The 72,089-nt window shown below is 35.1% G+C and overlaps 4 protein-coding genes across 4 annotated transcripts; 3 read left to right on the top strand and 1 right to left on the bottom strand.

Annotated features, from left to right (window-relative positions):
* Positions 1-34,994: 34,994 nt before the first annotated feature.
* On the bottom strand, positions 34,995-41,978 carry LOC130944796 (E3 ubiquitin-protein ligase BIG BROTHER). The gene is made up of 8 exons (XM_057873332.1): positions 41,661-41,978; positions 40,968-41,166; positions 39,714-39,942; positions 39,398-39,432; positions 37,853-37,897; positions 36,952-37,079; positions 36,305-36,413; positions 34,995-36,221 (listed from the first exon to the last, which is right to left on the bottom strand). Exons 2-8 carry the CDS (start codon positions 41,109-41,111, stop codon positions 36,171-36,173), a joined length of 741 nt encoding a protein of 246 aa, XP_057729315.1. The 5' UTR covers positions 41,112-41,166; positions 41,661-41,978; the 3' UTR covers positions 34,995-36,170.
* Positions 41,979-42,049: 71 nt separating this feature from the next.
* Positions 42,050-47,091, top strand: LOC130946049 (protein FAR1-RELATED SEQUENCE 5-like). Its single transcript, XM_057874729.1, has 2 exons — positions 42,050-42,884; positions 45,881-47,091. Exon 2 carries the CDS (start codon positions 45,907-45,909, stop codon positions 47,089-47,091), a length of 1,185 nt encoding a protein of 394 aa, XP_057730712.1. The 5' UTR covers positions 42,050-42,884; positions 45,881-45,906.
* A 216-nt stretch (positions 47,092-47,307) lies between these two features.
* On the top strand, positions 47,308-49,694 carry LOC130944795 (uncharacterized). Its single transcript, XM_057873331.1, has 3 exons — positions 47,308-48,276; positions 48,729-49,016; positions 49,116-49,694. The coding sequence occupies exons 1-3, from the start codon at positions 47,599-47,601 to the stop codon at positions 49,176-49,178; spliced, it is 1,029 nt and encodes a 342-aa protein (XP_057729314.1). The 5' UTR covers positions 47,308-47,598; the 3' UTR covers positions 49,179-49,694.
* A 19,698-nt stretch (positions 49,695-69,392) lies between these two features.
* LOC130944500 (benzyl alcohol O-benzoyltransferase) lies at positions 69,393-71,270 on the top strand. The gene is made up of 2 exons (XM_057872842.1): positions 69,393-69,982; positions 70,109-71,270. The coding sequence occupies exons 1-2, from the start codon at positions 69,524-69,526 to the stop codon at positions 71,042-71,044; spliced, it is 1,395 nt and encodes a 464-aa protein (XP_057728825.1). The 5' UTR covers positions 69,393-69,523; the 3' UTR covers positions 71,045-71,270.
* Positions 71,271-72,089: the final 819 nt, after the last annotated feature.

Raw genomic sequence — 72,089 nt, 5'->3', positions numbered from 1 at the left:
TTACTGGAAATATATTGTTTTGAACGTTGTTTTGTTTTTAATCCTTGCAGAGAGACATATTGTCACATTTTTTAACTAATGTTATAAATATTTTACATATATTATATAATTAAATGAGATAAACTAAGTAGTATCGAATTTATGCTTTTAACACAGAGATCCCTCAAAAAAATAGTTTATTTTTTTATTTTATCAATCTCAAAGACGTAATTAGTATAATTAAAATTTTAAAAATAATTTTAGTGTACGACGTCAATCTTAAAGATCATTTTAGAGTTCAACTCAAATAGAATAAAGGTAAGAAACACAATATTAAATTTAATATCTCATGTTTTATCTCTTCTATGTTTAAAATACAAAATTATTCTTCCTACAATTCAATATATTTAAATTAAAAAAAAAACACAACATAAAAAAATAACAAACTTTAACCCTATATCTTACATTATAATTCTAAATCTTAAATGTAACCGTCAATTAGAAACTCATAGAATAAAGCTCTATAATCAAATAAAATACCTAATCAAGTTCAACTAAGTTGTTTCAAGAGTTTTAAATTCATGCGTACGCTATTTTTCACTCATGTTGCCGTCGAATCCTAGCTCCTGTTTCTCCTCTTCCTTTTTTCATTTGAATTTCTCTTTATCCTTCCTTTTTCTCCTCCTTCTCTTCCATCTTCATCATCATCGCCATTATTATCATTGTTATTATTATCGTTATTGTTATCATCGTCATCTTTTTCTTATACGTATAATAACTTTCATGTGTTTTGCAGTTTTTCATGTATTAAATGACACTAGAAGCATTACAATTATCTTGCATGAACTAATTACATTGAATCCAAGTCAATAAAACCAAGTACGCTTTATTTAAATTTAAAATGCACTGTAATTACTTAATAATGACGACACAAATAAACTCAGTTTAGAACAAGTACATACCAAGTAAACCTTATTTAAATATAGAATATTAGAATGCACCAAAATTACTTAATGATGACAGCACACAAGCAAACTCAATTCAAAACAAGCACGTAAATTAAATTCAATCATCTACAAAAAAATACATTTAGGTAAATTTTAAATAAAAAAGTCATCAATATGGATTAACTGACACAGAAGTACTATAATTATCTTGCAAAAACTATTAATTACACTAAATCCAAGTCAATGAGACAAAGTGCATCTTATTTAAATTCAGAATACACCGAAATTACTTAATGATGATGATATACAAACAAATACAATTCAGAACAAGTATAGATCAATTGCACCTTATTTAAATCCAGAATACACCAAAATAACTTAATGATGACGACATACAAGCAAACTTAGTTCAAAGCAAGCACACAAACTAGATTCAATCATCCACAAAAATACATGCATGTAAATTTTATATTCAGAAAAGTCATCAATATGTTGCTCATAATTTTTGTTTCACCCTTTTAAAAAGAACTTGTGTCACGATTAAGAAATTTCGGTGTCAAAATTGAAAAACTTTTGTGTAACGGTTAAAAATTTTCGGTGTTATTTTCTGATAAATTATGCATAACTCAAAACTCATCTTTCTCATCTTCGTCATCATCATCATCATCATCATCATCATCATCATCATCATCATCATCATCATCATCATCATCATCATCATCATCATCATCATCATCATGATTCTTTTTGTTTTACTCTTTTAATAAGAATAAAAATAAAAAAATCAAACAAAGAAGAAGAAAAAATACATAATACTACAAAATCACTAAGAAGAAAAAGAGAAAAAGAAACAAAAATACAGCAAGAATAACAACAGTAAATCAATAATGATGAGAAAGAAATACACAAAAAAAAAGAAAGAAACACGAAGACGAAGAAAAAATTGAAAAGTTAGAGTGTATAAATACTCTCTCTTAGTCATCAAACTTGTTTTTATTGGGTTTGGATCTATATGGTTGGACTTGATTAAAAAAAATTTAGATATATAACAAAATTTAAATTCATATAATTCATTTAAGGGATTTGGTGAGTGAAATAAATTTTAAAAATAAAGATCAAATTTAATTTGAATTGAAAGTTAACTCTCCCAAAAATTGAAAAATGAATATATATATATATATATATATATATATATATATATATATATAATAAATTAATATACTTATTTTTTAGATTTTTTGGTTGATTGATGGGTAACGAATTATTTGCTATATAGCATCTCTTAAATTCAAGCTTGCCACAACAATCATAAAATTTTGAGTTTAAGAATTAGCAACCAAATATTTTTTAGCTCAAAAATGTTATGTGCATAGAAAAAATTAACTACTATGTATTTAAAATTTTGGATCGAAGTTTGTAAATAGAAGTTTATATAAAATAATTTTGTAAAATTAATTTTGATTAAAAGTAAGTTAGTGTTAACGTGATTGATGTTTGGTAATTTTATATCAAAATAGATTATAATAAAATAAATATTGCTTAAATTATATTACTCAAAATTATTTTTAAATAAAAAATTACTAAAAAATATGAATATAAATAATTATTTTATATTATTTTATTATGAATATTTAAACAAATTTTATTAAATATTTTTATAATAAAAATTAATATTTATTTATTAAATTAAAAATAAAATATAAAAATTTACAAAATATACTTTATATAAAAAATAAAAATAATATATGAATAATATATCAAAATATACTTTATTAAATTATATTACTCATAATTTTTTTAGTATTCTCAACACTTCTTTATTTAGTACTATTTTAGATTATAAAATTTCATTACTTATGATTTTATTATTAGTTATAATTAATTTTTTATTTACTTTATTTTTTAATGAAATTAATAATTCATATTATAACAAAATTATAATAATAAATATAATATACAAGAATTATACTTGTAACGCCCTACCACACAGAGCTTTACGCTTAAGCTGTAAAATAGAGGTGATGTAGTATTACGAAATCTAAAATAAAAAGTGTACATATAATAGTAGAAAGGATATAATAAACTAAGAGAGTTGAAGAACAGAAGAAATAAAAATCACGGAATAACAACGCAATACTCAGAAAACGAGTTAACTTGCGTGTTAAGAAAACTATAACTATCAAGTATAAGATAACAAAAGTAGAAATAGAGGGCCAAATATACAAAAATAACAAGCTCATAACTCAATCGCGAAGTCAAGGCTGGCCGGAGAATATTTACACATATATATACATGTCCAAAATCTAAATTTACATAAACAAACTCCTGTCTCTCCATAAGCATCTAAGAAGGTCAAAAGGAACAAGTCATGTGGAGAGAAAACTAAGTACATATATATACATGACTATACAATCCAAAAAGTAACTCGATAACCACTTCGCTTCAGAATCTCAGACACCTAATGAGGTGTCTCTCGACCTGCATCTAAAAAACAACATAGTATGGCGTGAAAACCAGAGGTTCTCAGCATGGTAAAGGTGCCACACCTATAAGATATAAGGTCTTAGGAATGCCAGAGGCAATCCTAGAACGCCGACACTTAGATCATAAAGCTTAAAATATTAAACAGAAACCATAAAAGGTGGTTTCCTAAGAATAACCTAGCCTATCTCAACTTAATCGTGAACCTAAGTCTTACTGCCTTTCCTCCATACCTCCATCTCTGACAACATATCACAGACAAATAAGCAAATAAGGCAAGCACAAGAAGGTTACAGGTACTGTAGGTAATAAATATACATTTAACATAGCAAATATACTTAGGCACACTAAGTTAATATGCACATGATGCATGCCTGTCCTATAGCTGATGAGTCTCATCTGTCGGTTATCAAGCCAATCCGACAAGTCTGATTTGCTAAACTTTTGGACTGTTCCTCGATGTGCATCCCCACGAGTTTATGCATAGCTTTTTCCATGATTGTTTTGTATAGTTTTATTTTATTTTATTTATGTGAAGCTTTTTTTTTATCAAAGATAGAAAGACTCGAACTCGCAACCTCTTAAATATAGATGGAAAGACTATTCTATTTGAACTATAATTCATTGACTTGTATAAAGTTCTTTATAATGAGAAATTATAAGAAATAGTATATTTTTCAAGGCTAAAAATAGTATTAGTATTCTATGAATACTTTTCAACAGTTTATTCTCGATATGGTTAAAAATAATAATTAAAAATAAAATATTAAAATTGATGGCCAAAATATCAATTATTTTTTACATTATTGACAAACTTTGAATTTTTTTTAAATCAAAGAATATAGCATCGATTTTAGTATTTCAAATATCATTGATAAATGTAAAAAGATACCATCCTGCCCACTTCCCGTGTTTCTATCATTTTTCCAAATTCAAAGTTTCACCAACCCTCATTCTCAGTTGCTGCTGTAGTTCCGTCACAGTCGCACCGTCATCACTCCTCTTGTTTGCGTCACCGTCACTCCTTTTGTTCGTGTCACTGTCATTCTGCTATGCCATTGTCGCTCTTTTTACTCGTGCCACCGTCGTTCTGCTGTTGCTGTTTGCTCCTTCTCTCTGTTGCCGTTGTCCTAATATCAGTTACGCTCTCTTTGTTTTTCATTTTTTTCATCAATTTTATAGATAAAAAATATGCAGATGATTCACTACTTTCTCATTGATATAGGTCTTCAAAGATTGATTTGGTGAGTATGTGTAGCGGTATATTATAGTCTCTGAATCCCTTCCAGAAGTTACAGCCTCCTTCTATGCAGAATTGAGACCGTCACACCTTCGATACAATAATTTTTCTTTGGTGAGTGCCAATGAACACTACTTTAATTTTTTTTCTCCAAAATTTTATTCACTTCGAGAAGTTAAAGCTTTTTAATTTGGTATTTATTTCTAGGCTCAGAGTCCGTTTGGAAACAGTAAAATTACATTTTTTTAACTTTTAAACGATGAAAAATCACAATATACGTGTTTGGTATCATTTATAAAAAAACTTTTAATTTTTTGAAAAGTTAATTCACAACTTTTCAAGGAGTAGAAATATATGACTTCTCCTTTTCGATAAGTCATTCTATCACTTCCTTAAAAAAAATTAACTTCAAAATAAAAAAGATCTACTTTCATTTTTGACTTTATGAAAATGTTTCTGCTGAAAATATTGGCCCTTCACCACAATTTTCAACGTAAGTTTTATCTGTTAGAAGCACTGGCTTCCACCATCATTTTTATGCAATATTCCATCTATTGGAAGTATTGCCCCTCCACCATCATTTTAAAACAATGTTCGAACGATGAGCCATTGATTGATGTTCTGTTGAGTGCTGCTTTGCTTCTTGTTGGTTGGATTGGTTTTAATTGTTTCCTCATGTTTTAATTTCTTGCTGGAATTGGCTTATTTACTTGTTTCCTATGAATTCATTATGATTTTTTGTGTTTTTAATTGTCAAAGAATTCATATGAAATTTGAATTGATTGATTGAAATTGTGAAATATGCAAATTTACTGCTAAAATGCTGCCGGAATTTATCTTAATCTGTTTTCAATATTCATCTTTGATTCTATTAATTGATTGAGTTGGTATTTAATTGCTTTTGATTTTCAACTGTTGCTAAGCCCAATGGATTGCTTATCCGGCTAAGTGCTTCACTATTTTAGTTGTTGGAAGCTGAAAGCTTTGGGTTTTGTTATGCACTATTTGGTTGTTGTCCTATTTGGTTGCTCAATTAAACTGCGTTGTGTTGTTTGAGCAAACAAGTTCTATTTGACAAATTTCTATGACAAAATAGACCTTTATTTGCTACATGATTTCTGATTGCCTCAAGATATTTTTTCGCAAGTTGTGATCATGCCTTTAACATTTTTTGCTATTTTTTTCCATACTAAATTACTCTTATGCATTGAATAGTTTAAGTGAATTTTCAAATTGACCACAAACTTAAAATTTTTTTAAAAGAAGAGCCTCTTTTGCATGCTCTCACAAAGTTGAAGATTTTTTTTTACCTATGTGACTAATTTGATTTATTTTATTCATACCTAACTTACCTTAAGTCACATAGGGCATGAATTTTCCAAGTCTTGTCTTAACCTTGTAACTTTTATGCTTTATTGGAATTTGGTGTTTAAATGTTCTTTGGCTTACATGTTTCTTTATGTTTCTAACTTAGTCAACACCAAATTGTTTTAATTTATGCCACTTACTTGTGATTGATATTTACTTGATTATGTGCTTTACATATACATGTGTATCACTTGTTTTGGTATTTTGAATTGTTGAGAAGTGAATACAAATTTGCTTGTTTTGAAAATTTAGATGAACTTAAGGAACTTTTGATTATGCACCTAACTTTTTGTTTCAATTTTTCTTATTTACAGGAGTGCTGAAATGGTGATCACATACTACCTTAAGGGCTCAAGAATATTTTGATTCATAGAGATACTAATCTATATTAGAACTTTTAACTTTTGGTTAAACTTGTGCAAGACATATAACTTGTACAACTAATCAATGTACTCACTAATGTTATTTTGTTTTAAAACAATTTTAGCTAAATGAGGCATGTTTGAATTATGTATGTTTTTACATATTATATAAATGTAGACTTGCTTAGTAAAATAGTTAATATATTAGTTAATTAAAAAAATAATTTAATAAATTATGCATGCAATTTGTATTTAAAAAAATTTTACAAAATAATTATTTTACTTTTGTAACTAAAGAAAAAAATGTTACAAAATCAAGTTACATTTTGTAACAAAATTTTATGATAGGAAAAAATAGATTGTCACCAAAACTACCTTGAAGATCAAAATTTGTTATCACTTTTGTAACGACTTCTGATTTTTTGTATCAAAAAAATTTGTTACAAAATATCACTTTGAATTGTAACAGTTCGGTTTTTTGTTACAAAAATTTTTTGTAACGGAACATACTGCAACGACCCCTTTTTTTGTTACAAAATCTTTTTGTTTCAAAATTTCGATTTTTTTAAACAATTTTTTTGTTACAAATATTGCTTTTTCTTGTAGTGCGTTCTGAACCACCTATTACATATATTTTTTCTAGTTTTTTTTTATCATTTTATGACTCTATTTTTATTATTAAATTTGTATTTAACATTATATGTGGTATGAAATCTCAGTTTTAATTTTATTTTTTTCACACGTGATTTTTTTTATATAACTTGCTATTATTTTATAGTTAATTATAACAAATTCTTGACATCAATAAAGGAGGAGGCTAATAGGAGTAAAAAAAATAACAGCAACAAAATATACGTTGACACACATTCTATATTTATTTTTTATTTTCACCTACCATATCATATACAATAAAACAGCAAACACTACCTACACAATAATTTTTTTGGCATTGTCATCAAAATTATTGTGAATTAAAATTTCATTACTATTCACCACATACAAGAACACCATTATGGGTGAAGGTGAAGTAGAAGAACAAATTTCTAATGATATTACGCGGCAAGAATTAATTGTCTAAAAAATGAAATTAATAAGAGATTAAACCAAAAATCAATTGCCTAAATGAGTAAATGATTGTAATCTTAGTGATTAGGTTATTTAAAATCAATATTAAAGAGTATTTTGTTGAATTCCAGTGGCTAACAAAAGATTTGAAAAATAGATAGTTAGTTAGTGAGTGAGTGATAGAAGTAATCAAATAGAAATTAAGATTGATTAGAGTGTGAGGTCTTACGATCAAGGTAAATTAGTGAAAGGGTGAAGAGAAAATTGAACAAAACTGTGAAACCAATAAGAGCTGCTAAACCAATCCAATACCAATATGCTTCTTTAGGAGCATCAAAGGTGTTTAATACAGCTTCACCAATTGTGGGAGAACCATCTTTAGTCTGCACAACTAGCTCTTGCATTATTGCATTATTGAACAAGATGTTTTTTATTTTATTTTTACTGGAAAGTATTTAGCCTACTGAGGCTCAATCATAGCAATGAAATCTTTTGGAACAATACACCAAATATTGAACTTATACTATTGTCCCATTGAATTTTCTTCAGGTATCAATGTCCATCTTCCAATTGTATCAAAAGTATTTTCTTCTAGTGCTAATGAATGCAAGGATAAAACAGATTCCTCCTTGTCTTGATAATTTAACGAAACATTATAAAAGGGAACTAGTAATAACCAGAATAGCACACAGTACAAATTAACTGATTAAAAAAATACAATCACTTTGATGTATCAAAAAATTGAGATAGTCACACTTAAAGTCCTAATAGTCACAGTAACGAAACGCTAAAATTGGCACGTGTAGTTTGTAATGATCTGAATGATGCAAGCTTGATCTAATCTTCACATCCTGAAGAGTGGTAACATTCTTAGTGCAATTTGAAATCTCCAATTTGCTGAGGCTAAGGAAAACCATTGCTTCAACAAACTAGTTGCTTCTTAAGAAGCCGAAACAAATATGGAGTGAGCAGTTAGTTAGGCTCCAACAGGGTTGAATTTGGCCTTTCCTGGAAGCAGGGCTGAACCCCGTCTCACCGACCTTATTGCCGTGTTTTCTAAAATAATTTTGTAACAATTCAATATTATTTTGTTTATTTTGGGATTTATAATTGGTATTTCAATCCTATTATAAAAGATCGATTATTAGTGGCTAATGAGCATTTTGGGATCTATGATGCAGATCAAAGAAATCAGGAAAGGGGAAGAGTCCTAGAAAAGGAAGCAATGAGTTCCAAAAATGTATTGATATAGAATTTAAGACTCCCAGAAAGGCTATTCAAGGCTTAATGTTGTGAAGAAGGTCTACGTTCTTTCCTTGATGGCGTGAACCATATAAAAAAATAATAAAAAGAATAAAAAACTCAAAAGAAAAAAAAAATAATAATAATATGCACGAGAGTATCGAAAAAAATATTATAAAAAAAATAATAAACATATGAATAATAAACAACACAATTGGTACATAGAAAATAAATTTCAGTTCAATCTTAAAAAAATAAACGTAAAAGCTAGAGTTTGTATTCAAAAGATAAAAAAGTTGCCAAACATAAAAGATGCAACGTTCAAGAGACTCAAACGCGCTTCCCTCTTTTCCAAACATAAAAGTTGCCACACATAACAATTAAACTCTTACACTTGTTCTAGTTTCACATTATGGAAGTTGGTTATTATTAGGATGACTAGGTGGTTGCGTGTTTGTCAGATGCTGTGCACTCTGATTCATTGTCGGTGATATTGGTAGTGCTTCTTGTTTGAACAAATCACCATAATTCAGAGTCTCAGGTTTATACTGCTGATTACTATCCTGAATTGTTGTGTCCGTCGTGAAGAAGCTAGGAAGGGAAGAGGGCTCACCATAGAACCAAGATGATGATGGTCCCTCCAAATCAAGATCATCAATAGTGTTGTTGTATTCGACTGGAGAAATCTGCCTTGGGGTAGTAAGATGCTGATGATAATTAGGTGCAGCAACATTGTTTTGAATAATGTTTCCATAAAGATTATAGTTATAACAAACAGCAGCAGCAGGAACATGGCTATCTTGCTGATTTGATGGCAAATTCACGTTGTTATTGTTGATTCCATTCTCGCTGTTGCTGCTCAGTGACGTTTGCTGACCATAATAACAATAATAATCTGCCTGCTCTACCTCATTAAAAATTCTATCCATATCTGATTCATATTCCTGCATATTCTGATATAAATAAATAAAAATTAAATTTGATAGTAAAGCAATTTAATTAAATATAGGTAATGTACTAGTTTAAGAGAAAAAATCATACTCTTAAACTCTTGTGGACAATACTAGTAGAAATTATACCTGTAAGAAGCCATCGTTATCGGCAAATAGATGTTGAAATTGAGATGATCCATTATCCACCGTGATGTTGTTGCTGCCATTATTATTACTATCATTAGTCAAAACAAGTACTTGTTGGTTGTTGACGATTCCATACTCATTCATGCAATCGTCACATTTACACTGATTAGAGCAACCAACTCCAGCACTGAAGCAAGCACAGTGCTTGTTCTTGCACTTTGATTTCCTGCAGTTGCATCCTTTTCTGTGCCTTGCTGCTTCGTTCCCACCAATAATAATCTTGGATTGAAATGCCTCTGGATCACGTAATTCTATTTCTTTTTTCTTCTCATACACTTTATCCCTGTTATTCTCATTATTCTCGCACGCTTTGCAAGTACAAGAATTGTTGCACAAATTTCCAGCACGAAGACATTCACAATAAAGTTTCAAGCATTGACTCTTTTGGCAGTTGCAGCAGATGCCATTATCACTCCCTTTCTTGTTACCACCACCAGAAACAATATCCGCAGTTCCTCCATTCATCTTGTCACAAGATTCCATCACAGTGAATGTGTGAGACGAGGTGATCTGAAGAAAGAAAAAGGATTATTCCTAGTTCGGATGGTTCTGATGACTGGTAGCGGTTAGAGCAGGAAGCGTGGGATTGTAGCCTCAGAGCTAACTAACCGTGTTTGCGAGACTGTTGTAGCTCAAAAGAGCAATAGCTTCAGGATTTTATATATTTATTCAACTCAACATGCTATCTTAAGTTCCTCATTTAGATATGATTGAGTTAATCATTTTATCTTTACTTCTTATCTTATTTTAATAATAATAATAATAATTAATTAATCTTATTATCTTTTAAAAGTCAAAATAGGATGTTAATTTACCGCCACTTCCAAAGTAATTTTAACCGTTTTTTATTTTCTTACTCTTTTTATAATTTTAACCGTTTTTTATTTTCTTACTCTTTTCTTTTTAATACTTAACTAATCTTGCTAAAGATAAGAGATTGGGTGTTTTAATAAGATAATGAGTTTAACCGCAAATTATTAATTTAACTTGCTGACGTTCTCATAATTAATTAAATAAATATGTGAAATTATAAAAAGGTAAAATTAAAATTTATAATGTATAAAAAATTAATGCCTGTTCTTTAAATATATAATAAATAAAAAAAAGTCTATGGAACTAGTTTTTTTTGTGTTTTGTGGTCAGCACTTAACCATAAAAAAAAAAGTGAGTGATCTTTCACCGTTGAATGTAATTTCACACTATTAAAAACGTCAATTAATGATTACAAAACACAAAAATTATTAATTTCCTAACACTCCTCAATAATAAATTAATTAAAGATATAAAAATATAATTTTATTTTATTTTTATAAAATTCTTTCATATAATATTAAAATTCAATTTATCTTATCTTTTTAAATTTTATTTTTGAATCAACATTTAAAAATTCTTTTTTTACGTAAACGTATTGCAGTAGCATATCTTAACATATTTAACAAAAGATAATATATGTAAAAAAGAAATTATTGAGTCCAATAGTTTTTAGTAATTTTATTCATTGTTTGAAGAGGAGAAATAGATTACAGCTTTTTGAAAGTTTTAATTTTTTGTTTGATTAATTTTTTATTTTATAAACATAGAAGTAATTTTGATCACAAAACTACGTATATAAGAAGCAATATTTTTTAATTTTTACGTTACATTAACTGACTTTTAGCCATTAATATTAATATTTATTTTTTTTATTAACTTTATCCTTTATACATATTATTGTATTATTTATAGAATTCTTATCATTTTTTTATATGAACTCTTTTTTTCAATTATTTATTATTTATAGTTTTTATTAATTTTTTATTTAACATTATATATTTTATAATGATAAATTTTGTGCATTATATTTATCTTTTTATAATATAATTTATTGATCTCATTTGATAAAATAAATTAAACAAAAAAATTAACCATAAATAATAATAATAGTAAAAAATTATAGCGTATTAAAAAAGAGTACTAAGAATATTAAAAATATACTATATAAAAACATATAAAAAATATAAAAAATTAAACATATATAAAAAAATAACATTATAATTTAATGTCATGTCTTTTTTTAGTAATTATCTATCTAAAAGTGATTTTAACTAATATTATCCAAACAATATTTATTTTATCAAAATCAATTTTATTATAAAATTGCTAAACGTGAATCATGTTGACACAAACTTACTTCTACTCAAAATCAATTCTATAAAATCACTTGACAAACCACAATCCAAACACACACTAAGTTGTTTTTAACAAATAAATTTTACTAATTCATAGTATCACTTTTAGCTTTTTTTAAATATTTTTTTTTACTTTACATTCTTTAATTATTATTAAAATAAATAAATTATTTTAGATGTAATAAACATATAATTATAAATGTTACATATATAAAATTATAAATATTAAATTAAATAAAATAATTTTATGATATTATTTCTCTACCATTACTCTTAATAAAATTGGTGAAAACTAACTTTTTAACTGGTTAACTAATTCAAAATTCTTTTAGAATATAAAACTAGTACTTTAAGAAAAAAAACGATTCTTATGTTTTAAATATTTTTTGAGTATAAAATTTGATTTTTTTAACCAACTAAAAAGCAGTTTAATTATTATTTCTAAAACTTGTTAATAACAGGTTTGATCTTTTGAAACCAGATTGATTTACTCATCTAAAACTAATTATATTTCTCCTTAACCTCGTATCATGTTTGATTTTCCAAAAACCTTAACTATGTAAACCCCTAACAAAGAATTATTAGAAAGATAATAAAGAGTATCATTAATTTGTACCCTTTTATTCTTTGTCTGGAGTGCAATTTGATTAATAAACCATTATTACATTATGAGTATGAATATGTGCTTGTTTGGCTTTATTAAATTGATAAAAAAAATATTTTTCACATAATAAATGAACAAAAATTTATTTTTATTTTATTTTATCTAAATATAATTGATAAATAAAAAGATTTTTTATATGAGATATCTAAATATAAAATTACTTTTATTTTTATAATTTTTTTTTTTTTGATGAGAAAGGGGGGTCAAAGACCCCAAACAAAAGAAACAAAAACAGCAAAACAAAACTAGGAACCCCTAGGACGCATACAGCCAAAGCAATCCAAATCTAAGGCCAAAGATATATCAGGAGGGGGCACATCATAAACATGGAGGCCAAGGGGAAGAGTCTGTCCTTTTTTTGCAAGGATGTCTGCGACATAATTCGCTTCTCGTAAAGTGTGGGTCCATTCAGAGATAGTCAGACGTTGAGCTTGAATGTTGATATCTGCGAGAAGTGATACACATGGGTGTCTTGTAGCGCAACCGCTTTTTACAAGCTCCAAAACTGATGTAGAATCTGTTTCAACAATGATTTGGTGGAAGTTCTTTGCCACTGCAATTTGAAGGCCACGCACAACCCCCCAAATTTCAGCTTGCATTATAGAGCAACTACCCAGATTGCAAGAGAAACTAGCAATATATCTCCCCAAGTGATCTCTAAAAACTCCCCCACATGCTGCATTATTCTGATTTTCATAAAAGGAGCCATCAACATTGAGTTTAATAACATCTTCTGCAGGAGGAAACCAGCGTATGAGGTTGTTGTGGGCTGGAACGGTGTGCTTCGTTTTCCACTGGTTCTCCATAACTCTTAGGTATTCCTCATGTCTCGCTTTAATATTGAATAAAGCCAAGGTAGAAGGAATCAACTTATTCTCAAACACTAAACTGTTTCGGCAAAACCACAGGTAGGAAGTCGCGTAACCAAACAAATTTGACCAGTTTGTTTCTTTCGATATATTGCTTAAAAGCCAGTTCGAAAGATCAGAGCCGAAGAATGAAGGCAGTTGACTTGAAGGAAGGAGATTGCACCAGATGCTCTTGGCGAAGAAGCGGTCACGAAAGATATGTAAAGTGGATTCTTCATTGCTGCTACATCTGGGGCAGCGATCATCACTTGCCATGTGTTGTCTCTTCCTTGCTGCATTAGTAAGGATAGCGTCATGGGCTACTAACCATAGGAACATGCGGATGCGTTCTGGACCTTTCCACTTCCAAACAAGGCTGAAGATGTTGTTGGGTTGACCGGTGGTATCATGAATATCTTGATAGGCCGATTTAAGTTTGAAAGACCCATCTGACGTGAGCGCCCAAGCGATTTGGTCTTTCTCCTTCCAAGGGGATGGTGGGGCCAATGCATTGATCTTTTTGACAATATCATCCGGGAGTCATTCCTTAATCCTCTTGATGTCCCAATCTCCTGAAATAGACAGAAAATCCGTGAGGGAGCTATTATAGTCAATAGTATCAATACTTACCTGGTGAACATGCTTATCCATGCTCCCTAAATTAGGCACCCAATTATGTTTCCAGAAATTGATTTTCGAGCCATCTCCAATCCGCCAAATGGTGTTTTTTTTTACATTCTCCCAGTTTTCGCAAACTCCTTTCCACAGATTTAAGTTGCTCTGTTTTCGCTCTACTCTCGGGATAATGTCTTCACCTCCTCCATATTTGGATCGCAAAACTCTAGCCCAAAGAGCATCCTTCTTCTCAATGAGGCCCCAACCTACTTTCATCATGAAGGCTCGATTGAGGGTACGAGCATGATGAATGCCCAATCCACCATTATTTTTATGCTCGCCAACTTTTCTCCAACTCAAGCGATGAATCTTTTTTGATTGAGCGGTTTTTCCCCAGAGAAAATTCCTACATTTACGGTCAATAGCATTACAAGTAGTAGAGGGAAGTAACGTAGTTTGCATAGTATATGATGGAATAGAAGAAAGGACAGATTTCACCAGGGTGTTTCTTCCTGCCAAGGAGAGGGATGAAGCCTTCCAAGAGTTGAGTCTCGTGTTGAGTTTGCTAATGATATCATCGAAAGTACTACCAGACACCTTATTGTGATGGAGAGGAACTCCAAGATATTTTCCCAAGTTGTCCGTTCTGGCAAAGCCCAAGGCGTCACTGATCTCTTCTCTAATGGGGCCCCCAACATTACTCGAGAAGAAGATACGAGTTTTTTCCTGGCTAACCGTTTGCCCAGAGCTCTCACAGAAGGCATTAAGACATCTTTTTATAACACTAGCCTGGTCCATATTAGCCTCAGCAAAAAGAATCAAGTCGTCTGCAAAGCATAGGTGAGATAGTGCCGGACCCCGTCTCTTGATGCGAATCGGCTTCCAAAAACCGTGACTGACTGCACAGTTAATAAGCTGAGATAGGCGTTCAATGCACAAGACAAAAATGTAAGGAGATATTGGGTCCCCTTGTCGAATACCCCTTGTTGGTTTAAACTCCTCCAATTCTTCACCATTCCAAAGAACTCGCATTCTTGCAGAGGAGATACAGGAGAGAATAAGTTCAACAGTATTGGAAGGAAGCCCAATGTCCTTTAAAGTATCCTCCACAAAAGACCATTTGAGCTTATCATACACCTTTTCGAGGTCGATCTTGATCGCCATCCATCCCTGCCTCCCTTTTTTATTTCTCATGGAGTGGATTACTTCCTGTGCAATGATAATATTATCTGAACTTTGTCTTCCTGGCACAAAGCTGCATTGGGTCGGACTAACCAGCTTCTCCATGATTCTTCTCATACGACTAGCCAGAATTTTAGTAACAATCTTGTACGAAACATTACATAGGCTTATGGGCCTCATTTGTTTGAGGTTATACACAGAATCTACCTTTGGTATAAGGGTGATGAGGGTCTCATTCAGCTCATTGACGTGCTTGGGATTGTGAAAGACAGTTTGGATCAACCTACAGAGGTCAGGTCCGACTTTTTCCCAATACTGTTGGTAAAAAACAGCTTGTATGCCATCCATGCCTGGTGCTTTTAGGCTCCCAATACCAAATAGAGAATTCTTAATCTCCTGGTGCATCACTTCACCACCCAAGATATTAAGCTTAGTAGTGTTAAGGGTCGGAAATTCATTTTCTAGCACATAGGGAGGGTTATTGCTGGTATCTTGGTAGAGATTAGAGAAAAATGAGAAAGCAAGCTGCTCCAAATCGTTTTTCTTAGTGACCCAAGTACCATCATCATTTTGTAAGGCAAGAACTCTGTTTCTTCTTATTCGAATCATCGTATACCCATGGAAGAACTTGGTATTATGATCGCCAAATTCGATCCAATTACTCCGAGATTTTTGGAACCACAACAATTTCTCCTGAGCAAGCACTTCTTCATATTCTTTGCATAGCCGAAATTGTAGATCATCTAGGTAGTGGTTGACTCCATTAGAGAGGGAATTTGCAATGCCTTGAAGTCGAAAGAGAATTCTTTTTTTCGTTTTGAAACTATTTCCAAAAACTGAATTGTTCCAATCCTTGAGAGCTCTCTGGAAATTGTGAATACTGTTTGACCAAGAACTTTCAAACTTCCAACAGTTTCTAACCATGCCATCAAATTCTGGGTGGTGCAGCCAAGCAGCAAGGAAGCGAAACGGTCTTTTCCTTCCATTGCCCATACTATTTTGAGATAATTGAAGGCAGAGGGGGGCATGATCTGATTTGAGCATAGGCAAATGTTTAATGCAAGCCTCAGGGAATTGGATTTGCCAATCTAAATTCCCTAAAGCACGGTCCAGCCTGATCACTAAATTACCCCTTTTCCAGGTAAACGGCTAGCCCACAAACCCCAAATCAATCAACCCACAATCAGAAACACAATTCTGAAAGTCAGAGCAAGCGCCAGAGTCATTTCTAATAGCACCTCCGCGTCTTTCGTGGTCATGTAAAGTAGCATTGAAATCACCAATTAAGCACCATGGAGCATTAATGTTCTCAGCCAAATTCCTCAAATTGTTCCACAAAAGCTTCCTGTTAACTTTTTGGGGACTACCATAAATCGCTGTGAGTAACCAAGTGGTAGAATTTTTACAAGAGACCAAAAGATGAATGAATTGTCTATTATGGCCAAGGATGTCAACCTTCCAAGTACTTGAATCCCAAAGAGCCCATATACCACCGGAGTGGCCATTTGCTTCCTCCACAAAGCAACCATCAAAGACTAATTTATTTCTAACCTCTTTTCCCCGATCCCCACTTAAATGAGTTTCAAATAAGAGAAAAAAATTAGCATCAAATTCACGCCTTAAGTCTCTAATAAGATAAGGAAATGATTTAGCACCAGCACCTCTACAATTCCAGCTAATAATATTCATAAGGAAAACATAATAAAAAAAAGGTTATGAAAAACCTGAAGATCATCTTTGGGAATTCGCCTTTTGCTTCAGGCCAATCCGGTCCCGGGATAAGCTCCCCTCTTTATTTTTGAATGTTGGTAAAATAATCACCTGCCCATCAGGTGGTTTGCTCGGCTGGCTAATCATGGTTTGCTCCATCATGAGGCCACCAGATGTGGAACTTTCGGTCATTCTGCGCTTGGGGAGATCAGTTCTTACAAGGTTTCGATCAATAGACTTACCGGGCTCCTTCATTGCTAGATGTGCCTCCGTTTGCTCTTGCTGAAGGCAACGCATGCTCTCAAGCATCATTAATTCCATAGCTTCTACTTCTGGGTCCCTGCACTTTGATTTCTGGGGAGAGGGGGATTCGATGGCATCATCGTGAATGGCTACTTGTTTTTCCTGATTCTGGACTTTAGGAAGAATAGACTTCTCATTCCTTGTAACTCCTATTTTGGCATTTGGGCCACTCTTGTGACTAGCTTGGTTTTTTGAATTATTAACCTTAAGGGATTTTTTTTTTCAAGGCTTGTCCTTTGTCTAACCCACCTTGGGCCTTAACAAATAAAGGCCCATTCTCCTTAAGTCCATTTTCCTTTTTTTCATTTGGGTTTTTATGAGATAAATTTCCTTCTTCATAAAGGGCATTAAAGCGTGACCCCCCTTCCAAATAAATGACTTCCTGATTAGTTTCCCTTTCTATATTAGAATTGGAATCATAATCATAATGAGCTTCTTTCTTTTTAGGAAAGGAAATATCTTTTTTCCTTCTAATTGGCCTTTTAACTAGCATTCATGGGCCAAAATCCGGAGAGTCTTTAACACTGGGCTCCTGTGCATTAATTCCTGGATTATTATTTCCATTTTGGACTTCTTCACCGTCAACAGTAACTCCTCCCCCGGTCGTCTCACCACCACCTGGGTTTGCCGGTTGTGACGGCATTTGTCCTCCAAGATTTTCGTAGCAAGAGTTAAGTCGATGCCCATATTTTCCACAAGAGAAGCAGATTTGATGTAACCCTTCATACTCAATATTTAGTTCACTACCCAACACAGAGATTCGAGGCACCAATTTTTTAGCCAGATCAATTTCCACACATATTCTAGCGAATTTTCCTCTTGAATGTATAGAAGTCGTACGCTCGATTTTGAGCATATGACCAATGGCTGATCCCACCCTCCACAAGAAGCGTTGATTATAAAGCTCAATGGGCAAGTTAGGTATGCGAATCCAAACAGCAATCCTTCGAACAATATCTTCTGATGTGAGGAAGAAAGGTCTCTATCTTTGGACAACGAGATAGTGACCCGCAATCATCCATGGTCCTTCCATAAGCGCATGAGAGTAGTCCTCATCATCTGAAAAATGAACAAGAAAATAGTCATGGTCCATATCAATAACATTGATAGTACCATTTCTTACCCAGCTCCTTTTTAGACGTTGTTCCATGAAGGCTAAACCAACCCTTTTGCCCAGCAATTTCACAATAAGAGCATTTTTCCAGGGCTTGCACCAATCCTCAAATTCTTCCTTTGAGACCGGAATAACCGGGCATGGGTCAAATTCCTTGACATTTTCCTGTTGATCATTATTTTCTTGATACCATCGATCCTCTGGGTTAGGATCGTCTTCCGTCATATCATCATCCAGATCAATGTCTGGTATACCTTCAAGTCTCGGCCCGAATATTGTCAACAACGAATCCTTATACGTGACCTTTTTCACTATACGTTCAGTAGCTGCCACCCCGTCCGAGATGTCCATCGACTCTCCCGGTTGGTTTAGATCCACTTCATCGCGAGTTTTAACTTTTTTCGTACTTCGTTCAACCAAATCTTCCTCCTGAGAAGAAACCCTAGCAGAACAATCCATCGTCTTTTTAACTTTTGTAGTTAAATAGGATATAGAACGATTTCCATCAGCTATATATATTAATAAAGATGGAATATATCAATATAATTTTTTTTTTTTTAAAAATAACATCCAACAAACCCTATATTGATAAATTTAAGTACTTTAGTCACCCAAAACAAAAATAAGTACTTCACTTTTCCTTAACCCAAGGCTTCCTGAAATATATGACAATTGAAGCAAGCATTCAATGACTTCCAAATATATGGACAAATAGTTAACGTGGTATAGTTATTTTGTAAGTAAATGCTAAATCATCAAAAAGGAAAATAAAATACTATAAATATTTAACGTACAAATTTGGCCTTTCATGTCAATCAACAAAAAAAAAAAGTAAGCCATTTTGAAAAAAAAAAATCTTTTCTTTAATTTTGTCACTCCGAAATTTAATTTATCATACCACTAGACAAAATTCTCTAATTTAATCTAAAAGAAAGAAATTAATTCATTTAAATAAAATTAGATTAGTTAAAGAACCGATGATATAGTTGAAATTTTTTTGAATATTATTATTTTTATTCTCTTGGTCTTATTCAAATTTTACTAAAATAATTATTGTAATACCCTAATATTTTTAAATTAAGTTTAAATCTTATTTGAATTATATTAATTATTGTTATTCAAATTTTACAAAATTTTTAAAATAAATTTTTTATATAAAAAATAATAAATAACTAATTTTTATTACAATCCTTACTAGTTAAGAAATATAAGTAGAGCTAGTGATATTAACATGAAAGATGAACGTACTAGATTATAGGCAAAACAATACATATTAAATAATCATATAAATAAAAAAAACAAATATAATAGACACAATTGTAGCGCTCAATAAAGATAAAACAAGACATATAAAAAATTTTAATTCCCTTAATGTGTATATCTATGACTAAAATAATCACCTATTCTCCATTCTTAATATAAATTTGAGCAAATATTTAACATTCTCTATTTATGTCCTTGATATTTCACTACTAATCATTTTATATATAGTGTATTGTTTTTTCAATTCAATCGAGTAGTGTATTGTTTCGTACCACATCATTTCTGAAAATGGTATGAAGAGAGGGTGAGAAATAAAATTTTTTCAATAATTTATCTATATGATATCATCGTATCTATCTTCAACTACTTCGAATTTTAAAATAAAAATAGTGATAATGCAATATTTTCAATTAGTCGAAGTGGTGTGACTTTTATATGCTTCTTATTTACTTATGTTATTACACATGTAACTCATGACTAAATACGTATAATATTAAAATATACAAAATGCAAACATATAAACATTGACTTGATTTCTCTTGACATTTTTGTAACTTCTCTGTACATGAAAAGAAAACGATTTTTTATTGATATAAACTCTTATCTGATACATGAAATTGACCTTAACTTTTCTTAAGCAATCTTTTAACATTGCTTTGATTTTGGAGGGTATTAAACTCAAATTGTGTATAAAATTAAAAGGAGTCCTCTTTTCTTATCGAATGTCGTTATCCCAAAAGTTTGTCAATCATCACCTTTTCTTATCGAATGATCACTTTGATTATCTTGTCTTTAGGGGTCATTTTTCTTTACCAAAGCATTATTTCCTCAGTTCTTTAATGCACATAAAACTGGTTATTATAATGTTTAATGTGAATACAATTGAGAGATATTATATCATGACATGCAATACTAGTTTCTATATTAAAAACATTTAAGATATAACTCAAAAAAAAAGTAGCATAAAATCTTTACTTCGAGTGAAATGTGTAGAAATTCTATATATATTCTAATGTAAATAGACACTATTCGTTAGCGAAGAGAGACTTATTTCATGACTAGAATTTGTGCGTGTTTCAATGTAGGCAGATATATATCTTTGGTTAAGAGATAGGTTTCATTCTTTTGATGAAACTCAATATAAATATTGAAGTTGCAAAAAATATGAATCCTATGCAAATCTCTGAGTTCATGTTATTTTTATCGTAGAAAGAAAATCTCTATATTCCTGGTCTCCGTAGTTAGCATAGTTTAGAAAAGATACTTTCTCATACAATATACGAATAAAATTTGTGAATAATTTGGCGAATGATCTATAATGAGAGTAAGAAAGTGAGAAAAGATAAGGATTTTTTTATAATGAAGTGAAAAACGTATATGAATAACAATTTGTAGAGATAATAGAAGATAGAGAAAATAAATTATCTAGAATTTTCGTATAGAAAAAGAGGGGTAAAAAACCAAAATGAGCCAAGGAGAGCTCAAAATTACCCAATTCAGCCAATTCAAAAATCCATACATGAATCAACCAGGACGAATTATTATATAATTCGAATCAATATGATTCGAATTATAATTGCATGTAATTCGAATTGATATGATTCGAATTACGTTGAGGCAACAAACTAAGGTAATTCGAATTTAGTTAATTCGAATTACTAGGAAGGAGACATTGTTAAGTAATTCGAAACAACTTGTTTCGAATTACACTTAACTAATTCGAATTTAGTTAATTCGAATTACTAGGTTATGTTGTGATACTACATAATTCGAAACATATAGATTCGAATTATATATATATAGTGCGAGCCAGGGCTGTATATATAAGTTGTGAACTCATGATGCTCTCAACAAAGAGGAGAGATGGCTAGTGAGGAGAGTTTCCTAGTTCTGGTACATTACAGAGGGTCGATTAAGAGAAAAACTCGGTCCGGCGTGAAGTTCACTGATAAGGATCCCCTATGTATTATCGTGACGCTGACAACCACCTACGATGCTCTTGTTAGCTCTGTGCTGGAGAAGCTTGGTCTTGAAGGAGTTAAAAGGGTCAAGAAGTTTTTCTACCGCATTCCAACAGCGGTGCTCCATGACACCGTGAAGTTTGATTGTTTCACAATCGGTAGTGACGAGGACTTGCAGGTTATGTTTCTTTCTCGTAGGCAGTTTCCCAAGGTAAGGATACCAGAGCTGTTGGCAAAGTTGGTTGATGTGGTATCTAGCTCGGGTGGTTCGAACCGGAATGCCAATACTATAGCCGCGGTTGCCGGCTCGAGCTCGAGACCTGCTGTTGCTTCATCCTCTGCTCTTGTGTATGAGCCACCGATGCAGCCTGTTGCGTCCCCTTCGTTTAATGCTCTGCAGCCCTCAGGATTTGGCGCTAAAGAGATGGGTCTGCCGGTATGAACGAGTTCCAAGTTGGGCAACAATTTCAGGATAAAGATGAGGCGCTGTTGAGTGTGAAGACGTACAGTATCCGTCGAGGGGTCCAGTACAAGGTCGTTGAGTCTGACTACCGCAGGTATGTGGGAAAGTGTTTTGAGTTTGGGAATGGGTGCACATGGCTAATTCGGTTGAGTCTCCGACAGCGGAAGGGTATCTGGGAAGTGAAGCGATACAACGGACCGCATACATGTCTTGCCAGCTCCATCTCCAGCGATCATAGGAGTCTGGACTACCATGTCATATCCACCTTCATTATGCCGATGGTTAGGGCTGATGCAGCTGTGAACATCAAGGTGCTTCAAAATGCCACGGCCGCACACTTTGGGTTCACGCCTACGTACAGGAGGGTATGGATGGCGAAGCAGAAGGCCGTTGCCGTCCAGCTCCATCTCCAGCGATCATAGGAGTCTGGACTACCATGTCATATCCACCTTCATTATGCCGATGGTTAGGGCTGATGCAGCTGTGAACATCAAGGTGCTTCAAAATGCCACGGCCGCACACTTTGGGTTCACGCCTACGTACAGGAGGGTATGGATGGCGAAGCAGAAGGCCGTTGCCGTCATATATGGGGACTGGGACGAGTCGTACAATGAGCTCCCTAGGTGGGTTCTAGGAGTTCAGCTGACGATGCCTGGCACTGTAGCCGTTCTCAGGACTTGCCCTGTTCGAGTTGGGGGACAGGTCGACGAGTCTCAGGTTTATTTTCATAGGCTGTTCTGGACTTTCCCCCCTTGTATCCAGGCATTCCGTCATTGCAAGCCTTTGGTGAGTATTGATGGCACCCATCTATATGGGAAGTATGGGGGAACACTTCTAGTCGCCATTGCACAGGACGAAACTCGAACATCCCCGTCGCATTTGCACTAGTTGAGGGTGAGAATGCTGAGTCATGGTCTTTCTTTCTTTCCCACCTCCGTGAGCACGTGACACCCCCCGGGTCTGTTAGTTATTTCAGATAGGCATAACGGCATCAAGGCAGCCCTCGAGGCTCCGGAAGGGGGATGGCTACCCCCTGCTGCGTACCGGGCGTTCTGCATTCGACACGTTGCAGCGAATTTTGCCTTGACGTTCAAGGGAAAAGATGCCCGGAGGCTTCTTGTTAACGCCGCATATGCCAAGACCGAGGTTGAGTTTGACTACTGGTTTGACATTCTGCGCTCTGAGAATCCGGCAATGTGTGACTGGGCGAACCGAATCGAGTATTCGTTGTGGACACAGTACTGTGATGAGGGTCGGAGATTCGGCCACATGACGACCAATATTTCGGAATGTGTCAACTCAATCCTGAAGGGGGTAGAAACCTCCCTGTTTGCTCGTTGGTGAAGGCCACATACGGAAGGCTAGCTGAGCTATTTGTCCGTAAGGGTAGGGAGGCCGAGGCTCAGATGGGTACTGGACAACAATTCAGTCAATACCTAGTAAAGTGTATCGAGGCCAACCTGAGGACAGCCAGGCACTTCACGGTGACTGTTTACGACAGGGATAACTCGGAGTACACCGTTGCTGAGACGACTCCGACAGGTTCATTCTCTCTTGGTACGTACAGGGTCTCATTAGGGTCTAAGAGTTGTGATTGTGGATACTTCCAAGCACTTCATTTTCCCTGTCCGCACGCACTGGCATGCTGTGCTTATTCACGGCTTACATGGCAGCCTTACGTCCACGAGGTATATCGCCTTAGTTCCGTATTCGGTGTCTATCAGCTGGGATTTACCCCTCCGATTCCAGAGGGTTTCTGGCCACCTTATGCCGGGCCTACCGTTATACCGGATCCGAGTATGAGGCGTGCGAGGGAGGGTCGTCCTCGATCCACAAGAATTCGCACCAACATGGATGAAGCAGATCCGAACCGGCCAAAGAGATGTGGCCTCTGCAGGCAGCCAGGTCACACCAGGCGTAGTTGTCCACAAGCCTCAGGCCCAGGGACTGCTAGAAATCAGTAGGAGATTGCTATGTCTGTGTTTGTTTGTTAATGTATTAGCACTTGTCTTCTAGTTGTTTTTAATTGTTAATGTATTAGCACTTGTCTGGAAATGTGGTTGTTTCCTATGTGTAATGGAAGTCGGCCTGCACCCCTCTGCGTCGCCTCATCTGGAATAGGAACACCTCTCGGATCCCCCAATAACATCTCCGGTGACAAAAACCTCTTTCCGTGCTGATACCACCATGTCAAGAAACTCATGTGACGGTCCGGGGTCGGCACGATGTCAAACTGTAGAATGTGATCAGCACGCTCCTGCCAGTGAAGATGCCACTCAGGGTACTGTGCCGGGAACCAACGGTCCTCCCTCCCGTCCTTCGACATCAGGAAGTCGATGTTCAGGGCGGGAGACGGTATGGGCTGAACGCCGCCAAACTGAGGTAAAAACTCTATCAACCTGATGCCACTCGACAACCGCAAAAAATTAGGGACGTCCTGCATCGCCATAACATCGTATGCCGAGGCTCCAAACTCAGGATGGACAACCTGGATGACGTCGAGTGCGCTATAGGGCATCCATATGAACTGAAAAAAAAATCAAATCGTTTGTACACTTAGTAAAGAGCTATAAACTGAAACAATGACTTCAGATAAACAAATGTTCTGCGTACTTACCTGCCGAGGCTGTAACAAGTCGATCTTCATGCGAGCCATCTGTACCCGAGGTCCCTTGTTGCTAATCCCAGGATTGTAACCAGACCATCTGCGTACAAGAAACATAAGAATGGGTTGCATAATTGAAAGTAAAAACAAGAAGAATATATAGTACAAACAATAACGGTACCTCGAGGCAAGGGGCCAGCTGATCTCTCATACCCAGATGGTCTAAGAGTGGGAAACCTCCAGAAGATCCAAGACTGTATAACTGTAACGGGCCAGCTAACTTCACCACATGTCTGTTGGCGACTCGGCACATGCACCTGTACAGCCATGCTAGTGCCGCCGACGCCCAACTGTAGCGACCCATTCCTCAAGCCGAGCAACATAAGGTAGCCATCTGATGTGTATACGATTGCCGGACTTGTCGGCAAACAGCTGCGTACCCAATAACATCATGATATAGGCCCAGGCAAAGTGCCTAACTGTCCTCTGCCCCGTCTGGACACTCTGCAAATGTCTCCTGAAACCAGGTGCAGTTGACTGCGAATTTCTGCACCTGGTTCGGGAGGTAAAACACCGAGCAATCATGGAACCACTGCCAAGCAGGTCTCCCACCCTCAATGTAAAGGTGGAAGTCGGTAAGGCAACCACTGACGTAATCTCCGTCGACTGGCAACCCCAGCTGGTATGCGACGTCCTGAAGCGTGATAGTGCACTCTCCGAACGGCATGTGGAAGGTGTGCGTCTCAGGCCGCCACCTCTCGACGAATGCGCTGACTAGGGGCTCGTCTAGTCGGAACCATCTGTCGTTCAGTCTCGCAAGATGGTAAAGTCCCGCCATCTGCAAGTACGGAACATACCTCTCATCAAGAGGCATCCCCTGTTGCCGCCTAACGCTGGATATGCAACGACGAGGCTGGCCAGCACATAAACCGCATAATTAGAACAGATGCACAAACCTCTAACATAAGCGATCTATTTTATAAGGAACCAGAAAATAAATCATGATGGGTAAAAGATATATGAAACAAACAACCAACATTTCATACACAAACCGCTCACTCAAACCACGTGCCAATACCATCAACAAAAACATATGCATTTTCACATTTATCATATACCACTACCGTTATCCAAAACCGTTAACAAAAACCGAGTACAAAAACCGCTAACAAAAACCACTGGCCTAAACCGCTTGCTTAAACCGCTAACAATAAAATAAACCGCTAAAAAAAACCATTAACAAAAACCACTGTACACCACCACCCTAAACCACGATCCCAAACCGCTAACCATCACTAAAACCACTACCCAAAACCATTAACACAAACCGCTTACAAAAAACAATTTCAAATACCACTAAAAAAAACTACTGGCCTAAACCACTTGCATACACACCTAACACTTAAATAAACCGCTATAAAAAACCATTAATGAAAACCACTAGCCTACACTACTTTCCTAAACCACTATCCTAAACCACTAACAGTAACATAAACCATTATAAAAAACCATTAACAAATACCGTTATCATAAACCGCTTTCATAAACCACTAACCTCGTCGTTGATCACACCGGCGATATGAGCTACTCCATCCAAACGATAAAGCCTTCCCGGATCGTCCCCCATCGACAGAAACAGCCGCTCTGGTCACACTCGTACTGAACGTTGGTCTTCTTCTCTGGGATTTGGTGGGGTTGGAGAATGAGAAAGTGATTCGAATGAACTTGGCTCGAACTCCTTTTATAGCCGAATCCCTTGTAAATCGAATCAAGTTGATTCGAATTACTATGCAACTCAATTTTCACCTAATTCGAATCAACTAGATTCGAACCTCTCTATGATCCGCTTCTCCTAGTAATTCAAATTAAGTAAATTCGAATTAGCTTGATGTAATTCGAAACAACTTGTTTCGAACTACATTGGTTTTTTGGCTTCCTAGTAATTCGAATCATATCAATTCGAATTACATGCAAGTATAATTCGAATCATATTGATTCGAATTATATATAATTCATCCTGGTTGATTCATGTATGGATTTTTCATTTGGCTGAATTGAGTAATTTTGGGCTCTCCTTGGCTCATTTGGGTTTTTTACCCGAAAAAGAGAATAGAATGAAAAATGAAGGACTCAACTGGCTCTTAGGCATAGTTATTAAAATTGGACCGGACCAGTTGATTCAATCGGAAAATCAGACCCAATATCAGTCTAGTCTAAGATTAGGACTTCTTAAAGTAGAGAACTGCCACAAACCGGTCAAATCCAAAGTGAATCGACCAAATTCGGTCAAATTTGGTAAAAAATTAGACCGGACCGAACCGTTCGGTCTAGTTGACGCACCACGGTTTTGCAAGTCCACCGTGCAAGGACAATCTTACCACCAAGCTAGTAATGCTTCTTACCAATATATATATATATATATAACAAATTTTTATTTTATTTATATTCAATTTATTTTAATTTTAATTAAAGTCACTTATTTTTGAATCAATTATATTTTATTTAATTATAAAATTTATTAAATATATAAATTAAAAAGATAAACAAAAAATTTAATAAATCCCAATTTATTTTTTCTTTTCATGATTATATGATATCTATTAATATTATTTTTCAATAAATACTTATAGTATATAATTAATAATAGGTAAATACTCACATGCAATTGTCTTCATATGAATTTGATAGTTGAAAATCTTTAGATGATATTTAGTCAAACTTGTTAAATCATCTAACTGTTCTTAAATATCTTCACATGAAAACAACTGTATGTGAGTTTTCACCTATAATAATATATAATAATACAATAAAATATAAACTAATTAATAAAGTATTAAAATTTAAAATTTATAATTATTTTTATAAAAATAAAATAAAAATACTTATAATAAAAAAATTAAAATTTATATAATTATTTAATTATTTCAAGTTAATCGGTTCGATCAGTGATCCACCGGTTGAACCAATAATTAAGTGACCCAGTAACTTGATTGCTTCAATCACCGGTTTGGTTTTGACAACTATGCTCTTAGATATGTGCAAATTGCATTAAGAGAATCTAACTCGTATTTATATGAAATCTTCAATCTGAATTGTTACTTTAAAAGTGTTATAAAATTTTGGGTAAAAAACCATATTAAGCCAAATGAGTGGAAAAATAACGTAAATACGCCAAAGCAAAAATCGTTTCAGCAATAAGCCAGACCGCATTTTTATATAATTCGAACCAGCTTGGTTCGAACTCAAAATGGTAGTAATTCGAACCAGGGTGGTTCGAATTAGAGGTTGATATTTCAACGTAATTCGAACCAAAGTGGTTCGAACTCCAATCCCACGTAATTCGAACTAGGCTAGTTCGAACTACGGCCAAGTTTGCAAAGCATATAATTCGAACCAAGCTGGTTCGAATTACCCTTGGAGAGATCCTTCATAAATCGAACCAAGGTGGTTCGAATTACCCTTGATTCGGCTATATAAGGAGTTCGAATCACCCTCATTCGAACTCTTATTCCTCCCCCCTACCCCACAAAATCTCAGAGAAAACGACCGAGATTCTCTCCGAATAATAGCTGAACGGAATACTCTGCTCATGGGGGACGATCCGGCACGGTTATATCGCTTGGACGGAGTCGCTCATATAGCCGGGGTCATCGACGAGGAGGTTAGTACGGAAATATTTTTTATTCTAGCGGTATTTGTGCCTTAGTGGTTTTGCATGTGGGTTAGATGGTGGTTTATGTTAGTGGTTTATGTTAGTGGTTTATGTAGGTGGTTTATGTTAGTGGTTTTTGTTAGTGGTTTAAGTTAGTGGTTTATGCTAGTGGTTTAAGTTAGTGGTTGTTGGTGGTTTATGTTAGTGGTTTATGTTAGTGGTTTATGTTAGTGGTTATGTTAGTGGTTTATGTTAGTGGTTTATGCTAGTGGTTTAAGTTAGTGGTTTCTGTTGGTGGTTTATGTTGGTGGTTTGTGTTAGCGGTTTTTGCGAGTGGTTTATGCAAACGGTTTATGTTAGTGGTTTAGGGTAGGTGATTTTCGTTAGTGGTTTTAGTTGGTGATTTGTTTGACTTTTTTATGCTACTTGTTTTACCGTAGCTCTTTTACGTAAACTGGTTTAGTTAAGCTGTTCTCGTTAGGCTGGTTTATTTATGCGGTTAGTTGTGCGGTCTATGGATTTGTTTTCTAGTTGGTATCTTTCATGTAATGTTATGCGGTCTTATTTAGCAGAATGGTATGTTGATGATTATCGTGTGGTTATGGTTGTGTGTTGCATTTCAAGCCGGTTCTAACTGAGCGTTTCATTTTGTGAGCAGCCCCAGCGATGCATTAGGAGCATGCGGCGGCAGCAGGGCATGCGACTTGATGACAGATACGTTCCGTACTTGCAGATGGCAGGTCTATACCATCTTGCAAGGCTGAACGACCGATGGTTCCGGCTAGACGAGGCCCTTGTCAGTGCTTTCGTAGAGCGATGGCGTCCAGAGACGCACACGTTCCATATGCCGTTCGGAGAGTGGACGATGATTACGACGCCGGTCCCGCTAGAGGCGGAGGACGAGGCCGGCGAGGTAGGGCGAGGGGTCGTCCTGACCATGGGGACGACACCGACGATCAGCATCGGCCCGTTGGTGGGGGTGGTTCAGGGGCTGCTGCATCTGTTGGTACTACCACACACGATCATGGTCATGCAGGTGAGTGGTGTGGTATAGGGATGGGTGCCGGGGCTGACACAGGTGATGCTGTACTTGGATCAGGCCCTCTTGGAGATTACTTCGTTGGTGTGCCAGCCGATGACCAGCCTGAGCAGGGGGGGGACACCTTGGCGCATCTCCGGATCACAGTGGTCAGACTTCATTGGGTCAGACACGCTTGTTGGGGACTTTGGGAGTCCACGCTTCCTTGAGGAGATCACCGCCATCATGCAGGGGGACGCGACTCCGCGCAGTGGTGGTCAGACCTCAGGCACACAGGCCCGTTAGATGTTGATCTGAATGAGCCTCCATCCTCATCCGCTGGTCACCAGTCTGTCTCGAGGTACTCTCCATCGCCTTCACCGCATCAGAGTCTGTCGCAGGGATTTCGGCGACACCCCTGCATGTTGCGCCACCATCACAGCCTGCCCCACGGATGACGAGGATGACATCGACGATGAGGAGCCGTTGATCCGCCGAGGTCAGAGGGCACGGGTACCCGTCGCTGGCACTGGGTCGATTGTTTAGATGATACCTCTTTCATGTATTTTTTCTTTAAAGTTCAATCATGTATGATAGTGGTTTGTACTTTTTTTTCCATAGTTTGGACAGTTTCCAATATTTAATTTTTATTACTGAATAATATTTTATTTTAATTATTGTCTTTAAATAATACTTCTCCGCTAAGTTAACCCCAAAGAAGAGCATTTCAAACAAAGACGCATTGTTAGAGTCTTTTCCGTCATCATATTTGAAACTCGGTGACAGTGTTATGTCTTGTCACCCATTTTTTCACTCCACCAATTTGTTCTTTACTTTATGTGTAGTCTGTTCACCTATGTTTTTTTTTATTTCTCTTGTGGGACATTCACTTCGTAGGATCAAGAATCTTGAAACAGTTTAGTGATTATTTTTTTTTATTAAATTGTGCATCCACGGAAAGTGTTTGCATTATTCATAAACAATCAAACCGGTCTGGTTCGAACTATGATTGGTGACATAGGCCGGGTGGCGACATAGGCCGCACCTCTTTGGCCGATTCGGATCTGCCTCGTCCATAGATAAACAGCTCAGTCAGTCTCACACTAATTCAAACGGTTGGTTCGACCTATGATTGTGTAATTCGAACCAGCCCGGTTCGATTTACACGGAAACCCTTTCCTATAATTCGAACCACCTTGGTTCGAATTACATTCATTCATAATTCGAACAGGTTGGTTCGATTTATTTAACAAATAAAATAACCTAATTCGAACTAGGCAGGTTCGAATTACTACCATTTTGAGTTCGAACCAAGCTGGTTCGAATTATATAAAAATGCGGTCTGACTTATTGCTGAAACGATTTTTGCTTTGGCGTATTTACGTTATTTTTTCACTCATTTGGCTTAATATGGTTTTTTACCCTAAAATTTTTTATATTTTGAATTTGAAAATAGTTATTAGATACAAATTTATAGAGAATTGAGTTATTTTTACAACAAATTTTGAACGAAGTCAATTGGATAACTATAACTTGAGATATTCATAAAATATTATATATCAAGCTGATTGGTTAATAGTTACAATACGATTTTTACTATAAACTTGTAAAGATCTATCTACCTAATTAAATTTAAATTTAATTTGCACTAAATTTACCCTAAAATTTTTTATATTTTGAATTTGAAAATAGTTATTAGATACAAATTTATAGAGAATTGAGTTATTTTTACAACAAATTTTGAACGAAGTCAATTGGATAACTATAACTTGAGATATTCATAAAATATTATATATCAAGCTGATTGGTTAATAGTTACAATACGATTTTTTACTATAAACTTGTAACAGATCTATCTACCTAATTAAATTTAAATTTAATTTTGCACTAAACTCAAAAAATAAAGATAATTTTCTCATCTTTTCATATAGCTAAAGATTATTCAAATCTAATAAGTATAAAATTAGTTATGACTATGTTTTAAAAGTTATTTATTGTCGGTTAAAAATATACTAAAATAAATATTTTTATATTTTAAATTAAATATATTAATTTTTTAAATATATTATCTTCTAATATTTTATCATAAAATTAAAATTAAAATTATTATAAATTTAATTAATTAATTAATTATTAAATAATGAACATAATTTAAAAAAAAAAACTGAAATGTTGTTACAGCTGCCGTTACTTGCATCACCTCCTCACACCTCGTTAATTAAATATAAATAGATATGTACCAAAGGTTATATATAAATTAATAAAATTAATAAATGCAATGTCACAAAAAAAAAATAATAAATGCAATATACTCCCTTGTTTTGTGTCCACTGTCCACCACTAGAAGAAAATAAACCACGTTACAGAACGAGAATTTTCAATCAGGAATTTAGAATAGCTTTGTGAACAAGCGGGACAGGTGGCCATTCATTGACGCCATTTTTTTTAATTTAACAAATCTATTTTTTAATTAAATTTTGTTTATATATTTAAAATTTGAATAAAATCAAAATTGATTTGAGGAAAATAAATTTTTTATTTTTAATTTAATTTTTTTTACTTTTTGTTAATTTATTTTGTTTTCATTAAATTTTTTAAATTTTTTTAAATATGATGGATAATTTTGTAATAAGAAAATATATACTTTTATTTTTTAAAATATTCATCTAAATTATAAACAAAAAAAATACATAAATACGTTATCCGTTAAATATTTTTAAAGCATTTGGATAAATCAAAATAATATACTCGTTAATTATTTCTCCTGAAATTTAGAAATTCAAATATGATTGGGAGAATAATTTAGATTTTAGAAAGCTAATAATTTCACAATTATAAAAAAATAAAATAAACAAATTGAACCCACAATTCAGAGGACGCATCTCAACCACAACATAAGGTTAAAGGTCTTTGAAAACGTTATACGTCCCCTTTCTTAATTTCCATTTTTTTTAAATAAAAGAAATTTCTCTTATATATATCTCTATCATGTGATTATCATTAATAACCATCCATAACAACTTTAATTCCCTCTGAAAATTTGGTTTGATGATTTAGATATATACTATACTCTCCACCTTGCAAATTTCGGTTGGTTCAATAATCTTTAGGGATCCAGAACTTGCTTTTCTTTCCTACAGTATTATTTTTTCTCTTTCTCTTTCTTGCCCTTTGTGTTTTCTAAAAAACCAATACCCTTTAGAAGAGTGAAAATTTCAAGTCTTCTTTTCTTTCCTCTTGAGTCAATTCTTGAGAAAATCTTTGAGATCCAAGAGTTTTGATAAACAAAAACCAAATCCAGATACCCTTTGATCTAAAGTATACAACTTTGTTTCTGGGTCCAAAATTCTTCTCTTGGGTGTGCCTCCTTGATCATCATCATCATCAGAAGCTTTTTGAGGAAAATAAGAAAAGAAGCACACAAAAAAAATGCTGCAGTTTTTCTTCTCTGTGGCTTTTTCTGCCATCCCTTTAACACTTTATATTCCACCACTCAGAAGCTTGAATCTTTTTGTTGAAACCATGGAAGACATGGTGAGAGAATCAAGAATTCACACCAACAGGGTTTACCCTCGACTTCGTGTAGCTTGGTTAAGGATCATGGATTGTGTTCTTTGCAACAACGCAAGCTAGAAGACTTTTTCATGAGGAATAATAATGGCTTCTGATTTGAACAAGGTCTTAGATCTTATTGTAAATATTTTAATTTTTACTTTTTTTTTTGGGGGGGTTAGTTTTTCCTTTTGATTTTGGTGGTGTTAATGTTTATGAATTTATTTTGGTTTTGGAGGTATTATTTTTGCCCTCTTGTTGCGGGATTTATGTTTAACTTTGTGAGTTGTTTATGAATTTTTTTTGGGTAATAACATTTGGTGAATAGTGACTCCTCGTGAATGGCGGTATATAATTATAGGATAATTATAACGTAATAGATTTTTGTGGTTTATCATATTATTGGAAAATGGGAAAATTGCCTTTGTCTTCAATGTTTACATTTGTTTGTATGTTAATGGTTTGCAGGTTTGGTAATTTTTTTGTCTGATACAAAGGATTTGGTATGCTGATCCTTAGTTTTGTTTTTCCACAAGGTACGGACCACAATGACAGTGCCACCTGTTAGTAGATCACATGCTGGTGTTAAGAAATTAAAAAAAAAGTAAATAAAAAAATAAATAGTCATTTTGACTCGAAAAAATTATGTTTTTGTTAAAATTGACTCTAACTTTTATTTTTGATAAAATAAATTTAAAATATATAATTATATACATTATTTGACAAAATGGTCTCGATGTTAAACGCTTCACTCTGAACATTAATAAAGATGTCTTAGTGGCATGTTAAGTACCTACTTAAAGGATTAGAGTGATAAGTCCTAAATTGAGTAGATGGTAGAACAAAAATGAACGTCTGCTATTAGGAGGTGATGATACTAAAATTGAAAAATTGAATATTTGGACTAACTTTGGGCGTTAGTTTTTTCGTTGTCCATCTTAGCATGTATGTCGTTTTAAATGAAACTCATTAAAATTAAGCTTGTGATTCTTCTTATTTGTTGAATTTTTCCTTTTTCTTTTTATTTTGACAGAAATTGAAAATGAGATGTGAATATTTTGTTCGGGTTGATGAAGTAGAAAAAGAGATTAAGAAAATTAAATTAAATGTTGAAAGGAGCGAAGAAATAAAAAGCCATTATAAGGTACATAGCTATGCTATGAGGTCATCTGTGATTGAAGAACACATGAGAAAGGTAGAGATTTTTGTTGTTGGTGCGTGTAATTGGGGTTGCTTTAGTTATATTTATGAACATGTTCTCATTATTTAGTTAGTGATACTGTTGTTGTTGCTGTATGATAGTAAACATTAGTAGTAGAGAATGTTATTTTTGGGTGTGTTGAATACTGAAATTGTATCAAAAATGAATATGTATTTTCTGAACATGTGCTAAATGCAACAAAGATGATTCCTTGTCAAATGAAATTTTTAATGTGAGTCAATGAATTGTCAACTGGAATGTAAAGGAGTGAAATAGGAATTTCGAGTTTAATAATCTCCCATCTAAAAAAAGACAATATTGTAATTTCATATCTAACCCTCCAAGAAAACACTTAATGTGCCATCTAGACATCTCCCTTAACATCCAGAATGAAAAGTTAACGTCAAAGTTATTATGAAAAGTTAACGTCAAAGTTATTTTGTTAAACGGTGCCTATTTTTTGGAGTTTATTTTGTCAAAAACAAATGTTGGAGTCTATTTTGACAAAAATAGAATTTAGAATGCCAAAATGACTAATTACTCTTAAAAAAATTAAAAAAGTAAAATGTGATATTTGTTAAAAATACATATCATTTTGGTTAATTTCAAATTTATTGTTATCATCCATATTTAATTTATAAAAAATAGATTAATACTCGAATAGTCGAATATATATAGTTATAATGCTTCCCTATACCGTTTATTTGTTATTTTATTATTTTATAAAAATTAATGTCTAAATATTTTCATAATGCATCCTCACAATGCTTGTCTCTTTAAGAAAATTGATATACTTGAAGCAACAAATATATTTATTTATTTGGTCATACTATATCACAACACTCATTCTAAAGTGTTCTGTAATGATTTTGGATAAAACCAAATTCAAACCCTAGTGCATATACTACAAGATTCAAAGATTGAACCACTCAATCAAGTCTTACTGTGTTGATTTTGATTGTTTTACAAATATTTTCAATGCCACTCACCAATATCGTCCATCATTTCTCTGCTGTGTTTTCTTCCCTACATGCTTTATCCAGCTAATAAAACAGCCCTTGATGTTCGAAGGCAAAATCCATGCAACAACCATCCACACCATAACTCAAACATTACACAAAATGCGTTGCTCTCCTCGGTTAAAATGTTCAATATGCACAAACAATCTTTTGTGTTAAATTTTTTCCACCAGTACAAACCAAACAAGTAGTTCAACTTTTGGCGGAACTAATCCTCTCCACGCTTCCGATGTGAAGCTATAATGTAACCCCTCTAGCATCTCTAATTCATATGCCTTAATCACCTTCTCTCTAATTTGATCATTCATAGAAGAGGGGTCTAAATTATTACCAAGAACACTCTATCCTCTTCCAAATTCTCTACCACCACTTTAACAATAAAACTGAGTCCCTTAATAACGCATCACCAACTCCTAATAGGTTAGGTTAGGTTGGAATGGACTAAAAAACAATTATTCAACTCAAACCCACACACCTCATGTAGTTGACTAACAAATATTAAAAACTTTGAAGGATGGATACAGAAGGAATTAAGTAGAACAGTAGGGCTTATGCAGGCTACACTAATAGGCATTGGGCAACTAATTTCTATCTACCTTTTATCGATGAACTATAACTATTAATAAACGATCCAATAAAACATCATTCTCTCTTTTTCTTCTTTTCAAGTATTTTTAACATATGAAGAGTTACGAGCAACATTTGGAAGACATATCACAGCTCTTCAGTTCTGTTAACCAATGGCTGAGAAGCACATTTCTCACTCCCAATCCTTGAGACAAGAACAAAAAGGGACATGACTAAGAATAAATAACCTTTTTTTTTAAGAAAAAGAAAAAAGACAAACCAACCTAACATTAACCGCTAGAATATGTGACTGTTTTTGGTTGTTTCTAGTAAACAAAAACATGTATAGTGTGACACGCTGCCACAGTTCTTTCTACTCCAACTACCTATGGCTATGTGTAAGGATTTAAAAGCGGAAATCTCCATTTTGCCCATGTTGATGCTAATGGGTTGATTCCTCACCAAACACTTCAATATTGCAAACTGGACATTTCTGAAAGAAAATAATGACATGAGAGGGAGTTAGGGAGACAACTAATTGTGCACATATTAGATGAAAATAAACCATGGACTGACCTTGTTAATGCCAAGCCATTTGGTAATGCATTCACAATGATAGACATGGCTGCATGGCAATTTCATTTGCTGGTCACCTCTTCTATATGTCATCTGACAAATGACACACCTGGGGTCGATGCAATTCGATTAATATCATATGATGAAAACAGGAAGAGCGGGAAGACTATGTATATGCCACCACAGAAATAGCATTTTGTATACTCCATATATTCTCTTTTATGAATGTATCCAGAGCTACATTGGTATAAAAATGAATCCAAAAACCACAATAACAGATAAAAGGGGAACATAACAAGTATGAAGTATCTTGCTGGATCCTAAAAACTAGAAAGCATAAGTTTCAAATTTTCAAATTCTTGACTAGTCTAGTCAAAACAAATAAATAAATAAAAGGAGAAACAGAAACCAGTAATATGTGGAAGTGCTAAAGATAAAGTTAGAGATCACAGATCAAACTTCAGGAGTTTGAATATCCTCATCCAAACAGTACAGAAGAAATCTATTTCTAGAGTTTGGATATATCTCTCTTATCATACATTTTCATTGCAATAATCAATCTGTAATTTTAAATATTCTTCATTCACATCCATATTACCCACATTTTCACCTACTCCAAAAAAAAAGGTTGAGATCCATGAAATTACCTTTTACCATAATTTTTTCGTTTGAATAAACTTCCAAATTTGTACTTGGAGGTTGGAAGTGTATCAATAAGTTCTTGCGAGAGACCTCGGCTTTGAGTTCCAACTGCCTCCCCCAAATCCAGTAGTTCCTACAATATATAGATTTTTATTTGGGTTAATGATCCCCATGATTCTTAATTCTGCTTGTATTTAACATAATAACATACCAATCAAAGGTCACCACTTACAAAAATGAAACATACCAAGTTCCAAGATATAATATGCAGAACTTAGATTGTGAAACAAAGCAGCAACCTTCTCAAAGTTGCTCTTACCAATAATGCTGACATTCTTTAATCTAGAAGGCGGTACCATCTTTCTTTCTGGTTTTCTTGGTACTAATTCAAATAGGACAAGACTGTTGACCTCTATTTGGTGAAAGCAATAAAGCATGATTTTTTAAGAGGAATCCTCCCCACAGAAACGTTAAGGGATTGGAATACTTCATTAATAGTTTCTTTATCAAGTATTATTAATATTATGAATTTAGATCTTCTAAATTTTGGATTTCACTTTAGTGTAATCTCTAAAGTGAAAATCCAAAATTTAGAGGATCCAAATCCAATATTATTATCTCAGTTGATCTTGTTTCTGTGAAGAGCATCTCTTGCTCTCCTATCTTCTTTACACTATATTAGTGATAATGTTCTTTTTCATTGATACAAATCTTACAAAACAATCTCCATTCTCTGAAATATACTCATGTAATACCCTAAATTATGTATGCTCTCAACATGAGTTAATAGAATCTGATACTTAGTAAACCACAATTAAACATGATAATCAATGGATTAAGAGGGGGAAAAATAAAGAATGCAAGCATACATCAGTATTTTTGTGTGAAACACTAAGCACATCGCACCTCGTATGTCATATTGTCAGGATCAATATCATCTTGCCATATGACCTGCAGCAATGCAACAAAAGCAACTGAAATAGAAGTTGAAAACAACATAGAAATTACAGGTTTACTTGTTAAAATTAAGCCCAAAAAAAAAAAAGAAACTCATGCATGATTAAATGACGTGGCATTTTGATTTTGACATATAAAAGGGTCGTTATGGGTAAGTTTGTACAATATGTACTTGTATGAACCAGAGTGGTGTATCAGTTTACCCTATTGTGCCTAATACAGCACTGCTGAATGCACCCTCACCGGAGCAGGAATAAAAAATAAAATGCAAGACTGATCCAAGATCTAAGTTTAAACCTTTATCATAAACAACCTAATTTTTATAATGTTGTATCACGATTTAATACTATTGCAGTATTCAAATAACATCTTTTTGCATCACGATTTGAATCAACCCCCCCCCCCCCCCCAAACAAACAAAAAAAACACGCAAGCACACACACACCCCACGCATAATAATAATAATAATAATAATAATAATAATAATAATAATAATAATAATAAAGCCAAAACAACCTTGCTTTACATATAATAGAAAGTTTCATCATAGGAGCTATAACTAACATAATTATTAGTTCTTTTTTCTTTTTAAGTACCATTGGCTAAGCTAGTCATGTTTCTCTAAACTTCATTTGTCAGAATCACTGGTCAGTTCATTCATAAAGCTAAATGATAGAGTCAATTCTTGATATAAACATCTGGTATACAGTGAAGGTTATATGGTGGGAACAAGCAAAGGTCCACATGAAAGAGATAATGTATATTAAAGGGTCTCGACATTTTTATCCAAAAATACAATACCGAATGCTCCTACTACAACTACAACTACTATTATTACTAAGCCTTGTCCCACTGGGAGGCTCGGTTACAAGAACAAATAATCTAAAAGGAAATAAAAAAAATGATCTAAAAAGAAATATACAAATGAAGCTCAAACTTGAAATTCCCTTTATTTTTGTGGATAATAAAAGTAAAACTTCAAGTTATAGGGAACTCCGCAATTGAAAGAAATTAGTCTACTCAGTGGATGACGAGAGTGATGAATAATATTTAAAGCACAATGTGTTCAACACTAGATGTTCTTATTCTCTAACTTCATTGAAGTTATGCGCAAAAAGATACCCTAACAAGTGAAGACATGGTTATTCTATAGCCAATCCTCTGTTCAATTTAAGTCCAATGTTAGGGTTGGGATTGAGTATTCATGCTTAAGAGGAAAATTATGCCATTTGAATGTCCATTTGTTGTGAAAAGCATTTTTGCGTTTGGATTTTTTTTTTCTATTTATTGTTCACAATTAATTCACTTAAACTTAAAATATGTGGCAAATTACCCCATTCCAGACTTCAACTATGCCCCTCTAACCCCAAATTTTTCAACATATGAGAAATAATATCTCCCATATTTCAAACAGGGACAAATGATAAATATCAAAACAGCAATCAACAAGTTAAGGTCCAAAATTTAGGCATTGTTAATAATAAAGCTTCTTACCTGGCTGCCATCGGACTCATGATGATTTGGACTGCCTGCAAACGGAAGTAAAATGAAATAAGATATATAGTGTCATTCTTATCATATTTTCCTAATCCATGAGAAACTAAACCTGTATCAATTCAACTAAAACAACAAAAACAAATAAGGTTTTCATTTCAAAGGTTTTGTAAAGATCTAATGTGGTGTTTGCATGGAGCTAAAAGTAATTCAAAAGGTAGATTCACTTATAATAACCACATTGAAACACTGATGTAGCACATGATATGATACATTCTTATGGTAAAACTGTAAAAGTAACTGAATATCGACTAACATTCTTCAGGGATGGTCTGCATGCTTGTGACTCCCTCTCTTATGGGTGGAGAATCTGCTGTAGCTGGCTCCTCAGTGATTGTTACTGAAGGATATTCCCACTCTGCCCTGTTGATCTCCATTCTAGGCAAATGATCATTTACCTCATAAGAACCATAATAGGATGTACTTCCTGGACCAGATAATCCAAACTTATATTGATTCATGTTCATCGACCAGTAAACGCATTCCTGGATAGTGCATATGATACAAAGTCATATTTCATGTTTGATAGGTAATGTTGAAAATACACAAAACATAAAGCAAACAGTCAATTATAAGTTTTTTTTTTTTTTTTAAAAAAAAAAGAGATAACTCTTTTCATATGTAGTTTGATACACTTACAAATGGGACAACAAATTTCAAAATAAACAAATATAAATTAATCATAGGGAGATATTTCTGTAGAACATAATTGCTTCCAAGATTCAACACAGGAGTACTTCTTGGTTAGCAACTACCTACTATAGACACTCCATTCAATGTTAAACATGTGATGTTGTCAAATCTATGTTAGGAATACACCAACAAGCATTTGTTAGGCATAATAGCATATATGTCAACTATTGAATAGAGTTTCTATGAAACTATAGAACTATCCATCCATTGCCACAGTTGAAATAATAGAGAAGTTACTATCATTGTCACACTATTTTTGAACTTGACCTTACTATTCCAATCAACTAAAAAGATATACCTACCAAGATCCTTTTCAAACATCCTTATTCAGTTACATAACTGTTAAGTGCCAGTAGGTTATTTTAATTTTTAAATAGCAGTACAATAATAATAACATTAGATACGAATTTTGATAAACTACTATTGTAGAGTGTTTTCACTATCCCCAGATCATACAACATCTTATGCACATCTTTTGAGGTAATTATTGCAGAAATCAAACACATATGATGATTTGACAATAGATAATTGAATGTCTCTATAGAAACTTCTGCACTTACAATGCATCAAAATTAAATTAAATACTAGAGGATGAAAGTTAATGCTTTCACTCCCACATCCCGGGATAAAACTCAATCCAGTAAAAATCAAATTAAAAAATAAATAATAAATAAATAATGACAAAATAAAAATTCAAATGTTCCTGCATCCAAACTCATTTTGCATTCTCAATACACAGGGCAGTATGAACCTAAAAGATTGTAGCCAAAACTACAAACATTGAACAAGTTGACATTTACAAGTACAAGCAAGAAACCTGATCAGGCATTGAGCCAGCAAAGGCATAATTGACTGGAACGTGCGACACTCCTTGGAAGAAATCCACAAAGTTGCTATCATTAACAGCATAAGGGAAGCCATTATCCATGTAATGCAACCCCATTTGTCTACCATCATTCATTTTCGCTAAGATTTTGAAAAAAATCACCACGTTCACTCTTCAACAACAACAAAAACTGCAAAAAAGAGCCACATTATTACACATAAACCAGACACCACCATAGTATAACATTACAAATAATATCATATCATAAACTATGTCAGTATTCAAACCATTAAATTCAATCTAAATATCATCTTCTAAACACACCCTTAAACAATGTAAAAACTGCATAAAAACTAATTTGGAAGCTAAAGATCAAAATAGCATCATTCATATCCCTTACTTGATCAGCCTCTTTTCATTCCAACAAACATAAATAAATAAATAGAAAACAATTAAACATAACAGGTGCAAGGTAGCAACAAATAAGAACCAAACTGGAAATTTTTGCCGTTAAACAAAAAATAATTATACAAAATTTCCTTAAAAAAAAGGCAAGTTTCATTCGTAGATTGCCTAGATGGTGATGAGATTGGAGAGAAAATAGGGAGAAATGTAATGTTGGCGTGTGTGAGTGGTGAAATTTTCTCGGGAACAAGACGGAGGAGAAGGAAAAAGTGTTCTTACCTCGTTTCACATTCGGAATTGGAAGAATGCAAAGGGTTACTGAGTTAGGTTCAGGAAGAAGAAGAAGAAATTAGGTTCCAAGAAATGAAAGATAGAGAGAGAAAAGAGGGAAAACAAAAATAGGTTTCAATTTCAATATTTTGGAATTTTCCCTTTCTCTCTCTTTATTTATATATATATTTTCTTTTATTAAGATTTTCTTTTGTGCAGGAATTCAGAGAGACACAGAAAGAAAGAAAGAGAGATGAGAGAGACTCTATAAAAACCAAAGGAAAGGAAAGGAGTAAAGGAAAGAAGAAGACGAAGAAGCAGACCACAGATTATTGGGTTCCTTTTGCTTTTTATCTTTCCTTTTTTTATTATTATTTTATTTATTTATATATCTTTTATTTTCTGCAGTTGTTGTCGTTGCACTTGCTGCTTCACTGCTCAACAGACATTAAACTTTGAAAAAGAACGGCACAAAAAGTTAGTATTAACTATTGAATTTAGGGGAAGACTAGTGTACAGATGTAAATTGAGAAAAGCGTACAGAGAATTTGTTTTTTGTGGCTGGAAGTGGACACGTGTGACGTTTAATTTATAACGGAGAAGGCTTTGAGGGTGTGAGATTTGATGTAAGCTCAGAAGGCTTACTAGTGGTGAGCCGAGTCGAAGAGGTATGGAATGAGGACTGGATTTGATGGTGGGTCATTGTGGCTGTGGGCTTTGAAAAAAACACTTGCGGGTCAATTTCCAAAAAAAATATTTCTGAGTTACGGGGGGAAAAGGAAAAAGTTGGCAGCACTAGGATCGCAACGAAAGCCCTACCCACTTTGGCCGTAGCAAACGGGGCTCTCGCGTCTCCTTCCGTGAATCTCGTTGCCGGCGTCAGTTGCGTAGGTCTGGGCGCCGTAGCACGGACGCAGCGGAGGTCTGAGGTGGTGTTGCAGCCGTGGTGTCCAGCGGGGGACGTGGGTGCGTGTGATCTGAGGCCGAGGGGTAGGACGACTTCCTTGCGCGAGGTCCCGACGCTGAAGGATGCAGTGAGCCGTACGTGCCGTCTGATGCGGAGATCCGGCCGCCGTTCCACGGAAAAGAAGGCTGTGGAAGGTCCAAGGAAACAAAACTCTGCCGCTGAAACAACGCATTTCCTGTCAGATCTCAGTTTTTATCTGAAGATTGTCACTTCTCCCCCGATTTGGGTTCTCGCGGTTGGTGGACACTGATACAGTTCAAAGTCAGGTGTGTTGTATTTTCATTCCTTTATTTGAATTTATTTGTAAATTTGTGCATAATGTGATAGGTTTTACTGCTGTGGGTTTTGTACTTTAATTGTAGCCTAAGGATATAGATGGGGCCATGTTCGCATGGAGAGAACACCGAAAAGGGAATTAGGAGTTTAAATTTTGTGATTTAGATTCGAAATGTATTAGGCTAGGGACAGATATCTGCGCCGTGGATTATCAATTTTTTATTGAAAACAAATGATAGTATAGGTTCATACATAAGTAGAATGTCTATCGTTGTGATGTGTTGATGTTAGATGAATCCGGCTCACCAATCAGGATCGGAAAATAGTTGAAGGTGTCTGATTTTCGTCTACTGGACCAATAGTCCAATAGGGGTTAGACATGGATATTGTTCCAGGCATGTGATTGGGGATTGGGAAACATCCTATGGAATCAAATGAAGCTTTGCTCCTTTCCGGAGTAAGCCGAACATCCTACTTGCTACACGATTATGACTACTCTGGCAGGGGACCTGCAGAAAGCTCCCACGCCAATGCAATTCTTTCAATTTAGGATTTTTAACTTAAATAAATTTTATAGAACCCAAATTCACTGATATCCAATGAGATCTACAACATGATAACCCTTTTCCTATTATTATATAAATCGTCCTAGTCTGTGTAGGATTAAATAAAACGTAAACCATTTCAGGCTGGAACTGGGAAGGGAAACAAAGGGTAAATGGTGCCAGGGTCCCTAGAGTTAAAAGGAGAACGTAAATCGTTCGAGGCTAACATGTTGTTGGCTTAAACCTCATTGCTCTGCCACGATTTACACACAAAGGAGACCCTACATACCCTGGCGCGATTCACGTGTTACTGACTTACTGGGTTGGGAAGATTTATGCTTGTAATGTTGTTGAGTTGATTGCATGGCAAACTTAACTACCTTAGTATGTTAGATCATATAGTGTGTTGGATCATATAGTATATGCTTAATATGCAATATAGAATAATTTTGAAAGAAGACCTTGTTCCACGGTGGGTTTAATGAGTTAGGGTATATGTAGTTTAGGGTAAGACGTAAGAAATTAGGCATCTTAGCAGCTTCGTTAACACTCTTACTATAGAGTGATGGTTGTATAATAGGGTATTTTAACTTATAATATTTTAATTTTAATATATTTATTCAAATTTTAACTTAAGATATAAAATATACTTTTTATAATTTCAATGATTGATTTTACTGAGAAGATTAAATTAAATTAAAAGAAATACTGATAAATTATAATAAAAGAGCACTAAAGTTTAATAGATAAATTTAAGTTTTTCTTTTAAAAAAATGTCAGAGGGTGTTAAAAAATGTAATTTTGCATAAGTTAAATTTATGTGGACTTGAGTAACATAAATTAAAGTTTTTACAGAATGACAAACAAAATTTATAAAAATATGTATGAACAAAATTGATTAAAAAAAATCATATCAACAATGAATACTAGAAATTTCATAGAAACTTAAATTTATGTTATTCAAAGCATTATGAATTTATTTTATTTTAAATTATATTTTTTAACACCTTTTGACATAATTTTTAAAAAAATAACCTTAAATGTATACATTAAAACTTAGTACTCTTTTTATTATAGGTTGCTAGTATGCCTTTTTTTTTAATAATTTAATCTTAATAATGAAATTATAAGTTTTTTTTTAAGTTAATATTTAACCGGATTTAATTTAAATTAAAATATTAAAAGTAAAAGTAGCCTATTATACATAAATTGTGCCAGGGTGAGAAGGGTCCATTTGTGTGTAAATCGTGGCAGCCCAATGAGGTTTAGCCCGACAACATGTTAAACCTATCAGTCCGGACGATTTACGTTTTCCTTTTAACTCTAGGGACCCTGGCACGATTTACCCTTTCTTTCCCTTACCAGATCATGCATTAATCGTTCCAGGCTGAAATGGTGTACGTTTTATTTAATCCCACACAGTCTAGGACGAATTATATAATCATAGGAAGAGGGTAATGACGTTGCATATCTCATTTCAGGGGAACCCATTAAATTTGGGTTCTACAAAATTTATTTAAGTAAGAAACCCTTCAATTTATGTCTATCATACGTCTTCACTGATGGGATTTTGGAGGTGTCCCTTTTATTTCTATTGCTGCCACCATCCCTTTATTGTTCGTAGCCCCTAAGGGAACCCGTAGCTGTTGTAGGTGCAAGCTGTTAAATGCATCAACATTTTCATTAAGATGTCCTTGGCTGTTTATAGTTAGATAGTGGTATTGTTATACGGAAGAGGTTCTGAAATTCTCTGCAGCTAATGGATTTTTCTGTCACACTGATTCATAACTCAGCAATAAATATTATTGAATTTTCCTAAATACTTTCAGAATATGAAGTCATCTAAAAACCCAAACTTGTGTGTATGTTGAAACAGAATATCCTGTGTTGTAACTTTGAGACGAGTTATGCCATTGGCAATGTTCTTAAAATTTAGCAGTCGAGAAACTATGTAACCCTTGCGGATTGGTGTTAGTAATCATTGGCTGCTGTAGTGATTAGGAGTGCAATTGCAAAGTTCATCTGTAACAGGGCTGTTATGATAGGGTTATGAACGTATTTCAGGTTGAGGTGTTGTGTTTGTAATATTTCATGGAAAATATAATAGGATTAGAACTCAACATGAGATTTCCTTGTCGTGATCGAAATAATTTTCATTCATATGTGAGAACTTGAATCTGAAGCTCCTTTTTTCGCATTTGTTACTCATGATAGAGGAAGATCTTTGAGGACATTTCTTGAAGGGAATATCTATTCGTGAGGGAAACGGATGTCCCGGGCTTATGATGTAGTTGATTTTGCATAAGACGTTAGGGTGTTGTCCGTTACAGTGGTGTGTGTTCATGGTTGTTTGGCTTTTTAGAATCTGCAGTATAATTTGTGAAGAAGTTTCATGGGCGGAGTGGTTGACTGTAACCTGTTGCACACTTTCATGTTTTCAGGCTAGAACTGTGAACCGATAAGTCCGATGGATTTCAATGGGATTTTTGGAGCTGAATTGGAAGAGTCGGATGACAACAGCTCCGATGGAGACCGTGGCTGTTATTATGCGAGTGACGAAGAAGGGGACGAGGATGAAGGTGACCCAACAGGATGCAGAGAAGATGAAAATGGTAACCTCTCAGGTGGTGCCAGTCATGCCGGGGATGATGGGAAAAGTCGTCCAGTTGTCGCAGAGGATTTTATGGGCAGAGAGTTTGTCGGGGAGGAGGATGCCTATCTTGCTTACAAGGAGTTTGCTAGAATGAGGGGTTTCGGGGTCCGCAAGGGCGATGTGGGGCGTGTCGACGGGGTTTTGGTCAGGAGAGACTTTTTCTGCCATCGACAGGGCACAAGACATGCTAAGCACTATGATCGTCCTGAGCGAGTTAGGGAGGAGAGGTTGGAGAGTCGAACCGACTGCAAGGCGAAGTTGAAGATTTTCTATGATGTGCAACGCAGTGTGTGGAAGGTCAGGAGCATCTTCGATGAGCACAACCACGAGCTTGCTCCGGCCATGTTTTCACACCTCGTACCTAGCCATCGCTCGATGAGTGATGGTGACAAAGCACAAGTTGATAGCATGAAGCAATTTGGTATACCAACTGCGAAGATAATGGCTTACATGGCTGGTCAATCTGGAGGGTATGGAATGCTGCGATTTACAAAGCGTGATTTGTATAATTATATACATGGTCAAAGGCTGGCCCGAATCAGTGATGGCGATGCTGCAGCAACGATCAGTTACTTGGAGGGCAAGGCGAATGCCGACATGACGACTGTAGCACATTACACGCGAACTGCCGATGATCGGCTGGGGAGCCTTTTCTGGGTCGACGGTGAAATGATGACCGACTATCAGTTATTTGGTGATGTTATGGCCTTTGATTCGACGTATCGGTCTAATAAGTACAAGAAACCGCTTGTAGTGTTCTCTGGGTCAAATCACCATAAACAGACAACCATTTTTGGATTTGCGCTCCTGGAGGATGAGGAAGTTCGTACTTACCGGTGGCTGCTGTTAAATCTTGTAGATGTAATGGGAGAGAACTCCGTGTGTTGTTGTCACGGATGGGGACAAAGCGATGCGCGCAGCCATCGCGGAGGTGTTCCCGGCAGCAAGGCACCGGCTGTGTGGGTGGCACTTGGAGAAAAACTGTGTTCAACGGGTTAAGGATACGGAGTTCCGAAAGGTTTTTAAGAAGGCTATGTATGCGAACTTCGAGGTGGAGGACTTCGAGGAATATTGGAAGACGGCGGTGGAGTCACTTGGCCTACAAAATAATAGTTGGGTTCAACAAACATACGAGGTTAAAGAAAGTTGGGCAACAGCATATCTCCGGGGCACTTTCTGTGCGGGATACCGAACAACCTCAAGGTGTGAGGGATTAATGCATACATAAAGGGGTTCCTGAAATCCACTGATAGCATTTTGGAGCTGGTGCACAGCTTAGATCGCGTTGTAAAGGTTTATCGAAACAACGAAGTCACGGCGCAGTTCTATTCTACGTACTACAGCCCCGTGTTAACAACCGGGCTTGACTCTATCGAGCTTTTTGCATCGAAGCTGTACACTCGAGCAGTTTTTAGAGAGGTCAAGAAACAAATCAGGGGTGTTGCAACCTTGCTGTTTCGTGGGAGAGACAGCATCAGCACCACGGTTGTCTACAAGTTTTCAAGGATGGGCGCGCCTGGTAGGATTCACAAGGTTTTATTCGACCCAGATGACAAGAAAATTCAGTGCGACTGTTCGATGTGGAATAGTGAGGGTATTCCATGTAGTCACATATTCTGCCTGATGAAGTACGAGGGTTTGGAACAAATACCGGACAGCCTTATTGTGAGAAGATGGTGCAAGGATGCAAAGGATTCCAGACGGATGCCGGTGACAATGAGACCTGGAGATGAAGGTCGCATGCTTAGGTATGCCGCACTTTCTTCGGCCACAAGCTTGGTCGCAACACTTGGTTCGGATGAGCGTGAAGACTTCGAATTCGCTAAGGAGAGCATCGCGAGTCTAATAGATAAGCTACGTCACAGAGTTTATGAAAGGGCAGGTGGTCAGCCAGGTATGTCGGGGTGGAAAGCGATGAAGGACCCGGTTGTGGCAAGAACAAAAGGTGCCCCTAAGAGGAAGAAGGAGTTCGACCAATGTAGTCAACCCGACGTGCGAGGGAAGAGGCGTTGCTGCACCAAATGTGGCACACCCGGGCATACCAAGAGGACATGCAGCGGGTACTGTGCACGAGGGGTGTCCGGGATTGGTAATGGGGTCTCCCCCACGGATGGCAACGGTTCGCATGACGGCCCTGCAGCCGCTTCAGCGTCTCTTCCGACCGAGCTCGGTCATGCGTATGAGGTAATATAAGGAAACATCATTAGGCCCAAATGAATGTGTTGCTTCTCAGGTTTCACCTCTGTGTGAAATTGTGGAATTAGTTTCCTGGATCAGATCACACCGCAAACCTTAGTGTTGTTTTACACTGAAATATTTAGGTAGATGCCTTATTTTTGAGTATATTGCATGTTATTCCCTGAGTTAAAGGACCATCTGTGATGTTATTTGTGGGTAGGAATTGCCTTATTTTTTAGTATATTGCATGTCATTTGAGTAATATGTATCCTGATTGGAACGGTGGTATATCTTGAGATAAGTAAAGAAATTAAGGTAGAAATGTTAACTCGTTCTAAGTGAACATGAAAATGGGAGATTTTGCTGTATCCTACTTGTTGAACTTAATTACATGTATTATTTTTGGGCCTAGCGGATTATATTTTTCACAGAATCTAAAATAGCATACATGCTTGCAGGATCAAACCTCGGGTCACGGCGAAGCTGGTCTGAATAACGTGTCTACCTCAGCGGCAAATACATCCTCCATGGTGAGTCGGAGAGGTAGTCCATGTTGGCGTCCTCCGTTTTCTGGCGGGGGAAGTGGGGGGAACTTCTTCCTTGGGGGCCAACACATCCACCAATTCTATGCATCCCAACCTTGCTCCGGGCACCAAAGCGATCCGCCGCCGCACGCCGGGCACGGGAGTATGTCAACTCCGATGAGGGCTATGAATGAGGACTTGTTTGAACGGTGGCTGCTCCAGGTACGGGGTTCTCCTGAGATGTACTCCAATATTTTGTCTTTGGATGTATTAGCAGCTCGGACCTGTCCACTAAACCATGTGCCTTTTCATGTTGAACAGAATGTGATGGGTCGTCGCTCGTCGAGCAATATGCAGGGGGGATTTCCCACGCGTGGAACTTGATGTTAAGCTGGGGGATAACACATACCGAATACTTTGTGTCTTGCAAAAAGTTATTATTTTCGGTAAGGTCTGTCTTGCTAAGTGGAAGCTGCAGATTTCACTAGTGTGTGCTCTGTTTTTCTGATTTATTGTAACTACATTTCTAGTGTCTTGCTGGTGACAAATTGAAGCATTATTTGAGGTTTTAGTTGGGTTTGTTTAATTTTGTCTCCGGAATAGCTTGGCCTATACTCAGTTTCTCACTATGTTCGTAGCTCCCATTGTCTGCATAATTATGGCCAGATGATGTTATTTGCTTCGTTGATGAAGATGGAGAATCTGCTTTCTTAGTAGAAGGACTGGCTGCTGAAGGCTTTGTCTGAGTTCCTGTAGGCTTTGAAGTTGAACTTGTTTGAGTAAATTTAGGCTCTGAACTTGAATGAATTTCTTGGTGTTGCTATTTGGAATATCTTAGCTGTAGGTTGCATAGATGTCTTTTTTTTTTGGTAAAATGCATCGATGTCCTTTTTGTGCTGACATTATTGGGTATTAATGTTTGGGCTTCCATGGAACAAATCCATTTAGCATGTACTGTTGCAAACGGGCCATGAGCAAACGCTAGGTCGGATGGGCCACGTATAAGGTTCATTTTATTTTGGGGCTTTTTTGGCGGGTCCCATAATGTCAAAGCAAGGGTCCGAGGATGCGATCTCAGAATAAGGAATGCTCGTCACAACCCCTGGGCTAACTTCGTTGTTAGCATTGTTTGTGCAAAATAAAATATCTGTAAAAACCTTGCACCCATTAAGTAACTCGTATTTAATTTATTTTTTTTTGGTGTGAATCCAGCCATGGTCCACTTCAGTATACATTTCTTTAAAAAACAACTATAGAGTTACATAATTTTTCTTTCCGTAAGGGTATGTTTGGATTTTTGCAAGAAAATGGAAGGAATAAAATAAGATAACAGTAAATGGAAGCAAAATTTGAGTTCTTTGTGTGTTGTTTTGATGAATAGAAACTAAAAGGAAAGATAATAGAGGAAGTTTTTTCTTTTGTTTAGAAGAAAAGAAAAGTGAGATGAGATAAAATCACATTAGTATAATTTTACAAAGACACCTTTATCATAAAATAAAAAACAAATGTTTTTATTTATTCCTGTTTTATAGGCTTTTATAAATAGTATAAAACATTATAATTTTATATATTTGACTAAATTTAATTATCTAATACGTATCATATTTAAATTTAAATTTTTAATCCAATAACATGTTAACACTAAATTTATATTAATGTCTGTTAATTGGATTTGGATCTATAATTTTTTTTTTAACACCAAAAATGGTCAATTCTCGATCTAGTAAACATCACTTAATTTCTTAGAAATTTTGTATCAAAAGAAACATAATGTGTTGTGTTATATAAGAGAATCCCCCTAAATTGAAACCGTTTGTAATTTCATATAGAATTACAGGTCGAACCAAAACAAAATACTTTTTCTTGATAATTGTGATCCATAATATGACTAAGGAAAGTATTGGACATAGAACTATATAGCAATTTTGTTTAAAATTTCTTGCTTGTGATTGAAAGAAAATCTTTTCCACACATTTTCCTTCTATTCTCTTGTAATCCATTGTCCCCTTCTTATTTTCTATCAAACCAAACATCGTGTAAGCGTATATCATCTATTCATATAAAGTTCCGATAAAATGCGTATGGTATTTACTAATAGAATAGATATGAACATTACTTGACCATTCTTTGGTCCTGGGCAATATGATCTTAAGAAGACTGTCGCAGTTACATAAGGTACTTATACAAAATGGTTAGAGTTGCAGAACGTCTTCCTACAAAATGGTGCTGTAGGTCCTGCACGTTTTCAAAGGCACATGAGCTATTGGCCAAGACACATTATAGAATTCCGAAGTGGAAGAACGTTACCTATGCAAGCTCAACAGCTGTGAACAACAAATTGGTTGTGTTACTCCAAAAGTGTTGTATGCAACCCAGGGTTTAATCTAACGTGGGGCTGCGGGTAGTTCCAAAATGGCCACACGGTTCTTGGATATGCACCAAAAAAGGGTTCGCAAAAAGTATAGGACCGGAATTTCTTCAAGGGCGATGGCTACTCGGCCTCCACCTGCCAGTGAGCAACGGCTTTGGCAACGATGTCCCTAGCCATTTCGTTGTGCGACTTCATCACCAGATCTACCGCCAACCGCATACGCGTTGCGCTGCTGACGTTCTATAACACAGGAAAAACCAAACCCGACAAACATAGCCAGTCAAGAAGACACATATCTATCATGACATGAACAAGTGACGGAATAAAATACCTGCACACTATAATTCTGCCACAGATGGTCCCTAATCATCCACTGTGCCACCCACACGCCGCAGTCCATTCTGTTGGACAGCCAAAAAAAAAACAAGTGAGTTTACATTCTAAAGGAGATGCCACTTTTAGCATGAGTTGCCACACTATTAAGTTTGCTGAGTCATGCATGCATGTGCGAGCCTTGTTGACGGGATCTTAGTAGCTCACGATTTGGGATCCTGCTGGGGCAGTTCAGGTTCTTCGAATTCAAATGTGGAAAACCTGGGTCGAACGGAACAGTTGCCAGCGAGCCAAGATTGTCCCAACGTCAGCCCTTCAAGGTACAACGCCTACATAAGGAGGAAGAATATATGACGACGATTACGAACCCAGCCTCAACAGTTATAAATAAAAGTGATACGATCCAATAGTATGGCATTAAACCCGGATACTCACCACGCGCGTCATGCCGATCTTCCTTGCTTCTGCTTGGGCAGGATCTCGAAGGGAGTCCAGGTAAATGAGTTTCATGCGGGGTACATCAATTATCATGAGATACCAGTGACCATCACACCACATGGGTTGATGTATCTACACAAAAATTGAACAAGATATCAGACTTGAGGCGTAGAATGAAATCATAATGTCGAAATTAATTGGGTAAGGTAGCTAACATACCCTCGTGACCCTGTCCACCTTGCACCGCATGTAGTTGTTACGAACCGAGGTGGCAGTTCCTGAGGTAAGCGTTCGGCCTTCGAGTGCGGCCTGCTGAGATACGTCAAGAAGGGAAACAAATCAACATTGTCTTCCGAACAAGTCAATTACTTTTCAACAAATTCGAAAACGAATATAGCTAACATACCATGATGCTTGTGGGGAGGAACCATTGAGTTTGTTTCGAAGTCCGTGTGAGCATCCGTACGACCACATTTAGAACCTAATGTGAAAAAAAAGATATTAATGAAGAACAGGGTCTCTGTGTCATACTCAGTTCTCGTATAAAGGCATGCCATTTAGCTCATCAAAAACAATGATAATCGCTACAGGGACGTACATCGTCCACAACTTCCGCTCTCGGAACAAGGGTCATCAGGGCTGCCCTGTTAGCTATGCAGTCGCCGACATCTACCAGTATTTCGCTGTCAAGAAACCATGCGATCATGTCAGACAGGGATTATCGTACAAGATTCCAACCGCCAAGCACCTATTGCAACAACGACCGCATGTTACTAACCTCTGGGAAAGATCCCTGCAGAAGACATAAGACGCCACGGCCAGCTCAACTGGAGAAAGATTCATCTCGTTCTGCGGCTGAAATGCAAGGTTCATGGCCTGCGAAATCCAAGCAAAGTGTCACGATTGAATAACTACCAGCAAACCTGATTTTGCATGCTAGAGTGGAGGTTGTAATAGGTATTTTGTAAACAGATTGAACAACTCACTCGGGGAATTTGCGGGCGTTTCATCGCCATCCCCTGCCAACCATCGAGCAGGTCCTCGTTCGCAGCGGGATTGTAATCGCTATGATTCCTAGTGGACCAAGGAATGCATCTATTGCCTTCTTTAGGTGTATTCATGCATTTTGGGCTATCCCAGACATCCTCGGTAGTCAAATCGACCTGCAAGAATCAAGTGCCTTATTATGCTATCTAGAACGGACATTTCATGGAATAAGCATATGCATGATATGAATAAACCCCTTTATCCTATAAGACCGAACCACTTCCGGCGAGGGGCTTGGTTGGGATTTTTTCCGGGGCCGGACATTCTTTCTTGCGGGTTTCTCCTTCCGCGAAGATCTGAAAGGCATATGGTCAACCGTGAACTTTGTGTCGATAGTAGGACGGGATGACGGACCCTTGCCCTCTCCAGGAGTTCGAACGTGGCTGTCGATGGTCCTCTTCTTTGAAGTCGGCGTGGCCTCCCCGTGCAGCACCGGCAAGTGGCGCAGTGCCCAAATGAAACCGGATTCAGGGAAATAGCAGAATTGGCTCTTTGCAGTAGTTTGATGGCATCCCTCACTTCTTGTACAAGGGCATCATGCCGGGACAGCGTTGCCGAAAGTTTTCTCATCTCCGTTTGCATCCCGGATACACTTGTCACCATGCTCATCGCGAGGGCTTCGCAGTCCTGCATCAACACGTACCACATCACAAAATCATGCACTTCGAAATACGTGACATTTTTACTGCTAAGGAAAACTACCCAACTAAGACATACCTGGGTTTTGGGAGCATGGGAGGATTGGCAACTTCCACATGACGCGACTTCATCCGCATCTGCTCCTACAAAGCCCCTGTAAACGTCAAGCGAGAATAACACTTTAGCAAATTATCCATGTATATTCCATGCATTGTATATGTGGTAGCAAAAATAAATAAAAGAATATCCTTTCTTACCAGCCATTGGCAGGAGACGACCTCTTCCTGGCACACGACGAGGAACATTTCGAACTCGAACCAGGCACCGGTTCCGGTACGGGAAGCGATTTGACCTGAGCATTTCCGATCGACTTCTCACCGAAGGACAATCGACGTGAGCGCCTGCCAAACCCACGAATTTCACCAGTTAGCATTCAACAAGGGCATAAACGCCGCAGCAATACAAAAAAACCTCCGTCGAAGGCTCCCCAGTGCACCCCCTTCTCTTTTCAGCTTTTCAGGGCCAGGAATCGCCTTGACAGGCCCAGTTAGATAAAGGGGACATGGTTGTGTGCACAACAACCCGCAAGGCCACACATTTTCTTGCGAACACAGCCCAGATAGGTTGTTGTCTGAATATGACTTTTTTGTTTCGGCCACCCACTCGTGGGCCTGCAAAAACGACCAACCATACGGGGCCAACTAGATTCAAGATATCTACACGGAACCCTAATGCTACAAGGGTGACAGAAAGATATTTTCAAAAGAACAGGTTTTCCGACACCGGGGAGATAGTGACTACGGGTAGCTTGTGAATGGAAGGACGTGGGAATGGACCACGAGTACCCTGACAGTGTTGAAATAGTAACGGTACGGTTTAAACAGAACATAGCTAAGTGTGGATGGCATCAACTCACATGGGTTCGAGCTACGAACGAATCTTTGATGTGGTCTCTGCAAACGGATAACGAACGTGTCCACCACTCAGGACTCCATTCACGGACCCCCAACGAGGCGACACTGCTCTGTTTTGTCCTCTTTCAAGGAAAGAATCTTGCGTGCCGAGAAACAGTGCCGAGGGAATATTATAGTCAGACTCGGACACTGCGATGCGCCAGCATGGAGGCGAGTTTCGTGGAGGAGGTTAACAGGCGCAACGTCTTCTTCGTTTGTGCAATGCCTTTGGTTTAGTGTTGTGATCTTCCTGCACCACTCGAGCTGCTTTACCCCGTCCTCATAGTCATTACATGAGGATCGCTTTGACAGAACTACCCTTTCATTTTGGAGACATTCGTTCCCGATAAATCAGTATGACCATGAGGTCTTCATATTCTTGGCGGGAAATCACAATTGCGGGGGGCAAAGTAGTCCTTCTAAAGGGATCACAACCCCATGCGGGCTACATTGAGTTGTCCATCAAGATATCGCATCATAGCTGCTATAGCAAAACTCACAACGGACAAAACAAGGACTATTAGGACCTACTGGGCCCCGCTACATATTGGTATGATGGGGACAAATATGTCCATTCCATACCACTTCGTAGTATAAGTATCCCCCTACCACTACCACCCCATAATGTAGTACACCAATCCCTTCAGGGTTATACTAGAAAATAATCTTAGCGACCTCCAAAACCATGGCACTCCATCTTGGGGAGAGCATCAGCCCACTAAACAAACACCGAACACGTTACAAAAACCCGTTTGGAAGCAACATGAACACCTTCCATGTTCTCTTCGGATTGGGTGGCATTGGGAGCAAAGGCATGACTCAGTTACCTTCCTAGTTACCTCGGTTCTTTTAACGGGTGCGCTCCTCGGCCAATTTCACATTTAAAAAGGCTGGGGTGAGTTGCAAGACTGCCGCTCTACCAGTGTGTTTAGCGACAGTTAATGCAACTTTGACGACTCCCTGTTATAAGTTGGCATCTCGAGTGAGCAATCTTGGAGAAGGGCAACTGCTGCCTATCTTAATCTTTTGGTATACCTCGAGTTGACACCGATTATTTTTATAGGTGATTAGTAGTATATTATTCACTATTAAGCTGGTAAAAAAATTTTTATAATTTATTTTCCTGTATGCTGAATCATGGCTGTGGCCGTATGTATGTGCAAATTATTAATCCTTACTGGTTGCATGTACGTGTCCCATGATGCATTGACCCTTTGTTTCGTAGTAATGTTTGAACTCAAACATTATTTATCGTGGTCGGACCTTTTTTTGAACTGTGAGGATGTTGCCTCTGCTCGATATTCGCCGGTCATTCTTCGTCTATCGCACATGCTTCATACGTATTTTTTTCGCTACGTTCAAGGTGTTGCTCGTGACAATAGACACGTATTATACGGCTTTACATGGAACGAGCAAGAGATCGCTGAGAATGAACACTTGCCGTGGACGTGCTCACTGTTGCACGGACGTTAAGGCTGATGAGGAGAACACTTACCCCACGCACGAGGGTGATAACGTGTCTGACGGTGCCATTATTAAAATGTGTTCTAGAAGGGTCGGGGGGCCCGGAAGCTTTCCATCACAACCGGCTACACCAGCTAAGGGAGGCTCATCATGGGGCTCCAGTGCATACATCCTTTAAACGTGTGCATGCCGGGCCAGGTCAAAATCTAACTTTCCATCTCTTGCTGCATGCCTTCCCAATGCGAGGCACCTGCAAGTGTAGCGGAAGCATATGCCGCGGGCAACCCGAGAGGCATCAGAATTGGCATATGCATGGCGCGATCCAACCGTCCGCGAGCCAACCCCGGTCGAAGCCTAATTTGAAGAAGACCTGGTTATGCATGCAACGACGTCATCCGAAGCCACATACCAGGACGTTGTTGTTTGACTGTGGACGTACTGGCGTTAATATGTGGTGGAGAATTTTGTTCACCCAAGTATAAGAGCTTTATTTTCATGGAAGAAACGTAAGCGATTAACGGCCACACGATTCCATATTGGGACTAGGCTTTCGAGCTTGTAAAATAGAAAACAATAACATTCTCGTGGAGAGAAATATAACACATAATTACAGGAAATCAGTTTTGAAAATTTAATTTGAGTTAAGAACAATAGCCACCTTCTTTTAAGAGGTTAGGTATAAAAATATATAACAAATTTGGTAGGCTTTACGTTCCAATTTTCGCGTTACAATCATCACGCTATTAAAAAAGAGAAAAGCTAAATTAGAAATAAATAAATTTTTAATATAAGCATTATAAATAAATAAGTTTTTAATTACAACATGTGATATATGACAAAATATATAATATTAATTAGTTTATAAAAACTTCTAAAAAAATGGTTTTTTTTAATAAAGTGTCATTAAAAAAATAACATTATAAAAACTAATGTCAACCAATATGCTGTAAGAGTTTATTAAATATATTTAATAGGAAAATCATTGAATATAAATTTTTATTGAGTTTAAGTTTTAAATAATTTTTAATTGAATTTCGAATATTTTTATTTTTAAGAATTAGATTATTTTAATATTATTTTTTTCTTATCTTTTTAACTGAGTCTTTGATTATTTAAATTATATACCTCGTTTATAATTAAGAGTAATATTTTAACACAATCAATTAGTCACACATATAAAAATACAAGAACAATTCTATTGTCATATTTATAATCTAACTTTATAAGCAATACAATACAATAAAACTATATATAAGTAATATAACTAAATTTTATCTACATCTATAGTCACAATTCATAAATAATATAATTAAATTATATTTATGTTTATAGTTAAAATATGAATAAAAATACAAAAAATGATCACGATGGTTAATTTTTTTTATTTATAATTTTTTTATTGTTTTTGTTGTGACAAGTTTAATTATTTTAATAATTAATTAATTTTTAAAAAAGATAATTGAATAATACAAAAAAGTCTTATTAAGAGTAATTTATTTATATATGATTAAAAAATAATTGAATAATTATATACAGTAAAAAATTAATATTACTAAAAAATACAATTAAAATTTATTTTAAAATTAAAAAATATAGGTTACGTAAAAGTAAAATTAAAATGAATGATTTTTATTATCAAAATTTATCTATGAGTAATTATAAAAGTATTTTATGATGAATAAAAATATTAAAATCGTACTAAAAGGTCAATGAATTTTTTGTTTACTTTTTTAAACATATTTAATTCTATCTGATTAGAGTGTCGATCCGATTCGATCCAATCCGATCATCTTACGGATCAGATCATATCCTCAAATTACAGGTCAGATACGGATAAACATTGTGGATTCATATGGATATGATCTACTCTATAAACACCCCTAACTACTACTATAGGTTCATTGTTGCAAAGGAATGCTTCTTTTATTATAAACCATTATTAGATCTTAATTTCCGTTAAAAGAACGTAACTGTCAACAAAGAGATAATACTAATTGGTCTCTGAAATTATGTTCGTACTTCAATCGATAGTTGTAAACACGGAACTGCATTCGCTGGTTCGCACAGAAATCTAGAGAACCAGACTAGAACTGAACCCTAGTTTGGTTCGGTTTACTCCTTAGACCGTTTAAGAAATAAAACCGATGTGAACCGGTGCAAACTGGTCTAACCGAACTGGTCTGCTTGAAAAAATCTTTAAAATGTCTCCACAAGGTCTCGAACCAAGAACCTTGGAGCAAAAGCAACCTCTACTTTCTACTTAGCCATTGCACTTCTAAATATTATATTTGACAAATACTAATTATATAGTATACATCAATATGTAATTTAATTTAATTTTTGTTTTTCTATTTTTAAAATTGATTACATTTTAATTATATACTGTTATTAATATAGATATAAATTTCACTAAAAATTTATTCATTTACTTGATCTATGTTATTGCTAGTATTGTGATTAAGGTTATTTGTTTTGATGTTAGTGTTAAAATCTATTGATATTATAGTTAGATGATAGGCTTTGTGAATTAATCATTTTGTTATTGTGTCAAAATAAGATACTATTGTAGTATTAAAATTTTATAATTTTTTTATATTAGTTATTTTAGAAGTTGAGTCTTGATTCTTCGTAAAATGTTAGTGAAGATATGTGTTTCTAATTTTTATTTTAAGTTTTTAACTATTTTATATTTTATATTTACGTGAGACTGATTTTATCGGTTCAACCAGTGATATATCGGTTGAACCAATAAACCAGTGAACCAATAGCTTGACCGGATCGATCACTGGTTCGGTTCTAACAACTATGTTTCAATCTAATTTCATAAATTTCCATTTACTCAATTGAGTCTCCCAACTTAATAGTTATGACTCACATTGGTTTCTAATATTATTTTTGTCACTGTCTCACATAATCGTTAACGACATACTGAGATGGACTAAAGACTGCTACATTATACATTCTAGCGACTATTTGATGTGACAATTTAAATTTTTTTGACGTTATTTTTTTCAACTAAACACTTAAAACCCTAATATGAGTCACAGATACCTATTTTAAAAGTTTTTTCCTGTTAAATATAAAATTTCTTAGGAATGAGACATATGAAAAACAAGATATCGGTGTTTATTTTGGATGAAAGTCAAAGCATAGTCGCTTCAGAACCGAATCCGTGATCGAATCCGCCAAGCGGTTGGTTTATTGGTTTATTGGTTCAACATATTAACCATTGGTTAAACCGATAAAATCGGTCTCACGTAAATAACATATATAAAATAATTAAGAACTTAAAATTCAATTGGTTCGATTAGACCAGTCTATATCAGGCATAGTTGTCAGAACCGAACCGGTGATCGAACCGGTGAGGTTACTGAGTCACTGGGTCACTGGTTCAACCGTTGGGTCACTGGTCGAACCGGTTAACTCGGTATAATTAAATAATTCTATAAAATTTAATTATTTCTTTATTATTAGTATTGTTATTTTTTCTTTATAAAAATAATTACCATTTTTAAATTTTAATACTTTATTAATTAGTTTATATTTATTCTATTGTTATATTATTATTGGTGAAAAGTCACATGCAATTATTTTTGGTGAAGTTGATATTGAAGGACCGTTAGATGGTTTGACTAGTTTAACTAAATATCATCTAGCGATTTTCAACTATCAACCTCATGAAGATAAAACATAAAATAATATATTAAAAAATAAATTGTGGTTAATTAAATTTTTTGTTTATATTTTTAATTTGTATATATTTAATAAAATTTATAGTTAAATAAAATGTAATTGATTTAAGAATGAGTGACTTTGAAATTAAAATAAATTGACTAGAAGTAGAAAAGAAAGAATGCTATATGTACTATAAATTGTCTATTATTTAACGAGAATCACTCTAGCCTGCTGGAAGAAGCTTGTTGGCCTTATGCTGGAGGAATGGGTTCGAGCCCCATTGGAAGCATTTTGGAAAATTTTCCAAAAATCATCACAAGCGACACTTGGCAGCGCTGGAGGGTGTAGAGCAGGAATTGCATATCGCTAGTCCATTGTAGATTCACCTTCAACGTTGACTAAATCACTCGAACCGGTCCGGTTTTCACCGAATTTGACCGGTTTTCACCGGTTCACACCGGGTTTGACCGGTCTGTGCCGGTTCTCAACCTTACACGGTCTAAATATCGGACCGGACCGGTTTACCGGTTTTCCGGTCGAACCGGCCGGTCCGGTCCGGTTCTGACAACTATGATATCAGGTTTCATTGGTTGTAATCGGTTTTTTGTGACCATCACCGATTTTAACTAAGTCTCTTCTTTAAACGGTCTAAAAAGTTAACTTAACTGGTCTAGAATCTGATTCACCGATTTTTCATCTAACCAGTCGGTACGGTTCAATTTTTAGAACACTAAGACAAAGCATTCCATATAAAGTATTTTAGAAAAAAATTTGATAATTAGGGTGTGTGCCATGTTTAACTGTCAAAGTAGGTTTATAGGGCAACAAACGCTATAGCTTGACATTAACTGGATGGACGTTGAGGGTAATTTCGTGCCTTGTTATTAAGGTGCGAGCCTAAGACGCCTTCGAAGAATTGATGTCGGTGACCTGACGGTTATCATTAGCAGTGTTGTAATAATCGGACCGGACCTGCCGGTTCGACTGAAAAACCGGTGAACCGAATCATAGGCCGGTCCGATATAGTTGCGCAGGAGGGTGTGAACAATACTAACGGTGCCAATATTAAAACTGTGACCTAGAAGAGGCGGGGGGCCGGAAGCACTCAGTCACAACCGCTTTCGGCCGCTACGGTCGGCTCCACATGGCTGTACAGTGCACGCATCCTTTAAACCTGTAGATGCCCGGCCAGGTCAGACGCTAACTTCCCATGTCTTGGTGACTGGCTACCCAATTCAAGGCTCGTGTTCCTGTAGAAGGAATGAGAATGATAGAGAAGGGAAGAGATTAGAGGACAGAATTTATTCATTTCGGAGGAAAAAATTTGACTTCAATTGCAATTAGGAAGTGACATGTTGTTACCGAGAAAAGACGGGATCGGGCATCGGCCAGGAAGGATATCTTCCTTGGTACAGAATTCTTGCTCAATTTTGTTCGCCCAACAAGAAGATAGCCTCTGCGTCTCAGGCTTTGAAGAAGATGGATGAAACAATTATGAGAGAGATGCACGCAACAGAATCGGGGTATCTCACTCTCTCATCCGATGAAGCTGCCGCTAATTTGATGTTGGAGAACACGATAGTGCTAGGGTTGAACATCATTCAACCTTGAAAGCTTCACTCTTCTACATTAAAGGTGAATGGCTAAGGGGGGGTTGAAGGTAAAGAGTAAGAGCCATGGTTCCGAAAATCGGATCGGACCGTTCGGTCAAATCGATTCAACCGGATACCGACGATGCAAGCGATCAGGTTCTCCTCCCATATTCGGTTGACGGAAAACTGCTACAAAACAGCCGATCTGGCCGATAAAAGACCGGTTTGGCATAATCCGTAGCCTGCCAGTTAGGATAAAACGACGTCGTTTTTTAGTTTGTAGGGAAAAAAGGGAAAGGTATCCACTCCTGAACCAACCCCCCTCTTCCCCTCTAGCCCTTCACCGCTGCCGCTTCTTCCTTTTCCCCATGTCGTTTTCATCTTCAATGGCATGTTGTTTTCATCTTCCTCTTCCCCAGGTATCTCGCCACGTCGTTCTCTTTTTCGCTGCCTTCTCAGCACGGAACCCTGGTTAGTGGCCCTGCTTTCAATTCTTCGCCTCCGCTTCTTCCTTTTACTTTCTGAATGCTCCATCTTCTTCCTCATTTGAAGTTCTGAAATTGTTGTTCAATTTTTGTTCCAATTCTCTTGTTATGTTTTTTGTTCGGCTAATTTTCTTCTTTGCAAATGCAAAAGTGATTTTGTTCGTAACACCACGTTCATAAAAAACAATAATTTCTAGCTCCTCGATTGCACTAACCTGCTTCTAGCCACTATCTTCAGCATTTATTTTTTCCCCTACTTTATCCTTTATACATGTTATTGCATTATTTATAGAATTCTTATTGTTTTTCTCTAAATGCACTCTTTATTTATTATTTAATATTTATATTTTTTATTAATTTTTTTATTTGACATTATACATTTCTATACTTATAATCTTTGTGTATTATATTTATTATCTTTTTATAATAAAATTTATTGATCCTATTTGGTAAAACAAATTAAACAGAAATAATTAATCATAAATAATAATTATAGTTACGTATTATAATGTACTTAAAAAGAGTACTAGAAGTCTTAAAAATATATTTCATAAAAAAACATAAAAGCGAAAACTATAAAAAAGAAAATTAAACATGTATAAAAAAATAACATCATAACTTAACGCCATGTCTTTTTACGTAATTATCTAGCAAAAACTGATTTAACTAATATTATCCAAATAATATTTATTTCGTCAAAATCAATTTTAGTAAAAAATTGCCAAACATAAATCATATTAACCGAAACTTACTTCTACCATAACTTAATTCTATAAAATCACTTTTATTCAAATTTCAGTTTGACTAACTACACCTCAAGCACACACTAAGAGCTTGTTTGAGTGAGCTTTCAATAAATGATTTTTTCCAATTTATCTTTTTTTAAAAGATCTTATAGAAAAGTTAAAGTAATTTTATGTTTCGATGTCTCATGTAAAAAAATCTTCTTATCTATCAATTATGTTTGGGTATAACAATATAAAAGTACTTTTCTGTTTATTTATTACATGAAAAACATTTTTTTCTGAAGAAAAAAGATCTTTTAAAAAAATGTTATTTACAGCTTCTCAAAAGAGATTTTTTTAATTTTTTTTATACTTTTATTTTTACTATTAGAAATTTACCAAACACGCTAATTTAGTCCTAGGCGCATTTTTTTCCTCTTCATTAATTTTGTTCCCGTGCATTTGGGTCATACACCCTTTTTTTTTTGGGTCAACGGTCATAATACACAGCCTTGCTTAATCTTGCAGTACACATTTGACGCATTCCACCCTTTCAAACATGATGGCCCCGCAGCCCACCCATATCCAAGGCCTCACATGGAGTCCATCCAACCACGGCCCATTCCTGTACATCCAGCCGCAGCTAATTCTTTCCAAACGGAGCCAATTCCCTTCCCCAGCAGGAGCTACTCGGCTACATGGAGGCGTCATGTTACACCGTTCCCCAAACATTCACATGCGGCTCCCCTTGGACACATGTCAGCACGAGATAATTGCAGGAGGAATATCTGTACGCTCACCTCTGTACCCTATAAATTCCCATTAAAATTTCTAGATATGTCACTTACTATAAAAGTTTATGTATTTGATTATAATGAGGTTTTATTTGCAAATTCAAAAAGTAGTAAAAATTTTATGGTGTTCATAATTCTTAATTGTTAATATATATATATATATATATATATATATATATATATATATATATATATTAATTGGGTGGTCAATTGATATTGTACTTAAAAGTTATATCATATGATTTTTTTATTGAAAATATCAAACTTGATTAATTAGGGAAGATATATATAACAACGGAGGAGCTAAAAACAAAGACCATGAGGAATAAATCATAAATAGGAGGAGGAAGATAGATTTAAATGTGGCTAGTCAATGAAGTATGTATAGTCGGAGGAGTCCTCATGTTAAAAGGAAGTTAATGTTTAAGTGATTATATTGTTCTTTTGAATAAATGACTATTTGTACCCATGAGAGATAAAAACGCTGACATTTGTATTCATGATAGCTCGAAACTAACTTTGTACTCATGAGAGATGCTGTCCGTGTGACAAAAGTGCCCCGCCTTGGATCTGAGCTTGGTTCGTGCATTTCCGAACCTACGTGGCACTCCCAAACTCTCCCCCCAATCTGAGCCAACCATTCACCATCATCATCTTCATCTTCTTCACCATCATCATTACCATAACCTCCATAACCTCCATCACCATCACCTCAGTACCGCCACAGCTACTTCCCTTCACCACAACCTCCGGCGACAACTCACACCGCCGCGCCCCTTTCTCTTCTTCTTCCCCTCTTCTCACCTCCGCTGAACTCATAAATCAACGCCAGCTCCTCCTCTCCACCAAAACAGCAAAATTTTCAAACACCAGCATGAATCAAAACACACCTAAATCCACTAACATGCATTTCTAACTAACCAAATTAAGCAAAATGAACTAAAAGCAATACAATGAAAGAAACAGAACTCAGGAAAAAATGCAGGAGATGAAAAATTATTCTTCTGCAATTGTTCCACACAGCCTCCAAAATCAGAACTCCATGGAGCTCAAACTCCACTCATCAATGGCGTCACTGGGACCCGTTCCCCGCAAATTAAACACCGTCATCTCATCCCATTCCAAATTCCCACACTTCTCTCCTCCGAAGCTCTCCAATTGCTCTCTCCCTTCCACTCCTCTATGCTCCTACGCCGTTCCCGATTCCAAGAATCCCACCACCAACAGCAACAAGGTCCAATTCTGCCGTAAAAACGCCACCCCCATTGGTTGTTTCGCTCAAAAGACCCAAACTTTACGGAAGGAGAATCTTCCCAGAGAACCAAAATCCAAACTTGATAATACTCATAATAGGGTTGACCAGAACCGCCAAAACGCGCTGTTAGATGCAACCACCCTGAACGTTAATTTGATTGAGTTGTGCGAAGAGGGTAAGCTTGCTGAAGCTTTGGAACTCATGGGTCAAGGTTCTGTTGCTGATTATGGTGTTTTTCTCGGCATGTTGAATTTGTGCGAGGGTACGAGGTCGCTTGAGTATGGAAAAAAGGGTTTATGAGTTTTTGAGAAGATCGAGGTTTCGAGGGGAGGTTGAATTGAACAATAGGTTGATTGGAATGTATGGAAAATGTGGTAACATGAATATTGCACGCAAGGTGTTTGATCGAATGTCAGAGAGAAACATGAGTTCTTGGCACTTGATGATCATTGGATACACTGAAAATGGCGCTGTGGTTTCTGGGCTTAGCGGAGGTGAGAAGAGGGGAAGAAGAAAAGAAAGGGGCGCGGCGGTGTGGGTTGTTGCCGGAAGTTGTGGTGAAGGGAGGTGGCTATGGCAGTGCTGAGGTGATGGTGATGGAGGTTATGGAGGTTATGGTGATGGTGATGGTGAAGAAGATGAAGATGATGATGGTGAATGGTTAGCTCAGATTGGGGGGAGGGTTTGGGAGTGCCACGTAGGTTCGGAAAGGCACGAACCAAACTCAGATCCAAGGCGGGGCACTTTTGTCATACGGACAGCATTTTTCATGGGTACAAGGTTAGTTTCGAGCTATCATGGATACAAATGTTAGCGTTTTTATCTCTAATGGGTACAAATGGTCATTTATTCTTGTTCTTTTTGTATGAAAATTTTAGCAACGCAATTGGTTGTCTTAAATTGCATGAAATGATATTTTGTGATCTAAAAAATTATTTGTTATAATTTGAATCTATTGTAATATAAAAAATTTGAACTTTATGATCTATCTTTAAATTATTAATTGTGTTAATATATTTTATTATATTTTAATTATTTTAAATTAAATAATAAATTTATATCGATAAAAATTCCTTTTATAAAATAAGAATAAAAATATTATTTAATATTAATTTATTACTTTTTTTTTGTTAATTTTTTTCTAACCAAACAAAAAAATATTTTTTTTCTTTTTTTATTTTTCTTTTATTCAAAAATTAAAAATAAAATAAAAATACATCTAAATTCTTTTCTTTTTTTTGTTCTTTTTCATTTTCTTTCTTTTTATTTCCTTCCGAACAATATCTAAACGACAAATGGATATTTGGCAAAAGTGTAAAACTGTAGAGGGTAGGCCCCCCTGCACACTTTCCCAGCTTCCTGGTGTTCACTAGTCTCATTGCCACGAAATTTTGTTAGCTTTTCCGTGGTTGTTGAGACTTTGAATTTTCTAACAAACGTTCTAATAATATTGTTTGAGAGTAAAGAAAAAGAAGTTATTTTTAATTTATCTAATATATAAACATTTATTTCATATTTTTTTTTATCAAAAATTGTATTTGTAATATTTTTAATTTGTGTCTTAAAAGAAATTTTTACCAAAACTTTTAGTTTTGAATTAATAAAAAGGATTGACTATTTAATTATTTCGTTGGATATTTGTTATTTATGATACTTGTTGAAAAGGCAAAAAAAAAAAAGAAGAAAAAAAATTTGCATTATAGAAAACAATATTTTTATATTTTAATACACTCTTAATATTTAAATATATTAAAAATATTGAATATTATTATCATTAGTATTCTTAACAAATTTTCTAAGCTCTTGCTAGCTAACAAGTGTAATAATGAATGTCATATATATAACTATTTTATAATCAATATATATATATATATATATATATAATATAACATTAATTATTTATTGAAAAAAAAGCTAATAAAATTTTAAAATAAATTTGACAACATTTAAGAAATTCAAAATAATATCATGCTAATTTAATCCCATAATTTGATAAAGATAATTTTATATTTTTTAATAATATAAATTGTTTTATATCAAAAGTAATATAACTATAAAATAATTAAATATAATTCATATTGCTTTCTTCTATATAATCCGGACCTCAACAAACCTTTATAATATTTTACTCTCAGTATAATAACACGTACGTGTAATGTAAAAAAAAATATTAATAAATGATGTTATGTATATGATAAAAAAATTTGATAAGTAAACGTTTTAATATAATATATTTAGTTAAAATTGTTTAATCAATTAATATAAAGAAGATAGTATTGTAGATAATTCATTAATGATTATCTAAAGTCTAGTTGTAACAAAAAAAAAATGAACAAAACAATGTCACTAGTCTTTTGTAATTCAAAAGTTTCCATGAATACCACAAATTTGACACTACATATTTGTATATATTATTTATTATGTTTTTGAAATTAAAAAAATACTTAATATAAAACGAAAGAATTAATAATTTGTAATCTTTTTCATGAAGTGATGTATGTGATCTAAAAAATTATTTTATCATAATTTAAACTCATTGTAACATAAAAAATGTGTACTTCATAATCTATTTTTGAATTATTAACTGCATTAATATATTTTATTATATTATTTTAATTATTTTAAATTAAATAATAATTTTATATCGATAAAACTCTTTTTACAATATAAAGACAAAAATAACAATTTATTTTTTTCTTTCTAATTTTTTCTAACCAAATAAAAAAAAACATCTAAACTCTTTTCTTATTTCTCTTTCCTTTTCATTTCCTTGGCCTTTTTATTTCCATCATTCCATACAAACAATAACTAAACGACAAATTGATATTTGGTGAAACAGCAAAGAGTAGGCCCCTCTGTACACTTTCTCACTAGTCTCATTGCCACGAAATTTTGTTAGCTTTTCCGCGGTTGTTTAGATTTTGGATTTGCTAAACAACGTTCTAATAATATTGTTTAAGAGAGTCAAGAAAAATAAGTTATTTTAATTTATCTAATATATAAACATTTAATTCATACTTTTTTATCAAAAATTTTATTTGTAATATTTTTAATTAGTGTATGTCTTAAAAGTAATTGTGACAAAAAAATTTAGTTTTAAATTAATAAAAAGAGTTGACTATTAAATTATTTTGTTGGATATTTATTATTTAGGATGCTTGTTGAAAAGGCAAAAAATAAATGAAAATTTGCATTATAAAAAACAATATTTTTATATTTTAATACATTATTAATATATTAAAAATATTAAATATTATTATCATTAGTATTCTTAACAAGTTGTCTAAGCTCTTGCTAGTTAACAAGTGTAATAATAATTGTAATATATATATATATATATATATATATATATATATATATATATATATATATATATTAATCAATATTACTATATATATTTAAAAATAACAATATATAACATTAATTATTTATTGAAAAAAAGAAGTCTAATAAAATCTTAAAATAAATTTGACTACAACATTTAAGACTTCAAAAAAAAGAAAAAAGAAAAATACTAATCATGATGGTGATAATATCATGCTAACGTAATTCGATAAAGATAATTTTATATTTTTTTAATAATGTAAATTGTTTTATATAAAAAATAATATAATTGTAAAATAGATTAATCATAATTCATATTGCTTTCTTCTATAAAATCCGGACCTCAACAAACATTTATAATATTTTACTCTCCGTGTAATAACACCTACATGTACTGTAAAAAAATTAATTAATAAATGATGTCATGTATATGATAAAAAATTTGATAAGTAAACGTTTTAATATATTTATTTAAAATTGTTTAAGCAATTAATATAAAGACAATATTGTAGACAATTCATTAATCATTATCTAGAGTCTAGTTGTAATGTCACTAGTCTTTTGTAATTCAAAAATTTCCATGAATACCACAAATTTGACACTACATATTTGTATATATTTATTATGTTTTTTTAAATTAAAAAATACTTAATATGAAACGAAAGAATTAATAATTTGTAATATTTTTCAAGTAGTGCGCTACTAGGAATGTTCCGTTTTTTTCTCCTTTAATGTTGATCACTGGTCACAAATTTTTTCAGCTGAGATTCATACTTAAAATGAAAATGTTTAATAACAATAAAATATTAGTAAAAAAAATACTGAAATTTATTATTTTTAATTTTATTTAATATATTCTATAATAAATAAATACTAAATAAAAAAATTATGTTGTTTGAACTAATTATTTTTTATCTTTTTAATATTATCATACTTAAAATACTTGTTAATTACCTAGAAACGGACTTAAAGTCAAGTCACTTGTTAATTACCAAATTAAGTCAAGTCATCGCCGGTCAAGTTACTTTATTGTCTATGCGGCATCCGAGAAATTTCATAGTGCAAAAATTTTAAGAATCCCACTTAGTTTTTTTTTTTTTTTTTTTTGGGTTTGCACCAAGATATCTATCAAGTCAAAAGTTTAATGATTAATCTTTTAAATATTATAGAGATAAAGTAGACAATTCTTTTAAGTAAACAAACTCTATTTTCATCCTCCAATAAATATTGAATTCGAAAAAAATAATTAAAAAACACAGACTTTCATCTATATGTGTCAACTTGCATTGCTACCTAGCCTTGAATTTACTGGTCAGTGCCTCAGTGGTCATGGGCATTTCCATTATTAAAGCAGGACGACTTCTGGTTGAGGTAGGGCCATCCCATTTTGGCCCATTATATATCACATGGGATGGAAATAAAATCTTGATCCGTTCCCATTTATATTACCAAAAAAAAAATCACGATCCGTTGTTTAATTAAAAATATTATATATTTTTTGTATTATTTACTCCAATTTGTTGCATTTTTGTTCTTTATATACAGCCAGAGTCTTACTTGAGAGAAAGCATAGCAGTGAATAAGAATACGTAGTAATTGACTAATTTTCCATTCACTCTTCTCTCCAATTCGGCATGGCCATGGCGGTCCCATCATCATCGGAATCCCTTGTGTTTACCGTGCGGAGGGGTAAGGAGGAGCTTGTGGCTCCGGCGAAACCCACGCCTCGCGAAGTGAAACTACTCTCAGACATAGACGACCAAGAAGGGCTGCGTTTTCAAATTCCAGTGATACAATTTTATCGCAGTGATCCATCGATGGAAGGGAAAGACCCTGCCCTCATCATTAGAAAGGCTGTGGCCGAAGCACTTGTGTTTTATTACCCTTTTGCTGGCAGGCTTAGGGAAGGACCTGCTCGGAAACTAATGGTGGACTGCACCGGCGAGGGTGTTCTCTTTGTTGAGGCCGACGCTGACGTCACGCTTGCCCAATTCGGGGATGCTCTTCAGCCTCCATTTCCATGTTGGGAGGAGCTCCTTTATGATGTTCCGGGCTCTGCACAAGTTCTCAACACTCCTTTGATCCTTATTCAGGTAAATTTTCATATTCCTTGCTTCCTAACTCATAAGTTCTTTAACCAATGTCAGCTGATATCATTTTTTTAAATTATTTTATTTATCTTTAGTTTTAGATTATAAATTAAAATTTTTAATGTGCAGGTAACACGGCTGAAGTGTGGTGGATTCATTTTTGCATTGAGGCTAAACCACACGATGAGTGATGCAGCGGGACTAGTCCAGTTCATGAATGCAGTGGCCGAAATTGCACGTGGGGCACGTGAGCCTTCGGTGCAACCTGTGTGGCGGAGAGACCTCTTGAACGCAAGAGTATCGCCAAGAATTACATGCAACCATCGAGAGTATGAGCAAGTCCCCGACACCAAGGGAACCATAATCCCGTTGGACGACATGGCCCACCGTTCCTTCTTCTTCGGTCCCAGCGAGTTCTCCGCCATCCGCCGCCTCCTCCCTCCCCATCAACAGCGCTGCTCCGACTTTGAGATACTTACAGCTTGCTTATGGAGGTGGCGCACGATCGCCCTACAGCCGGACAACGAAGAAGAGGTTCGCATAATCTGTATCGTGAATGCACGCGCCAAGTTCAACCCTCCGTTACCTACTGGTTACTACGGTAACGCCTTTGCATTCCCTGTGGCTGTGACGAGTGCGGGCAAGTTGCGAGAGAACCCGCTGGGATATGCCGTTGAGCTGGTGAGGAAGGCGAAGGCGGATGTGACGGAGGAGTACATGCACTCAATAGCAGATTTGATGGTGTTGAAGGGGCGACCACATTTTACTGTGGTGAGGTCGTACTTGGTGTCGGATGTCACCCGAGCTGGGTTCGGGGAGGTGGACTTTGGGTGGGGGAAGGCTGCTTATGGTGGGCCCGCCAAAGGGGGTGTTGGAGCCATTCCTGGTGTGGCCAGCTTTTACATTCCCTTTACCAATGCCAAGGGAGAGCGAGGTTTGGTCATACCTATCTGTTTACCATCGGAAGCCATGGATCGATTTGTTCAAGAGTTGGAAAGCATCCTTAACAACTCTCACCGTGTTACTGTAACCTCTGCCTCTCGTTTTATCTCTTCTTCTTTATAGGCATATATACACAACGAACTTTGTTAAATTCATAAATGAAGTCTTCTTACTCGCCTAGTTTAAGATTCATGTTTGGGTAATGGATGCTTGTAAGATAATATAGTTGTACCCCAAGACAATATTTGCTAGTGGCCGAATAACGATTAAGCATGTGCTATACATACAGACACTTGTAAGCTAGTTTGTGTTCGAATAAATCAACATATGTGGTTTTCCCATTTTTGTATGACAGGTGCCCTTTTAAAATTTAAATAAATTAAAAAAAATTTCACTCCCTTTCATATTAAAATGATGCTCTCTTTTTTTCTAATTTAAAAATATATTTTTTTCTCTTTTTTAACTTTTAAAAAAATTTTTTATTTATTTTAAATTTTTTTATATTAACTAATGATTTTATTTATTTTTTTAAAAAAATATTTTTTTTAAATATTTATTAATACAAAATTTATTTTTTATTATATTAAATTTTACTTACTAAAATACCCTTCAATAACATTGGACGTATATTAGGTAATTAATAATGGGCCTAAAGTCGATAGTACTAGGAATCAAAATAAGTTTTGAACCACAAGACGTATTGAATAAAAGGTTATTCATTCTCTTAAAATATTTTAACCTTTTTTATCAGCAATTTTAATATTTTGTAACTATCAATTGGCCATTAATAATATTTTTAATAGTGTGAAATTACATCTAATAATAGGAGATCATTCACTTTTATTTTGATAGTTAAATGCTGGCCAAAAAATACAAAAATTATTGGTTCCCTAAACTTTATATATATATATATATATATTAAGAACTCAATCACATAATAAAATATAAAACTTTTTAATTTTGCACTACTAGAAAATTAGTTATTACAGACGGATATTTCCGACGAATTTTATCCCACTGAAATACAGACGGAATTTCAGAGGGATTTTTTTGTCGAAAAACAAAAAAAATAGATTAGCATAAATTACAGACGGAAAAAAAAATCCGTCTATAATTCCGTCGAAAAAATTAATTTTTTTTTCCATGGAATGGTTACAGACGGATTTTC

This window comes from Arachis stenosperma, chromosome 8 (genome assembly GCF_014773155.1).
Source record: "Arachis stenosperma cultivar V10309 chromosome 8, arast.V10309.gnm1.PFL2, whole genome shotgun sequence".
Taxonomy (NCBI): domain Eukaryota; kingdom Viridiplantae; phylum Streptophyta; class Magnoliopsida; order Fabales; family Fabaceae; genus Arachis; species Arachis stenosperma.
The sequence above is the reverse complement of the archived record's forward strand: the minus strand, read 5'-3'. Positions and strand labels throughout refer to the sequence as shown.

Excerpts from the sequence above, each read along its gene's own strand:
- LOC130946049 (XM_057874729.1), top strand. The coding sequence starts at position 45,907 with ATGGATTTCAATGGGATTTTTGGAGCTGAATTGGAAGAGTCGGATGAC.
- LOC130944500 (XM_057872842.1), top strand. The coding sequence starts at position 69,524 with ATGGCCATGGCGGTCCCATCATCATCGGAATCCCTTGTGTTTACCGTG. Across the intron at positions 69,983-70,108 it reads CTCCTTTGATCCTTATTCAG|GTAACACGGCTGAAGTGTGG; the intron begins GTAAATTTTCAT and ends TTTAATGTGCAG.
- LOC130944795 (XM_057873331.1), top strand. The coding sequence starts at position 47,599 with ATGGGCGCGCCTGGTAGGATTCACAAGGTTTTATTCGACCCAGATGAC. Across the intron at positions 48,277-48,728 it reads AGCTCGGTCATGCGTATGAG|GATCAAACCTCGGGTCACGG; the intron begins GTAATATAAGGA and ends ACATGCTTGCAG. Across the intron at positions 49,017-49,115 it reads TTGAACGGTGGCTGCTCCAG|AATGTGATGGGTCGTCGCTC; the intron begins GTACGGGGTTCT and ends CATGTTGAACAG.
- LOC130944796 (XM_057873332.1), bottom strand. The coding sequence starts at position 41,111 with ATGAATGATGGTAGACAAATGGGGTTGCATTACATGGATAATGGCTTC. Across the intron at positions 39,433-39,713 it reads GCAGACCATCCCTGAAGAAT|GCAGTCCAAATCATCATGAG; the intron begins GTTAGTCGATAT and ends TTCCGTTTGCAG. Across the intron at positions 36,222-36,304 it reads AATGGCTTGGCATTAACAAG|AAATGTCCAGTTTGCAATAT; the intron begins GTCAGTCCATGG and ends ATTTTCTTTCAG.